A 70,718-nucleotide genomic window follows, 5' to 3' on the forward strand; every position below is an offset into this window, starting at 1 on the left:
CATTCTCAGCACTTTGGTCTGCTTTGCTCACTTCAAGAACTGAGGTGTCCCTGCCTCTTGCCATGCAAGGAACTTCCTTGTACCTCCAGCCACAAAAGAACCAGAGGTAATTTGGCTCTCACTTTTGGCCCCTAATGTTTAAGGAACTTTGTTTTCAGGAAAATGAAAAAAATTTGAAGATGCATTTAAAATAAAAACATTTGGGGTTTAAAGATGGTAAATTAGAATCCTTCTGACCATTATATGTCTGATGCCAGTTATAAATATGCATAAAAGAAATACTAAGTTTAATTCTGCTTCTTACATCAGGTCAAGGTGCATCGCATACACAATAGCCAGATAGTGGGGGATTTTACATTCCATTTAATATTTGCTGTGATGTTTAGATAGATAAATCCCTTGTTTTACTGCAGGTATTTTACTTCAATTTTCAGCGATGCTTCAGATTTTATCTCATACTGATACAAGTTATTTAATGAATCTGAATTACTTTTGGAGTAAGACATCCACTACCCACTCGTTTTCTCACTAGTCAGATGTGTAAAACCTAAGTAAACTTGAATTACTTTCTAAAGACCATCCAGGCTTTTTCCATGCTGATTTGTTCCGCTTCTCTTACTTTCAAATGGCCTTTTAATTGGCCATTAAACTAGGAAATTATGGCTGATTAGGATCAATCCAAATGCAATGTTTTGGATGGACTGGCTATTTGAATATCATTCTGTTAGATCCCAAGTTACTTCTGCTTTGTCAAGTAAAGGTCAATTTTAGCTGCATTGGCAGGATGCTTCAGTAACCTTTGCCCTTCAATTCTTGACCCCAAATGTCCCACAGCCATGTTGCATGGTAGCAAATGTGACTAGTTAAGAAGCTGCAATAAAGAATATAAGAGAAAGTTACTCACTTTCTCGATTCATGATAAATCATGCAGCTAACCCACAGCTATGGTATAGGCTTCCTTTCAGCAGAAAATTATTTCCTCTGGCCTCCAAGTGGAAGAACAGTTATTAATAATCTTCATCTCTTGCCTCTTGAGCAAAGCCACTGTAAAAACTTTCTACATGACTGTCACCTATATTAAGGATTGAGTCTGGGTGTCTTGTGAAGAGGGAGGAAAGATATCATCATACTTTTTAAAATCCAGGTAAAGTAGCTGTGTCTACTAAACAGATTTTGGAGGAGTTGCACAAGAATTTTATTTCTTCTAAGATATTTCTCCATGGTTTTAGGCCCAGGATATGCACTGAGGTGAAAGGTAGACTTCTACTGATTCAGCTGAATCATGTTGCTTTCCAGAAGCTGAGGATATGTCTGCGTGCAAAATATTCTTAACAGCCTTAAATTATACCATTAGGAAACTTTGTACTTTTTTAAGTTTACATTTGTTCAGAACCGTTTCATAAAGGGCTTCATCATTTCAGTAAGAGTCCTTCCTGCAATATCATAATAATCAAAAGTGATGACAGTAGGTGAATAAGCACTTGTGAACTGAAGTGACACTTTGACACAACGTTCACCTGCATTCACTAATCATTTACATCTCTCTAACAGTTTATCCAGTTCTGCTGGTGACTTGCGATTCCTAGTAATGATAAGCAGCAGAGTGTAGCATGAAACAATAGGCAGCAAGAAAACTCTAAGTCTTAGCCGGCTTCCTTAACTGCCTTTCTACCTCTTTTACTCCACAACATAGTAAATTGTTGAAATGTGTTCAGCACAGACCTCAGACTCCTTTTATCTGACCTTGGTCAAGTGTTTGAAGCCCAGATCCAAAACCCCCACAGCTATCTACAGTGGACTATAAGCAGAAGTTCCCCAGACACGTATAATTCTTACCTTTCACATCCTTCAGTCTTAACAGGACTGAGCAATCTGGAACTAACCTGTATAGAGACAATCTGAAGCCAGGCACTTCTCCACTTCTGTCCTCCAAGAGACTCACTGTGCCAAATATCTGCAGATCTTATGTATACATTGGCAAGCGCAGGATTCTCATAGAAAAAAAGCAGTGCCAGCTTCATCAAACCATGGCTGGACTAGAAACCTTCCACAACTTTTAGCAGAATACAACAGGGATTTAACATCAGTCTAGCAAATAAAGAATGTAGGTCTCTTGCTCTGCAGCAGTTCAGACCCCTCAAACCTTCCCTAAGGAGGCACAAAGGCAAGCCTAGCAAGTAGTTTGAGCCGACAGCAGCCAAGAGGAAACCTAGCTCTTTGTTAGCACAACTGCTTACATATGTTTGCTCCACTGACTCTATGACTCAGTTGCGTGGGATCATCCTCCTGAGACAGCTGCAGTGTGTAAATTTTTCATGCTGTAAAGCCTCAGAAGAACATCTCAAGGCCATCTTACCTTTATGGGCTGTTAGGGACAACTATAGGGTAGTCTGATCCTCAACATCACATAAGCTGTAACGATTCTCCCATTGGTTCTCAGTCAAGCCTAACAGATTCTAGCTAAAATACCACTTAGATGGCCATAATGAGCCTACCAAATACTATTATTTATATAATTTATTATCATCTTCACGACTAAAAGACTTTGTGGTACCAGTTTTACAACAAATCGGGATTATTATCATAGGTGCTTTTGAGGCATGGAGAAAATGTCTGTCTTTAAGCAGAGTGCTTAAAGATGTATGAGAGGCCTGACTTCAAGAGAAGGAGGGGATTCAGTGCCTCACCAGACATAGCTAAACCCCTTTCACCCCCCACCCCTTCTTCCTTCTGACTTCCAAAAAATCACCACCTGAGAGCCCCTGGCTCAGTGTCTTTGTTAACAAAGAACACAGTTTTGCACCTCCAGTGAAATGACGTTAGACCTTTATGGAACAAATTCATCCCAGATATAACTCAATGAAATTGCTCCAGGGTCAGGTTTGGTTTAATGTGCCTGTATTCGTCTTGCTGCTGAAGTCCTTGCACATCCTGGCTTCCTACTGTGCTCTTTAGGACTGATCTTGTGGGAATTGTCACTGTATCAGACTGAATAAGATCGCCTGATTAATTCTGGCTCTCCAGGGCTTTGGATGGATTTGAACAGGACCACAGCTCTAAGTATGCACTCTTGTGAGTTTGAAGCAAAACTTTGGTAGCAAATCTGTTTCCTTCTTTTGGTAGTATATCTTCTTCTACTGGCCCATTCTCTATTAAAGGAAAAATATTTCCAATGGAGTTGGAACTTGTCATAAAGGCAACATTATTTATCCGCTGACAAGAAAAGAGTACAGGTAAATGCTCTATGGATACCACTTCTGACTGAGAAGCTAGTGATCTAGAATTACTCTTTTCTGAAAAAGCTAGAGAAAAAGCTCATGGTTTTCACAAACACATTGCATAAACAAAGTCCAGGGGCATTATTCCCTAGGTCAAGCTAGAAATGAAAATGTAACCTACTGGCAAAGAAACTTGCAATTATTCATTTCTGCTGCAGGATGCGGATTTGCTTGAAAAATAATCATGGTGCAAGATTATTTTAAAGAAGAAATCACCATACACAACAATCCAGCAACACTGCACATTTCTCTGTTAAGGTAAGTCCAAAACAAAAGTAAGAAAAAATTAGGACCTCAGCATTCATAAAGAGGCCAGATTACAATTGCCTTGAGTACTGAAACATTTTAGTTACATTAAATGTTTAGATTATGTGCCTACATTTTCAAAATTTTGTTGATTTAGTGTAAATAAGGTGCTGGAGAGCTACTGTACCAAATATGCTCCCAGAAAATCAATAAGGCTTCTTCTATACCAGAATTGCAAAGGATTTCATAGCACACAGAAAAGGTAGGATGCATTAAGTATTTCCAAAGCATGAAATAATGACTTACAGTGAGGAAAAAATGCATTTAGGCTATTTGAAGCTGATGAGACTTTTGTGAGCTTTAAAGTAGACTTAATCAGAAGATATCATTTGACCATGAAAGCTTTAAGTCAATTCCAGGCTAAGTATTGCTCTCAGGAATGCACTGACTGATAGCAATAGTTAAGAAAGCATTAGATAACAGAATGGTGAGAGATATTTGAAATTAGTTGTCCGGCTCTGTTCATTGGAAAGAACCAGCAATAACACATGCAACTACGAATTACAGTAGCAACGATCTCTCCAGCACGTTGACCTTCTTTAGCAGAACACTTTTAGGAGAGGAACGCCTCCGGAAGTTGATCATTTGAAAAATCTTTAAGTATCTGATGCATTTGGATCCTACTAATTCACTGGGGACTATCATACGATATTATTATCTGGGGAGAGCCTCCGTGAATGCTCGTCCCGTTGTATGACATCCTGTCAGTGGGCCCACGCAGCGGGAGCTGTGGAATCTCAATTCTGCACTCATTCACAGCCCAGGGAGAAATATTGTCACCTTTATGCTGCTTGGATTGCAGAAGCAGCTGGGAAGCAGAGCAGTCCTTGACATATGGCGGAGTAACCTCTCCTTCTTAGGCAGGTTTTTTAACTTGTGCTGTGCTGATAAGGCTCTTTATAGAACAAGCCCATGCTCGAATAACCGCATATCGCAGTGTACTATGTCTTCACTTCTGCCATCCCTCATTTGCCTCACATACTCATCTCTACCAGAAGCAAAAGAAAGGACTGGACTGTGCTGCTGGCCCTCTGCCAAGGGGGAAATAAAGGCTTTCTTTTTGCTGTCACTTCTGGGATGACATGCAGGAACTACAGCAGAAATCAGAAACCAAAGGAATTAGCACTAACATCTCTAGCTCTGCTTGGGACCTTACTTCCCTCAGAGTATTTACAGCCTCTCTAGTTCTTCCACTTCTGACTTCAGAGAAAAGGGGAAAAGACTTACAAATCTCTTCTCAAAAGTTATATTGAATCACGTTCATGTAATGCCTACTCCTAATTCTGTGGGAGATCCCAAAGATACCCCAAAGGAAGTAAAAAGTCTTTAAAGTTTCTGTACTATTTTCCTCTTTCTGCAATGTCTTATATATCCAAAGATTTCACCATGACGTTCTGTAGATATTCTGAAGTTATTCTACTTTTGAGCAGATGCCTCTTCATTCTAGACACATCTCGTCCATCACATTCTGACCCTCAATCAGCCTTGAGTGACTCACCTATGTAATTTTTCCTTTGATGTCTACCACAAGGTAGACTGCTATGACCACCTTCTGCTCATGGGTGGCTTCATGCCCTATTTCTGATCATTGTTTGTGGCAATCTTCCTTGGTTTAATTTCAGTTGGTTCCAATGATCTTATTGCCTAGTTAGGCACAAGCCCTCTGTTACCATTTTGGCATGTTCCAGGATCTCTGGATGTTTGACTTTTAAATATAGGTAGTTACGTTTTTCCAAAACATGTTCAGTTCAGCTTTAGTGTTACAGAAAGCTGAAGTTCTTGTTCTGCAGAAATTACATAGGGACAGTGAAACGTGCAGTGGAAATAAATGATTCATTACAACAGGTGAAAATGCTTTTGCAGTTGTGTACTATTTGGTCAGGAGGTATTTTTATTCTACAAGACTTTCCTCCTGGGTTTTTTTTTCCTATCCCCATAAAAGCGAAAAGTCCTACACTACCAGGTTTCCTTGTTGAAGGCTCTGGTTACATAGGGAGCAGGTCCAGCACTGGAAGTGATGGTGCGATTTACCCTATAATACATTTGTTCTGCAAATAAATTTTTTCTGCAATACATTTGTAGAAACATGTAAAGACATGTGTCTTTCTATTCAACTTTGGTAAAAAGATGCCAATAAATGATAAAGTTCAGTAACACAGATAGGAACTGAAATGAAAATCGTATGATGCAACTCTTACATCTTGAAAACAGTGAGATTCATTAGCTCATTTAGCTCTAGCTAAAAATAAGGTTCTTAATTGGGGTTAATAATCTAGGCTTTTTTTCCAGACCCAATAAAGAAATAGGCACTTCCAGAGATTATTTAACCCATATCTCTTAAACAGCTGTTTTGAGATAGGATTGGTACTATCCAGTCCAGATAAGTACTTGGAGGCACTTGCCTCTGTCACTGACTACAGAGGAACTTGGAAAAATGATTTAGATTGAAAGCTTCCTATAACAAGAGAGGCCATTCCAAAAAATGAGTTAAGTGCTTCATTTTCATTTTAATTGGATTTGATATGAACCTTTAAACATCAGTCCACATAACACTAGCAACAGTAACAATGAAAATAATTTTTAAAAGCTCTCCATCAATTGTTAGGAAATTCTCACTTCTAGCCAGCTTTTTCAGGGATTTGAAGTATCATTTAGTGCAAATGATTTGCCCTTTCTGCCTCAATTTTTGATCTTCACAAGGGAATAATAATATCATAAAAATGAATAAACAAGTTGCAGGCATCAATTCCTTACTGCTTGAAAGAAGTTTGACTTCTTGATGAAGAACATGAATACTTATGATCGTGAATATTATTCACGCTATAGTATAGCAGGAATAGTAATCATAAAATAGCTTCTGTTCACGGAGATGCACAACAAAATGAAGTAAAAAGGCCTTTCAGATTCATTTCAGACCATAACCTCTGTGTGTGTGGTGGGTGCTCGATACCTTGAAGAATGCATATGTAGCCAGGATGAGTTACATGCACAACTGCTGTGGGGCCCAGGGTTGCAGGGCAGTGAACCGCCTTTGTAGCAGTCATGTAATAACATTGCAGAATTCTGTAGAGGAAAAAAAAAATTAGGGTCTCAGATGCCTTAGTATTATTTACTGGGTTTATAATATTGTGAACTTGTGTGATGTTTGAAAGGCCAGACTTTCTCAAATCAGGCCATGATTTGGAGGATGAAGCAAGAGATACCTGAAGGTGAAGTGGTCCTGATTTTTATTAATTATTCATCAGCCATGCAGAGAAAACTGGGCTCCTTTTTGGGTGTCTCAAGCTGACCATCAAAAAAAACCTGAAGGCAGTCAAAATCAGTAGTAGCTTTTGAAACGGTTGGTGACATACAATCCCTTGCTGCAGGAAGCTTGTGACGCAAGACCCTGATCATTCGAACACTGATTGATCGATGTGATTAACTTCAGTACCACAAGCTACACATGATAATAAGCTTAAGCATTTATACAAGTGCAGGCCACCATCCTACAAGGCTCTGTATTTTTGTATGACCTTGTCTATGTGCACAGCCTCACTGCTAAGGTGAGCTAAGGTTGCTCATAAAGAAAAGTTATTTGTGTGAGCGTTACAGGAGGGAGATGCGAGTGTACAGACAAAAGGATGAAAGTAAACAGGTAGCAAAATATAAAAACAGTATGTGGAAGCTGACCGAAACTTTGTTGGTTCAGAGAAGGTTCCGTTGGTTCCCATGGGCAGGGGATTATGCTTTGCTTAATTGTTATTTAATGTGTCCTGTGGGGGAAGGATTTTTTTTCTTTATGAAATCCCATCGGTACCCATTTTCTCTCTTGACATCTGAGGAAATTCCTTTAATGCTCAGTTTGGCTGGACAGCAGAAAAGTCAGCAGCAATCCCCTAAAGTGCTCCTGAGATGCAAAAAGCGTGGAACAACCCAAAATACGTGTGTTGCCATCTCTCCCGGTGCACTCACTGGGAGGAGCCCGCGTGGAAAAAATCCACGCACAGACCAGGAAAAAAAATCTGTTTGATGCTTAGATGGGGCCGCTGGCTGGGGGCAACGCAGTTTTACTGCACACACCCTTTTTTCCCCTAATCTCTTTGTACAAATGGGGAAGAAGAGGAGCTGGAGGGCCCCCCCGGGCAGCAGCTCCCCGAAGGCGAGGCCAGCCCGCATCCCAGGTGCCAGGCTCCATCTAGTGACACAGCCGGGGATGGCCGGGCGGCAATAAAGCCCGGCAGCAGCGCCGGCCCGCCCAGAGGCCGCGCAGGGCCGCGCAGGGCCATCCCGGGCCGTACCGGGCCGCGCAAGGGCCGCTCAGGGCCATCCCGGGCCGTACCGGCCCGCCCCGGCGTGGGAGGCGTGCGGCTGTGCCCGCCGGCTGCCGGGAACGGCGGGGCGGCTCACCCAGCGCTCCCGCCGCGGCGGCACGGCCCCTGCCCCGGGAGGTGACCGGGGCTTGCGGCCCCCGGGCAGGGGCTGTGCGGCGGGGCCGGGGAGCTGCAGCGGCTCGGGCAGCGGGGCAGGGCCCCGCTCTGCCCGAGGCTCATTTCCATTTCCGAGGTTGAAAAAGCATTCCCCGCGGGCGCAGCTCTTTTACTTCTGGGAAGGGAAATAAAGGATGGGCAAGGGCGAAGGCAGGAGCGGCGCTGCGGCCGCGGGCCAGGGCAGCCTCACCCCCGGCTTGGCTCCCTCACCTCCGCATAGCCGCTGGATGGGTCTTCATTTACACACGGCCACCCCCGGTCCCCTTCCCGGCCCTCACACCGGGGCAGGGGCTGCGGGACCGGCAGTGCCGCCCGGCCCGGCCCGGCCCCTCGGGGCAGCCCGGCACGGCGGGGGTCCGGCCCCGGCCCGACGGGGAGAGGCGCGGCCGGAGACTCGGAGCGGGGGAAAGCTCGGAGGTGCGGATGGGGAGGGCGCGACTTCAGGGTGTCCCCTGCGAAATGATGTCATCCGATCAATATTTTCGGGGGGAGTGACCGATCCGACCAATTCCCGCTATGAAATGGGCTCTATATTGGAGCTGGATGCAGCCGAATCGATCGGGCTGATAACGGAGAGCTATAAAAGGCCGGGGGGCTGGCTTCGCCCGCGCTACATCCCCGAGGCGCAGCCAGCGCAGCCAGCGCCCGGCCGCCGCTCCGCGCCCCTCCGCGCCCCTCCGCGCCGCGCCGCGCCGCTCCGCTCCCGCGGCATGGGGCCGCGCCCCGCCGCCCGCCCCGCCGCCCTGGCGCTGCTGGGTCTCGCCGCCGCCGCCGCCGCCGTCTCGCTGCCGCTGCCCGACGCCGGTCCGCACGTTAACTACGGCTGGGGGGAACCGATCCGGCTGCGGCACCTCTACACCGCCAGCAAGCACGGGCTCTTCAGCTGCTTCCTGCGGATCGGCGGCGACGGCCGGGTGGACGCTGCCGGTAGCCAGAGCCCGCAGAGTGAGTACCGGCGGCGGCGGTAGCGGAGCGGGACGGGACGGGACGGGGCCGCGGAGCTAACGCCGCTCGCTCTCCCCTCTGCCCCCGCAGGTCTGCTGGAGATCCGCGCCGTGGCGGTGCGCACCGTGGCCATCAAGGGCGTGCGGAGCTCCCGTTACCTCTGCATGGACGAGGCGGGGCGGCTGCACGGGCAGGTGAGCTGCGACGCCCCCGGAGCCCGGTCCCGGCGGCTCTGCCCCGGGCTCGCCTTTCCCCAGGGAGCTTTCCACCCCGGCCGCCGCGCTGAAACGGCCGGCGGGGCCGAAGGGCTGACATGTTTTTTATCGCTGCGGTTGGTAATGGGTTAACAAAGCTTTCGGGTCCCCCTCCGTCCCGTCCCCTCCCTTTTCGCTGTAGGACCGGTGATTCTTGTCGCTGTTACTGCCTGAAAGGCCGTGGGGATTATTAGAAGGCAGCCAGGAAACATCATGTAGAAAGCAAAGGATGTATTGCACGTCCCCTGCCAAAATATACCGAAAATACAGTCCAGGGCAAAATTGCGTTTATGTTTAAAAAGCCTCATCGGTGGGTGGCTGCGTTTCTGCTGAAGAAATAGTTTAAGTCGCGCCATAGAATCTGAATAATTTCTCACTGTTCAGGTCAGGTATTCTGAAAAAAAAATCAAGATTATGCCTTTGGAAAGGAGATGCAGCCAGATGGCTGCCAGGCGTACAAGTCCCAGAAACACGGGGTTGCCATCTCTTAGGTAGTACCACACAGAAAGGGGATTTCGAGGGGAAGAAGGACTCTCCACTGTCTCACTTCTGACCTGTGATAAGAGCACACGTGTGGGACCCCAAGATGTTGAGGAGATGAGTGACCCGCTGACACCACTTTGTTAGGTCGTGCTTTTTCCCTCGGCATGTCAGCGTATCAGCTAGTCATTATCAGTGATATAAACTTGTTTTTTAAGCCGCACGAAGAAGTTGCCCACTCTAGAATTTGAAGGGCAAGATTCAGACTCAGTCTGTGTATAATTGCTTTACGGGAGCCTGAGTTTCACAGAGCGATGGCTTTTTATTATGGCGTAGTAAAGATGCAGCTTGATTCTGCTTTGATTACTCCGGCAAGATTTCTGCTGATTTCAATTGGGCAAGGACTTGGCCCGTTGTCAAACCTCCCAGTATCTTTAATAAGAGCAATACTGATGTAGTGATGTTTTTGAATGCGTATATAACATAGGATTAAGCCTTCCTTTCTGAATTTCCTTGCTTTTCTGGACTAGAATCAATCGATGCCGTGATAAGGTGCGTAGGTTCAGACGATATGGTAGGTCAATTATTAGCTTAATGTTTTAATGTATATCCAAAGCAAAATGATCAATGAAAACAAAGCAGAGCCTGGATCCTGCTCCCTTCGGAGCTGACGGCTGGACCTTAGTGGTTACAGAATTTTAAAATGGCTTTCACATAACACCGTTTTGAAGGCATATACATATGCCTTGATTCAGACTGGCTTTGCTGGTGTATAGTATTAATTGCAGGGTTTTTTTTCTGAAAATACAATGGCATATAGCCATGCCGTCGCATCTATATGTTGTGGACACCTGCTGTCACCTCCCTGCTAACAGCCCGGGCAGGCAGCTCTGCAGGCAATTCTTTGCCTTATCAGCACTACGCTCAGGAGTGGAAGAACGAAAGGGCAAACACGGTGTCTGGGGACTGAACTCAGCAACCACTTGCACTCCTGAAACACACCCTTTTTTAACACTGGAAAATTGATGACTAGGGTTGATTTTTCAATGTGCAGTGTGCCGTAGTCTGTAGTTTGGGGGGAAATCGTGTAACTGCTGAATATACTGACATACTGTAAATTCCTCCTGTGAAAAAAATAACCGGGAAATACTTAAAGTGCGTTTGGTACTTGTTTAAAAAAAATACACTGGAGACAATCCCAATGAAACGAAGAGGGAATTGGGGGGCACAATCAATAACTGTTATTTGTAATGCGCACTTGCTCAAGAAGCTTTTTTATTTCATCATCCTTGTTAGTGAGGCTGAGCACTCATAGAAATAAAGACAGCTAACAAGTCAGCCATAAATTTGTATCATAGACACATATTTTTCTGAGACATAATGTGTGTAGAAGGATAAATATTGCATAATTTTATTTGGTGAAAACGCCTTTTTTAAAATTACTTGATTAGTTTGAAAAGTGCTTTTAAAAGACAACCATATGCATGCACTTAATTGTACTCCATATTATTGAGGGTGTTTGAGAAAGGGCTGAAGAGTATCAAATACACTCCCTATTCAGACAGGCAGAGCATTCATGTAAGAACACTTTTATCACTGCAGACTGAGACATAATCAGCAATTGTCTTTTATTGACCACAAGTTCAATCACCTGTAGTGGCTGAGCCTGAAATAGCACCAGGGTTGTAAGAAATACAGTGCTTGTGTAAGCATCTGGAAAGGTCTGACCTGGAGATACAAAATCCTAATATACTATCTGTATAGTATATCACAAACGTAATTCTACAGATTCATACCTAAGAGAATACATTCTTCTATACAAAATTTTAACTTGCACTGTTATTAATTTGACAGTTCTAACTAATGTGTAATGAGAAAATAACACTGCGTTAACCGGTCTTTTGTAATTTCAGTAAGTGCTGAGTAAAAAAACACAGCAGTTACCTTTTTAGTATTGTTTTTTACTGTTTGGCCATGCTTGTCTAAGTGTTGTCTTTGACAGCACTGCCTTTCTACAGACCTGATCCCGAAGCCCTTACACAGGCAAATCTCTAGTAGAGCCAGAGTTTTATACCTGAGGATTGTTGGGTTAGGGCTCATGACTGCAGTTAAGTACTGTCAGCAATTAAGGACAGTTTATCTAAATGAGCACTGTCATCTGAGATTCTTTTTCCCTGTGCTCAGGACAGGATAAGTGTGGTAGCTGTGGCGAAGCACACATCCAGGATTCAAAGCTGATTTAATGTGATGGATGTGCATTAACTTCAGGAGTTCTGGATTAGGTCTTTTAATGGCTTCGTAACCCAAAATGCATACTATGTGCAATGTGGGGAGCTCTAGTAGAATAGAATAGAATAGAATAGAATAGAATAGAATAGAATAGAATAGAATAGAATCATTTCAGTTGGAAGGGACCTACAACTATCATCTAGTCCAACTGCCTGACCACTTCAGGGTGCTTCAGGTCACTTCATCTCAGTGGCTGTCCATCACCGGTCCATCACCGGTGGTCCATCACCGGTCATTTCGGTCCATCACTGAAAAAGCAGACACCAGAGCACTGGGTCCCACCTGCACCCCTGCAGCAGCCAGGCAGAGAGGCAGCGGGCAGCTCACCAGCATGGATCTGGCAGCGGGGTTCGCAAGGTGCACCGAATTGGGGCACCCATGACAAGCCAGAGGGACACCCCCACTGACAGCAGAGGGAGAAGGGCTGGTTGCGTCTAAGGTTTATGTTGTGCTTGAATACAATGAGTCTGGTGGGTGTATTTGTAATACTCGTTACTCCTTGCTGTTCAGCTCAGGTATTCCACTGAGGATTGTTCCTTTGAAGAGGAGATTCGTCCAGATGGCTACAATGTATATAAATCAAAAAAATACGGAATATCGGTGTCTTTGAGTAGTGCCAAGCAAAGACAACAGTTCAAAGGAAAAGATTTTCTTCCACTATCTCACTTCTTACCTATGATCAACACTGTGCCCGTGGAGTCAACAGACTTTGGGGAATACGGTGATTACAGCCAGGCGTTTGAACCAGAGGTGTACTCCTCGCCTCTCGAAACAGACAGCATGGACCCCTTTGGCATCACCTCCAAACTGTCGCCGGTGAAGAGCCCCAGCTTTCAGAAATGACTCTGATCACACACACATGTTTTTAAACAAATATTACAGAATACTGCAGGGTTTTTAGTTTTTCATGTAGTGATATTCTTTGTACATTTCAGTACAGAGCCAGCCTTTTCCTTGCTATGTGTTGTACCTGTAAGAGATGAGTGCCCAGAGGCTGTTCTATAGTCTGAAGAATTGCCTATCCATACTTTAATTTGGGAAAGAAGGATTAAATTAGAAAAGCTTAGTAGCTTCATCAGAGTTCCTCCATTACTGTGGTGATGATAAAATAATTACAATTTTTCTACATCAACTTCGTTACCACATACGTTCACCTGTTATTTCTGCTCATAGGAGCAAATGCAGAAAACCTTTTCCTCTTCAGAGGCCTTAAAGACAAACATTTGGAACACAACACAATTAAGGAAACCCTAGCAAATGTGGTTACGTGAACTAGAGTTAATGCTGTTTCTTGAAAAGCTGCTGACAACATTCTGGGAAAACTTTCTATTGAAAGCATATCACTGAAAAAACAATTCTGCTTGTATATTGTGCTTTTTCTTCCCTTAGGAAATAAGGGAAGAAAGGGAAAAATTTCTTCCTTCCCTTATTGCTCAAGGGTACTTTGGAAAACTGGATCTTTGATTTCTTTTAAAGGCTAATTTATGTTCACTGTGGGATCAGCATCGTCCAGCAGAGAGTTCTCATTAACATTAGTGAGAATTCAGTGTGTGGTTGGAAGAGTGCACAGAACTAGCATTTATGTTCATCAGGTAGGGAATGAGCAGTTCAAATTAGTGTTTAAATTAAGGTTCTGTTGTATATAAGCATGCATGTCATTAGCAAACGGAGACAAAGACTGAAAATGGATGATGTATAGGTCAAATCAATCGCAAAACAGGTTTTCATGTTTAACCTTTAACCATCAGCGATTCTTTCAAGTCTCTTCCAGGCTTGATTCTGCATCCATGGGAATCAGTGGAGAGGCAGTTTAGTGACTTAAATGCCACAGAACTGGGTCAGCCATGCCGTTCTTCTTGCAGGAAGGGATTATGAGTACCTTGTGGCCAAAACACAGACGTCTGATGTCTTCAGTTCTGTCCTCCCATTGTAACAATTTGACAAAGGAATAACCAAGGTGAAACCAAAGAAAAGAAAGAAAAAAAAAAGCAATGTGAGAAAAGGGTTCAGGGATTCTACTAATTTCCAAAGGTTCATTTATAATAGAGATTTCTGTACAAAAAAAGCTCTACTGGAAATACTGGTGTTCTTCTGACCTAGCACTTCATTGCCAATGCAATATTTATAATTAATTTATTGAATACATACATCTGTTTATTTTGTTACTGTTATTTATGCTCAAAATTCTATTTATATACTCTTGAAGGTGGGTTTTTTAGTTGTAACAAATTTTGTGAAGTTTTGTAATCATGAAATTTTAGCAACGATAGCTTTTTAAATTTCTGTGCATTATCAGTAGTGTAATGTGTACATTTGCAATAAAAACCAAATCATCTTCAACACAGAAATCTAGCTGACTCTTTTGTCGCTCATTTAGTCTAGAGACTTCAAGGAGCTTTACCGAACCATGGCATCTGGCTCCGCAGCAGCCGTGTGAAGATGGAGTCCCTTGTGAAGGTGGCATAGCTGAGGTACAACAGACAAGGACATGGAGAGGCAAAGGGGTTTTCCCAAAGCTAGGCAGTGAATGCCAAGGCTGGAATTCGAGTCTGTCTGCTGCCAGTTACTGATGAGCTCCATGTGAAACAGCAAATCTAAGAAAAGTACCTCTGTTATGGAAGGGATTTGGAAACAGCTCATTAGATTTTGACCTTGGGGTATGTGAAGGTCGCTCCATCTAGTCCTAAGTTATTATTCTCTTAATACAACAAATGAGTGAACCTCAGTTTTAAGCTATGTGAGTGTGTCCTGATGTTTTCCTCCCATTCCTCATCATTCAATCATAGAATAGAATCATAGAAACATTTAGGTTGGAAAAGACCCTTAAGATCACCCAGTCCAACCATAAACGTAACAGTGCCAAGGCCACCACTAAACCATGTCCCTAAGTGCCACGTCTACACGTCTTTTAAATACCTCCAGGGATGGTGACTCAACCACTTCCCTGGACAGCCTGTTCCAGTGCTTGACAACCCTTTCAGTGAATAAATTTTTCCTAATATCCAATCTAAACCTCCCCTGGCACAGCTTGAGGCCATTTGCTCTTGTCCTATCGCCTGTTACTTCAGAGAAGTGACCAACAACCACCTCGCTACAACCTCCTTTCAGGTAGTTGTAGATCTAGGCGGTGAGTGCTGCCTGTAGACGTCATCAGTTATACTTCATCTCCAATAAAGCAGTCGTGGATTTGCATCTATTCTATAAAACATCCCTTTCGTATTCCGTTTATGTCATTAAACCCTGCCATTCACACTGCTCGCAGCCTTTGAGGTGCCGGACACCGAAAGGAATGCTAACCTCCAGCTGCTTGGAGGAGGTGATTCCTTGGGGAGATGGAAGAATTCCCTATCAGGTGTGGTTTCTCTGATTCTTCTTTGGCCGCACAGAATTCACCTGTAAAATGTAAAAAATCCTGTGGGTGGAAGGCTGCTTCCTTTTAAAAATGGGAACCACACTCAACAGTGCAGCCAGGGAGAAAACTGGTTATTTTTTCCTGAAAAAGATGTCAATTTCTGGCAGGAAAAGAAACTGAACGTTTCCATTTGGAAATGCTGTGAGTCACAGGAATTGCAGATTTCTTGGCTGGCAAACATATCCCATGGTGTTACCCATTCTCCTTTGTGCTGAGCCACTGCCACACATCCGGAGGGTTCCCGCTCCTCATGTACTGGGAGATGTAGTCCTGATTTTCAGGTTGTTTTATTCCAAAAGTTTTCAGGCTTGGGACATTCTGTTTTTCTGGTTTACATTTCCAGTTTTGATCAGACATTATATTTTCTTTGAACATTAGATACCTTTCAAGACCTTTTTGTAAAAAATAAAAAAACAGAAAACAAAATAAAATAAATATGAACTTATGAAGTTTGGTCAAACAAATCCACTTTTACTTTTCTGCTAAAAAAAATGCACAATCTTCATGGGAGAAACAGCAAATAACAGAGTTCAGAGGGTACACTACAATGTAACCGGTGAGAGATTTTTTAAGTAGATGTTACATCGTTCTTTGTGAATATTGCTCACGAGTGCAAAGACGAGCTACCTTACATTTGCAAACAGCATCCTGAGCTCTCTCGTGACCCGATTTGCTGACACCTTTGGATTTGCATCTTCCACCAGCAGCACAGTGTTTCTTACTGCAACAGCATGGTTAGAGGTTGGTTCAATATTTATTCAGAGGGAGGGAAGAATGCCAGGAGCTAAATTACCCACACCGCTTCCTGGAGCACTTTAGTTTTCCTTGGAGGTTTCCCATCCAAGCTCTGACCAGACCTGGCTGTTTTGCTTATAAAATCTGACAAGATCACAGCTTGAGGTGGAAGGATTACTGGAAAATGCTTTCCCTACCATCAGACACCTGACTCGGTCAGGAACTTGGTGTGCAAAACCTCGACACGCCATTGCCTTTGGTTCTGTGGGAATGTAAACACCACCACCACCATTCACGATACACGTCCCAGTTGATCATAGTTTCTCAAAGACAGTAGGACAATTGCAGTGCTTTCATTTGCAATAGCACATTTTACAGCCCTAAAAGGTTTTTAAAGGTCAGGTGTCAAATGTCTCCTTGTGAAGTCTCAGTTAGAAGCTATGATGTGCAAATACGAGTTGTTAGAGTAGTGGGAAGGCTGTAGGAAAGGAGATACTGGGCATCTCCATTTCCACTTTAGGGAAGTGTAAAAAGCTATAAATCTTCTATTCGAGAGCCATAATATCAACTTTACCTCTGCTCAAAGCACTGAAACTATGTTCGTGGAACATTTGGGACCACTCTTTCTACTCTGCCAGTGTACTTTGTATATGAATGGAGAACGACACAATACATTAAATGAATGTACTTTCTTTCCTCAAAAATATATGGAAGCCAACCCTCCTTTTTGGGCAGCTTCAGACACAATGAAAGCAGAGACGCATTTCCTTTGGAAGCAAATGGGAGGGCAAAAAAGACATCATTAGGACTCTGAATTCGGGGTGAATTTGTAACAGTCTAGGCACACAACAAATTTATCAGGAACCCCATTGGATGAGACTGATGGTTGAAGGTAGGTAAGAATGCCCCAAAATGAGACTAGTGTTTTGTAGCCTTCTTGCCAGGGACGTTATTATATTTTCAGCATTTTTCATCAATCCCGCTACCTACTGAGATCAAAGAACTTGTTTTTCATTAACTTCCAAAGCAAGATTTAAATTGTAGCTATTAGCTTAGAGGAAACCTTCAAAGACACCTTGTATTCCACTGACATCAGTGAACAATATGTGTTTGCTTGTGATTGTGTGGTTGTAGAGCAGGTAGGTATTCACACCCGGGAAACCTTCAGCGATTTCATGTGAGATCCAGTGATATCTACACTTTAAATTAACGCAGAAAACGAGCTGGCCAACTGACTACAGTCACTCTATTTAAATCAGTATAGCCTGCTGCGACGGAGCATTTTTAATGAACTGTGAAATGAACTGCTTCTGGTTAGATAAACCTTTAGTAGCATGACTTTATTTTCACTCTAGTGTAGTTTTATTTTTTCTTTAGACCCATTTCTGGATTTTTCGAGTCCTCTGGCCTCCTGTGTTTCATTTGGAAGATAACAGACCCCTCGTACCCCTATTTGGATTGGCAGACTACTTTGGTGTGCCCAGAACTGCATTTTCATTAAGTATCTGGAAAACAATACTATAAGTTAACATTAAAATATATGCTTATAAATGCTTATAAATAGGTATAAATGCTTTCTTTTACCGGTGTTGATCTGTAATAACGAATAAATGTTTTAATAAAGCAGTCTAGAACGGCACACGAAAGTTTGGTTTGGGTATTTACATCACAAATATTTACATTTTGGGTATACACATCAAAAACACACAACTCGAAAATCAGAAATGTCTCAGGTCAACGCAAAACTGGCTTGTATCGGAGCCCAGAACTTGTGGGGCCGGACACGAGCCCCCCACAACCCGCTCCTCGCACCCTGACTTGGGGTGCCCAATGACTCGCTGGGCCGGCTGCCGGGCAAGCACTCGTGAGGCCACCCACGGAATAAGAAATCAGACAAAAGGATTCAGGGCCAATCATTTTCTTCCCGGTACTACCACTGCTGACAGTTCCATGGGAAAAAAGACCCAAAGTGACCCTTTTATTGCTACTTTTTTCCCCGCCCCCCCCGCTCCCGCCCGCTTCCCGCCGGCGCACGGGCCTTTCCTCAGCGACACCAGCGCGCGGGCGCCCCCTCGTGCGCACACGCCGCGCCACAGCCCCGGGGGCGGGGCGAGGCCGAAGGGGCGTGGCCGTTGCCTCCCCGGGCCCCGCCCCCTCGCTGCTCCAGGCCCGGCCGAGGGGGGGCTTGCGCGCCTGCGCACTGGCACCGCCCCAGCCGCGGGCCCTCCGGCTTGCCGTCCTTTCCCGGCATGCCGAGCGGGTGGGCGTGTGCCGGAGCGGAGCTGCCGTCGGGCTTTGGCGGCGGGATGGCGGCCGCGTCTCCGAGCTCGGACATGTTTGATGAGATCGTGATGGCCGAGGAGAGGTGGGGCTGGTGCGGGAGCCTTGACTGGGGCCCGGGGACCTCGGGGGACTAGGCGGGGCCGGAGCGGGAGCGGGACTCCTCGCTAGCCGTGGGTAACGGTCGGGCCGGGGGGAGGGAGGGGAGGCCTGGGCCTGGGCCTGGGCCTGGGCTTGGGCTTGGGCTTCCACAGCCGGCAGTAGGAGCTGAGAAACAAAAAGCGAGGGGCTAAGAGCGGGTAATGAGCCCGGGGAAGGGACGAGGAAGGAGAAGGGTGGAGGAAATTCTCCTCTTTGCTCTTGCTGAGCGACCGATCTGCTCGATCTCGGCTCTTCCACCGTGTGGAAGCTTGACCCGAAGTTGTGAGCTTGTAGTTAGCAGTGTTATTCTGGTGAAAGTGCTGAGCTGGATTGCAGAGTGTGTTGTTCTCGGCAAATTATTGTAAACGTGTTTCAAAAGATGACGGTGTGCGTAATTGCATCTTAAGTTAAATCAACCTTATGTGATATTTCTGAAGATGGATAGTTGCATTTCAGAGATGATACAGTATGTTTTTGTTTCTGTGAGTTGCTTGTGTGCAGCGTGAGTTTGATGTGCAACGAAAACAGGTGCTAAAAATTATACTTCTGTCTTTACAGGTTTCATGGCAAGGGGTATCAGGAGGGGTATGCTGAAGGCAGTCACGTTGGAGCTGTTGAGGGAAGGAGGTATGGATCGCTCCATGGTGCCAAGATTGGGTCTGAGGTAAATGGGAAAATACTTCAGAATCGTAATGTTTTTGTCATTATAAAATTATTGTAACGCAGAAACTGTTGGGCAGAGCCCGATATATTGGTAGTCCGAGGCCAGCTATGTTATACTGGCAGGTATGTATTTATGGGCCCTCTTGTATATGTCCAAGAGGGTCCATAAAACTAGTTTAAAGGTTGTGTTTTGATTTGAACAGTTAAACAGATGGTTTGGTGTTTTCTGAGCTTATTTGCTCTATGAGATTTTGATTAATTTTTTTCTGAAAGGGATGATAAGAAGAGACAAATAAAATCAAACAAGCTTGCTCAGAAAAAAATGGTGATGGACTGTACATTTATTTTTGTAACCCAACATTGTGGCTAGAGGCCCCCCTGTACCATCTCCTGTGAATCAGCATTAGGGAGAAACATGGAACATTGAGACACCTCGGGTGGAGAACCATAAAGGGGCAATTCTGGGTGTCTCTGTTGCACTCTGTTACTTCTAATACTGGGTGAGTTTGTTGGTTGAGGCACTGTTATTCTTTAGTACATGGAGTCAGTTCTGTGTGTTGGCACACTCGCACGATGGCATACCTGAATCAGTAAGCCTTCCTAGAAATGAAAGGACTGCGGAGTGGTGGTGAGGCGCCTTAACCTGTCTCATGTGACCAGCTCAAGTTTATCATAACATGGGGTGTGTTCAGTGCTGTACAATGTAGTTACAGTATTTTTGGACCCGAACTGGATTTTTTCAGCTTTGATGGGAAACTGTACTACAGGATTCATGGCAGGCCTTATTTCAAGTACAGCACCACAAACCTAAATCTGTTTGATCTATTGAAGCCCTTTGGGTAATTTAGCAATTGGCTTGTTTGATATTTTCAGGTTTCAGAAAGTTAAGTACCTGCAGAAAGAACAGTAGCAATGGTATTAATCCATTTTGAAGTGAAAAAGGTAAACTGTCAAATTCTGAAAGGATGGTTATCGTAAAATTTTGGTTTGCATTTGGGTGTGATACAGAGATGTACAGTGATGAAATATTTTCCTACTTGTGCTACAACTATGTAGTTCCAAGATGAGAATGTTAAACAGCAGCCTCCAAAGCTGGATAGTTTTATGCAAAGTGGTCCTAGACAGACCATAATAGAGAAGTGCTGTAATCTACTTATATTGGGAAGCTCCAGAGGACAGTAGGATTATAGACAGTGAGTCACGTTAAATGAGAGAAAGAGTGACTTGGGTAGTCTTAGACCTGTCAGCCTATTTTGTGTCATGGGCAAAATTATGATACTGATCTGGTACTGGCCTTGCCTGATAGAGAATTAAAGAATTGCTTGATAGAGAATTAAATAATTAAAGTTTGTCTGTTTTCAGGCACATCCCTCAGGCAGGCTTAGACACAGTATCTGCCTGGGCTCAAGGAGAAGATTGGCACTGCGCCCCTGTGGTAGGGCAGTGCTAATTATGCTGAGAAGTCTGTAGCTAAGTGTCCAGGGGCAGCTTTGGGGTATGCAAATTAAACTTCTATCAAAAAAAATTAACTGGAAGCCTCACTTCAAACAGGCTTGAGCACTTAATGGGATGTTAAGTTCCAAACCTATGTTTGGGCCTTAAAAAGAACCTCCACTGTGTACCTTAACAAGTTCAACAATGTTTTGTAAGTTTAAATGGCAGGTGTATGCACATGCGCACATATGGACCGAAGTGGGATTAGGCTGTAATTTTGGACTTAAATTTCTCAAAGTCAGGTAACTTTTGCTTCAGGTGTCTGCGTTGTTTTTCTGTGAATGCTAAGTCACTTTTGAAAGGGACTTCAGCTGACTTATCCAGTTGGTGCATTGAAGAACTTAACCTATATTCCTACTTCGTTTGGTGTCCAACATTGTAATGAAAAGTTCCGGCAGCAAGGCTAGCTTAGTCAGCTCCTCTTGCTTCTTTTAAACTGACAGTGCTGCAAAAACAAATACTTACCAAAACCATCTTAAATAGGTTGTTTTCTAACTGTCTCCCTACTACCACACTTTAATAAATCTGGGGGTTCAAAGCATATGAAGTATGGCTAGTGTTTTGCAGAATTGCTTTTTATGTTGCTTTTAAATATTTTGTCCTCTGATGCTAAACAGATTCTTACAAGAAGTTTTCTGACTCTTGTACTGTGTAGCACAGATAGCCCTCATTTATCCTACCCTAATTTACTGAACTTTCCAGCGTAGAAACACATTTGTATATCCAGTGATTGGTTTCCTGAAGAATAGGATACAATGTAGTGCTTTATTTTTCTTTGACTGTATATACTACAGGTACTTTTTTTTTTCCCTTATGACATTCTGATAAATTCGCAGATTGGCTGCTACCTTGGGTTTGCACTGACGTGGCAGTGTCTGCTCCCGAAATGCACAGATGAAAAGAACAGGTAAGGCTAAAAAAAAAAAATTACTGTTTCAACTTATGGTGTCCAGTTTTGCCTTTTCCCCAATACAAAAGAAGTATTGAAAAACAGAAGAAAGGTGAGCAGAGGGCTACTAGGGTGGTATCATATGCTGGACCACGTGATACTGAAAAGAGGGTAAGGGAACTTGGTTCCTTTAGCCTGGAGAAGAGAAGACAAGGGAGATACCTAGTTGTACCACGTAAGGAGAAGTTCTAGATAAGGTGGAAACACGTTCCTTGCAGAAATGCACAATGAAAGGCCAATAAGCACCTTTCACAATTTGAAACAAGTTAAGTTCTAATGGGGCATAAAGAGAAGGTTCTTTCCAGTGCAAGCAGCTAAGCGCTGGGACAAGTTTTCCAGAGAGACTCTAGAAGCTCCGTCTTTGTAGGTTTTCAAAATCTGGTTGCAGATGGCCCTGAGCAACCTTATCTAGCTTTGAAGTTAGTCCAGCTTCCGCAGAAGGTGGACTAGATGACCTCCAGTTGTCCCTTCCAACCTACATTTTTCTATGACTTTCATTCTTTTCTCCGTATTTTTTCATCTGTCCAGTTTTAATTTATCTGACAGCATTGCCACCATACTGTCAGCCATTTTGATATGTGTCATGGTAAGCTTTTTTTATTGCATTTCTTTTGCTCGGTCATCTATTCAATATTTCTGAAGATTCTTGAATATTTCTTGCCTTTTGGCAGGTAAGTTAAAAGGGAAACATTAACTTTGTCAGTTGTGCTACAGCTTTATTTCTGATTATGGCTTAAATATGTATCAAATACACACTCAGTGAGCTAAATGGGAGAAGTTGAATTAAAGAAGGATGGAGGGCTGGGTTCTATACTTTGAATTATTATATGTAACTATTAGTATAATTTTCATATTGACGGATTGAAAAAACTTCTGTAGTAGGCTCATTGTTTTTTCTGTTTTGATTTTTTTTTTTTGGTAGCAAAAAGATAAGGGCTCTGGATTCATTAATAGGGATGATTCAGAAATTCCCATATGAAGACCCCACTTATGATAAGCTTCAAGAAGATCTGGAAAAAATCAGAGGAAAATTTAAACAGGTTTGTAGGATTAAGTTGATATTTTAGCACAAAATGGTATTAATTTCTGAAAATATTTAGTCTCTAAACCTGCTCAAAAACACAGTATTTGTGCGGAGCAATTATTGTTCTCCTTTTGCAATCATAGTAAAATACTTGTAGTGAATTAAGTGAAAATAATTGATAGTTGAAAATTCCACAACTGATAGCAAATGCAAAATAAAAGAAAAATATTCTCTAAAAGGAAAATTGAAAATATTATGTGACAATTATTTACAAGTGGGACCAGAAGAAGAGAAATGGAGGAATTGGGAGTTTTGTTGAACATTCTTCTTGGAAAATAGACGCTTTGAAACACTTTCATATATTCTTTTTTAGGTTTGTTCAATGCTAAATGTTCAGTCTGATTTTAGAATCGGTACTGAAAGATCTTCACTAACATTTTGAATATAACAGATGAAGATAAACATGGATGACCAAAGAAGAAACATTAAAAGAACAGATAACTGGAAAATATTATCTACTCTTATTTTAAACAAAATCAAAATAGTGAAGAGGTGCTAAATATTAAAGGGGAAAGGGAAAACCAATGAACTTGCAATAGTACTTCTCATGTCATTTAACATGTATTACCTCCAGGTTTTATTTAGGATCACTGAAACTCTAGTGTGTAAACCTGTTAAATAGAAATATTTGCTTTAATTCCTCACTATCTTTTCACTGATAGCTTAATTCCTTAAAAGGAAAACACATGCATTTGCAAAGTTTCCTTATTTAAAGGGTGTATGTTATTTAAAAATCTGTGTATGCAGATCATTCCATTTACACGATGTGTAGATATTGTAGGTGAAGTAAAATATGATCAACTGCCTGCAGACTTTGCAGTAGGAAACATTTTTGTGGTTAAAGGATAGAATGACAAATGAAGTCAGAATGCGAAGGAGAAAGATTAAGATACCTGCTCATAAGGTAGCTGCAGCTCCGAACGTGAAATTTGCACTTTCTACTAGTTCTGCAGACTGATCCAGTGTGGGGAAAAAAACCCCACCAAACCCAAAAAGCTGGCAATTTAAGTGATCAGTGAGAGAAACATGAGAGTTGTGACACTGATTTACTGTATTTATTAGTACCTTTTATCAAGGAATAGCTTTTTATTTTCCAGTCTTGAAAATGTACTCTTTAGTCTCATTCCAAAAAATGGATGCCATCAGCTAAACGTATTCAGCTGTGTTAGTTTAAGAGAAATACAGTCAATTATTTTACCTGAAAGATATTTTAGGTTGGGCTGCTGGATGTCTTTGCATACCATTTGCAATACAGTTATATAATGAATTCTAGAAGAGCTTTCATCAGTTGTAATGTCTGCATGTCTGGCTAAGTCTACATGGCATAGTGTAGCTTCATAAAGACAGGTTTGACTACCACGGGTATCGGAAGCTGTACGCAGGGTAAAGTATCTCAGGCGAAGGACATGTTTTAATATGGCCATATCCTTGAACAGCACTACTTTGTGCCATCTAGACTTCAGTTCTGTTTTACTTGTACAGCTTTTTTATTATACAAGAAAATGAGCAACTTGAATGTTTAAAATGTACGCTGTATTCACATCTGGGATATGAAGGACATGCAGTCTGCTAAAATTTTTGGATTTTGGACTCTGAAGATAAAAACAGTTTTGCTGACTGTATGGAGGGAGTTGTGTGCATATGTATCAATTTATTTAAAAATAATCTTTAACTTTTTGTCTGTTTCCTAAGTATGCCAATGTCAGAGGCTTTTCTTAATAACTGGTTGCTGGTGTACTTTTTTTGTTTGTTTAATTGTCTTACACGTGTAAGTGTTCAAAGAGCTTTGATACACATAGTGAGTGTCAGGGCCATCTAGTGGAGGAGGTCATTGTATTGTTTAAGAAATAGATTATAAGAGTTCACAAATATTTATATAGATAGAAGTTGTTAAAATAGAGAGTACAGAACAAATGTATGCATGATACAGCTCTTCTAATTATGTGGTGAATTTCTTTGAAATAAAGTAATATTGAGGTAGGATTCATTTGTAGCTTGTTTTCTCATTTGAGATCTTGGAAGGGACATGACAGCATTGATGGTCTCTTCATTTAGGGCAGTTTGGGTATAGTTGGCTTTTAATTGTTATGCAGCTAAACCGCTGGGAACCAGAACGAGCGCTGAACTGCAAGTACCTGAAAATAGAAGCAAAATAAAATAGCATACCCTGTAATCTCAGTAAATAGATAAGCACAAAACGAAAAGATCACATACTAGAGAAAAGAAAGCTAATTTGACTTTATAATCATTTCAGAAAAATCCAAATTTGAAAAAATTGTCTCTGCATCCACAAACCAGTTTATTTTTGCAAATCAAAGTATTTTACCCCGTTTACGTCAAATTAATGAAAGGTGCTAGATGCTCATCTGTGATTAACTTTGACTCAAAATATTTTTTGTTGAAATCCATGAATTATGCTTTAAATAAACTCCCCCTGGATCTTGGACTAAAAAAGGCAGTTTTGTTGTTCATCTGAATGATAGTACAAAGAGAAGTAAACGCTGGAGGTCTAAGTATTCATGTTTTAAAATGCCGCCTTTTTTGGAATCTTTGTACATGGTTTACAAAAACGTATGTAAAAGCAAGGGAAGGGATGCGAGAGCTCAAAGTATCTGTGAAGCATTTGATTAATAGAAGTGTATGATATGTAAGTTATATGCAAAGTGTTACCCTAGAGATTGTATCAAAAATTATTTTTGTTCAACTAAGGGGAGAAAGGATCTTTGCTGATCAAGCGGTCAGTGACTGTTATTTTGAAAATTGGTTTGGTGGCTAATTTTCTTGCCTTGCTTTGATTTTATTTATTTATAACAAATTAATATTATTAGAATAAATTATTATATAAATATATATGTATATACACATATTTATCTATAGAAATTGTAGGGAGTAGGATTTCCAACTAGGATATGCCAGGTTTAGGGTTGCCTATTAGGTCTTTAATTTAGCTCCATGTATGTGTACGTACTGATGGAGTCTCTTATTCCACGAGTCTGTATTTTTCTGAATATCTTCTGTTTCATGTCTTGTATGGGCCTGATGGTGTTTATTAAATGAGGTACAGTTAAAAATTCTGTTGGATATGCAGTTGTATACTTTCTTCGGTACCAATTTTTTAAACTGTTTTCTGCAGCAGAGTTGTGGGGTTTCTGTGATGTTCAGGTCTGTAACAGTGGAGTCTTCACAGCATACTGTAGGGGTATTTTTATACCTTATTTACAGCTAAGGAGTTAAAGCCCAGGTTATGTCAAGAATATCGATTTGCCTTAACCACTGTGAGATGTCTCATGTGACTTGTTCCAAATAATTTTGCATTTTGAGTACTTAAATACTTCAGAATGTGCTTCTTGCCAACATCAAGAGTGGCTGAGTACCTAGCTTTTTTGCATGTTTGTATTTTTGCCTGTGTTTCTCAGATCAGTCACCTAGAAAATGAGGAACATTACCGTTAGCAAACACCTGTGGAAGGTGTGTGCTTAAGCCAACTAGAATGTTACTGGGGAAAAAAAAATCAATGAAAATTTTGAAAACCAATATCCAATTTTGTAGATATAAGCATATGGTTTTTCTTTTCTTTTGACACCTTTCCTGTTATGTTAAGGTCTTCCTAAAATCTGTAACAAATGAAAACAAATTCTTATGAATGGCTTCATTAGTTTCACACCCTGCTTACTCACCCTGTATCTTGAGTGGTCAGGACTCTGGTGGAAGCAAGTGTTACACTGTAATTAAAGACTTTATCGGAAGATCTGTGCACAGAGAGGCTGAATAAAGCTTCTGTGGACCACGGTCATTCAAACATTTCCCAGTTTGAATGCTTGACTGCGCAACTTAAATATTGCTTTAAAGACTGGGTAGAAAAGATATGGAAAAAATAATATTTTAATCTTGTAGATTAAAATATTGGTTATTAATAAAGTGGGACATAGAAGTTGTGACTCTGTGCTGTATTGTCAAACAGGTTTAAAAGTACTTGATCTGTTAAGAACAGTTAAGATAGAAAATTTCTGCTGAAATTATTGAAGTTGCTAAGACTTAAAAATATATTGGTGTATTCACCACCTCTAGTTATTGCTCAGTAGTTAGGGAGGAATGTTTGAAACATTTAACTTACAAATTTCTGACTTGCCTGGGCTGCGTTCTAGCTTGTTTTGTTTCTTCATGATCATCTCTCAGCTGAAGCTGTAGAATACAGAATTTTATTAAAAGGTGGATACAAAGCTAATTACTGCTAATGTACTGAAGTCCCTGCAGCCCAGAAGACTTATAAGTTTTCTTTCTACAATATGTGATGAGTACAAGAAATAGTAAGTTTTGAGGCATCAGCAGAGAAAGGTAAACTCTGACTACAGTGAATTAATTCTCTGCAGAATTGCATGCTGATTCAATGCTGTCTTATAGCCATGGGATCATTAACTGCTAATACCAAATCAGCCATCAGTAGAACATGTAAATCTGACTTTGAAGGTTGTCTGTGTCATTGTACTACATCAGTACAGAAAAAAAAAATAGGATGGAGTTTGTTAAAGCCTCCTAGTAAAATTCGTTAATAAAACACTTCTCCATCTTCATTAAGCAACATACTTTCGTTCCATTTCTTGTAAACTGTAGTGTGAAGGGAATCAATTTCAGCTTTGAATGAACATCTGTAGTCAACAGAAATGGGTGAAATAAATCAGAAGAAAATCTGGGTATGCAATTGTTCACTTAAAAATCAACCCTGTAGGAGGAGTCTGGCTCATTCAATCCTATTATGTTTTTCTGAAACAAGGTTATGATAATTTACATGTGGATGTGCAAGGAAAGTCTGGCTTCCCAGTTTGGTATGCCTTGTTTGGTTATGTGACTTTTTGATCCGATTGCTATTGAGCTATGAAATATATAAGCAACAGTGTGTTCTAGTATGCACATAGGACCTGTGCAAACTCATGTTGCTAGCTTTCTGGATGTACGCCATTTAGAGGAAGAAAAATCAAGACTGGTTTAAACACTCTGTTTTTGTAGGATTACTTCTGGTGAGTAAAGTACACACTTTCGTCTGTGTCTTTAGGATTTCTAGAAAGGTAGAACATTTTTATTGATTATTTTTAAATAGATTACATTGAGATAAAATTGAGTTTTAATTTTTCAGTAGATCACTTCCAGAGTTTATAAATATATAGAATTTTTTTTTTAAGAAATGCAGGAGAGAGTTTGAGCCCTATGATGCATTTATGAATGCTTATTTATGCTTTGGCTCTAAATACAACTTCCTTTATTGGAACAAAGGGAGATGCGTCTGTCAAAAGTCTGCCTGCACCCTAATACTCCACAGTGTATTAGTCTTAGAACTGATACCCTTTGAAGATATATGACTTACCTGCACAGAAAGATATCAAATAATCTGAATTTTTTAAGTTTTAAACCCATAAATCCTGTTCTCTTTACATCTTTTTGGTTCTGCATGCATTTATATCCCTTTTTGAGTCCTTTCTGAATGTAAAGTTTTAATACTCATCTCCACGTTAAGGTATTACAAGAAAAGGGCATTAAAAATTGAATCTTTTATTTATAAAAATCATGCAACTACAGGCCTAGATCTAATATATATTTATTTACTCATAAGCTGCCAAGTTGTATATTTTATTAAATACAGCCTTCTGTTTCAAGATCTGATTTCATAATCTTAGATTCTTTTCTAGTTTTGTTATCAAGTGAAAGTGGGTGCCTTCTCCCTGGGTGGCTTCTTTGAACATTTGTGGGGGGTTTTTTTATAGTGTCCTGTAATTACACAGCAGTGTTGCATGCTTGAAAGGGAATGCTGATGATATTAATGTCATTTTCTGGGGATAAAGGTGTGGGCAAGCAAGATGAGGATAAGACTCCTTGTCAGGGTAATTGCTTTCTTAAACAATTTCTGCAACGATAGCAGCATGAAGCACTAACCATTTTTGATAAAGTGCTGGTGTTCCTAATGATCTTAAGGATATAGTTTGAAATCTGCTGGAATATTAGAATTCTCTGAAGTCCTTCTGGATTAGAATCTTTATTTCTGATGGGAGTTCATTCAGGGCACTCCAGAGAAGGTTATAACAAAGCTGGATCAGGCAGGTAGAGGAATGTGTGTGTGATACTACAGCTCATCCTGATCTTCTTAAAGAGAAGAGCTTTGGTTTGAAACAAAAGGTTTAATATTTCTACTAATGTTATAATTCTTCATATTCTTGGTGCTACTCAGTATGAATGTTAGTGCCTTTTGAATCCTGCGCTTTGCAACTTCTTATGGCAATGGGTTCTGGTCTAATTACAGCCTAAAACTTCAGCTTTCATAGTTTGGCAACCACAATGAGAACCATGAAGATTGTCATTTTACAGTCTGCCAGAGTTGGTTTTTTAATGGATAAAGTTATGACAGTACACGTTACCACAGAAATGTCTATATCACCAGAGAAAATGGAGATCTGGGAGGTGTGAAATGGGTGCTGCAGCAAGTTTCCAGTTGCAAGTTTTGGTGTCTAGGATTGACGTATAAAGGCCAACTAGAGCAATCTGGTACTGAAGTGCTTCAGTGTGTCCCAGCGTTTGGAATTGCAGAACCAGCTCAGCCTCTATTGACATTAAAAATAATAATAAAAAAGCTTTGTGCGCTATTTTGAAAGCAGTCTTCTAAGTATATAACTATGCACTCAGACTTGAAAATACTGGTTTCCTTAGCAGAGACAAGGAAGAGAACTTGGAGCTCTTGGATTCTTTGGGATTCTCTAGACTACACTGTGCAATGGGGTGATATCTGGGCTAAAATTAAAGCCAGCTTAATGCAGCAGAGAGAGTATCCCTATGTTAGAACAAAGCACTGATCTAGCTGATGTACAATGCTGTTAAATATCCAAATGAGCTCTGTTTTAACACTGCTTATACAGTTAGTTCATTTGTAGCTAACTTGAATATCTCTTCGGCATCACACTGTGAATATTCTTACCTTAATCACAGGGGTGTTTATTCCTGAAGTGTAATAATTACATTCTTGCAGTGTTTTTCATCCTAAGATTCTTGAAGTACTTTGCAACTCCTGGACATACATATAGCTCTACCAAATGATGTAATACTGTGCGGAAGGAAACATGGTCAGTAAACTTATCTGAAACATAGCCAACATAGGAGACTTTGGAAATCTTTATTAGCATAAAGTAGTACCCATTCATTCTCATATGAAATATATGAAAGGTAAAAAAAATCAGCCGTAGTAAGTGCCAGTTGATTCTGAAGTGGCTTGCTATACAATGTTTTTAATTGTTCTGTCATATTTCATATACATACGTAATTGACCAATAGTATGGCATTCTGTGTATCTGTTTTTGGCATGGCAAAATTGCCTACAGAAGATTTCTGAACAGGTATAAGAAATAGCATATAGCTTTTGTCTTGAAAAATTAGAAAGCTTGATTGTAGTTGTGCAGAATTTGCATGGATGGCATCTGAAATAGTGGTATACTGACTGAAATAATTAAATTGATGTTTGTTTATAATAAAATTACGGAGTTTACTTTTAGCAAAATGTTTAGGCAGAAAGAAGATTGATTATTCAGTCTCTGCATCTTGACTCTGCACTAGACAGATTTAACATCAGTATTTGTCACTGTCTCTCATTTTTGATTGTTTAGCAGCATATTTTGGTGCTTTATCTCAATATAATAGTAACTACGATTTTTAACCTTCAGCATCTTCAGGATTCTAGGGAGTAATCAACACCGCATGGAATCTTTCTTGATTGTAGGAACTGTGAGTCAGCAACCCTTTATTTTTTTTAGTTGCAGCTATTGTTCCAGCAGCAAGCTTTACTGCTATTGTCCACTGTTTGTCCAGCTCACGTTTACTGGACTGTGGGAACGGATTAGGGTTTCATGGCTTTTTTTCCTTCTTGCATAAACTCTTGATCAAAGACATTCCTTGGATGACAAAACACTGTATACTGTGTCACACAGTCCTGACCAGACTGCACGAACAGTAGTTTAAAAACACATGCCTACATTGTTCTCTAAACTGGCTTTTTTTTTTTTGCAATGTATGTGCAGACATTGAATTTTTGAGACCCCATTTACCTCCTTTAAAAAACACATGTACAGACGTTATTGTTAATATGTACTTGACAGCTTCTGAAATACAAGTAAAAAACAAATGACTATTTGAAACTAAGAATCAATATAATAGTATGTCACTAGTTTAAGCAGAGCTAGAGGTTATGTCTGCAGTGTATTTCCTTCTTGAGGAGACCGTGGGTTGTGGTGCAGTTAGTCAGGTGCACTGTAAACCTAAAACGCATGGACTTATGGCATCATTTTATGTGTCATATCCAGAACACCTGAGCAAGGTGGAGAATTATTTGAGCACAGTTTGGGAATTCATAACCCTGCTTCACCATAGGTACCTTGTTAGAACCGCATGTTGAGAATCTGGCTCATTAGAGTTGTATGTCTTGCTCTTCGTTTAAGTTCTCTTATGCAATAAGATGAGGACAAACTTCACAAAAATCCAGTAGCATCATTGTTTCTCAAACTAATGAGAAAGAAACAAATCATGTTAGAGAAAAATATGGAGAGACTTTTTCAAGGAGCTTTCACTTGTGCTTTGCCTGAAATTCTCCTTCAGCAGAAGCATAGGACAAGTGGAAAGAGATCCCTGAAGACACCTTAAGCGGGTTTACCAGGGATTTAAAAACATAAAGGACTATATTTAGGTGATTGGAAAGTTGTTTGAGGATGAGAGAACATTTGTGTTTCCACAAACACACTAGGCTTTGCATATACTTGTTTGTCTCTGCAGCACTGTTGAGCACTATCATGCGGGAGTGAAGGCAGATGAACTCCTTCACTTATATTAGAAAGATATTGTCCATAAGGGAGGAAGCTTTCTGATCCTTTGCAGTCCAAGGGTCTCCATGAAAAGAGAAACCTGAATTAATATGTGGTGGTAGATGTATTGTCTAAAAGGAACAAGTGGTCACAGTGAATGACTGAAACAGCTACAGAAGTACTGAGTCAAAAACATGAAATAAATGTATTATGTTTATAATAATGTTTACTTTTGAGTAAATAAGTGCTGATGCCTTCTGGAAATCTTGGGAAGATGTTATGCCTGTGCATAGAAAAAGAACATAGCTATATTTAACACTATACGTTTGCTGAAGATCGGGTTTTCGTATTTAAAGTAGCCGGCAATCAAATGTAAAGAACTATGGCCTGCGGGTGTTCAAGGAGGAAAAAAAGCTGTTCAAAAATAATACCCTGTATTCAAACCATCTATAGTGATAAAATCTAATAAAAGGAGAAATAAAACATCAAAAAGCTCAATTGTCCGTTTCAGACCGTTTGCCATCAGAGTAGTGACTTAGGACACTTAAGTCACTCGTTCGGTGCTGGCTCAGGTGAGTTGTCGTAATGTTCTAGCAGTGGTTTAGTGGTCTTTGTTAAACAATTTGCCAATCTCAGCCCAGCTCCTTCAAGACTGGTGCTAAGGTTACAAATAACATCCCTACGGTGGGTAACGAGTTAGCTGTCGTAGGAGACCAAGCATTTAATGGAGTATAGCTTGCAGACGGATTAAGACGAGTGTCACAGGCCAGTCGGGCGGGATGGATGAAATAACAAAACCGCACCCCTCAGCAATGTATAATATAAAATGTATTTACTTAGCAGGTTGGGAATGGTGAGTGGATAGCAATCTCCATTCTGTGATGCGCATACTACACATACAAATCAAAGTCCTAGACCTTCACCACATGGACCCAGGAGAAGAGTGCTCCTGTTCCAGCCAGTCAACATGTCAGGTCCTGGCTTGGAGCTTGGCCTGTGCATGTAGTGATTCCTCCTTTGGTTCAGCTGTCTTGATGGTATTCGATATCTGTACCTGGAGCTCTCTCCAACCCCAAGGGGTTACCCTCTTAACCAGTTATTGCTTTATGTATTTGTCAGCACAAGCAGTCCCAGGCCATTCTCACTGACTTTTTCCATATCTAAAGCCAGTTACTGGTGGGGAGGAGGTTCCTAGTGCCCTCTGGTCACCCACCCCAAATGTGTTACCAAGTGTGAATTTAGCAACAGTTGCCTAATGAAGTTCTTATTTTGCTTCTTTGTTTTCCAGTTCATGCCAGATTAGTCAGAGCTGAGCAGATGTAGTCAAGGTCTCATTTGACTGGGCAGTCTTTGGCTTTCAGGTAGGCTTCACCCCTTGACAGACATGTTAGCAGAGAAGATTGTACTGTGACTGTCCATTAGCATATCTTTTGAATATGATGGGAATATAATTTCCTACTGCAGTCTTCAAGTGAGTGGACAGACTGGTATTCTGGTTTTGAGATGGATCACTACATGTTTTTTTTTATCTGAAATAAACACTAATTATTGTATTTCTTCAAGGGTATTATCATAAATAAGAAAAGTAACATAAGCCATAATTAAAATGAGAAGAGAGATGAAATCTACAACAGATGGATTTTGTTTTTCCTACTGTATAAGAGGGAAGACCTCTAGCAGCTACTAAACACAGCCTCCTGTGTCCAGAGAGGCAACTGGAGAAAAGTAGAACTGTTGTTGTGTTGGTCTGTGTATGGCAGTGACTGCTCCCTAAAAGCTTGGGGCTGTTCTGTGAAGGAACTGATGCTCTGAAGACCACATTAAAAACAGCTTCAGGAGTTCAGTAGAAGTGGTGGTGTGTACCCCAGGAGCAGATCTGTTGCCCACACACTGTGGGTGGTGCTTCTGCATCAGCAGGGCCCACGCAGAGTGAAGATGCTGCCTGTGTGCCTTATTCCTGATTTGCTGTGAGCACACAGTCTTTCTGCCAGTAGTTCCCTCTTCAGGTAAGAGTGCTCAGGAAAATGATGGCTGTAAATATTTAGTGACTTCCCTGAAATATGAGACTTTTTAATACATAGTCTTCACACGGGCAAAAAGTAGGACAGATCTAAGTGTACGGCTCTGCAGATGCTAATGGGATCACCAAGAAACCATTTCTGTTTTCCTTCTTTAATGTCTATCACATTAAAGAAAAAAAAGGGTAACTTCTGCCTTCCTCCTAAATTTGTACTCCTTGACCTTAAAGAACAAAATCAGAAGTCTGGCAAGGCTCACATTATCAGTGCAATCCTGTTGACTAATTTGCAATCCCTTTCTCATCAGATTGGAATATTGCATGGAACTCAGTCAAAAGCTAGATGGGAATCTGTTTGCCATGCCAATGCAATTACTATTATCAATTATATTTGTGGGATTGTGAAAATCCCATGTTTGTCTGAAGAGCTACATTTCCCATAAAATGATGCTGGCAGGAATTCATTAAAATGCCATCATTTATAGCTTTACTGCCTTTGTCCCATTGTAGCTTTTCAATGATGTTGCCAGGAATCTTTATCAAGAGTATCTAGCCCACATGCCTGGGTCATTCCTATGACTCCTTTGAAATAATAGCTCCAAGCTTCACTTTCTCCTCTATCTTCTGGAGTTTTCTATCACTTAAAATGCCAGATACGCTTGAATGTAAGGGGATTCCGAGTTTTTACATTTAAGAGCTCTTGTTTGTTCTTTACTAAAGAGTATGTGAATTTAAGTGTTCATAAAAGGTCCAAGCTTGTCAATCAGTCTGAATTCAGCAAGAGAATTGAGGAGGTTTTTTTGGAGGTCTTTTAGAGGTTTTTCTGTGTACACGCCTCAATCTGATGTAAGAAAATACAGTGTTTTTCCCTTTAATAAGCTACAGCATAGCCTAGCTGAACATGCATATTTTTTACAGCCTATAGTAAATTGTTTTTCTTGCTACATTCTTGTCTTTCTGCCCTTTGCAATGTGAGTAATACTGGCATAGTTCACCCAACATTCAAATTTAGTAGTCTGCATTAGAGATGATGTTTGAGAGAAGGAAAATGTAAATAACAGAGCTGACTATGTGGGCTTAAACCTACTTAAGTCACAGAACACTTCAGTTGGTTTAATAGAGTTTATAAAACAGATAGGAAAGGCAAAACCCACTTAACATGTTCAACAAAATGCAGGTTTAAATTTCTCACTGAATAATTTTAGTTTTTTATCAGCAAAAAGGTTTTTGTCCCAAATCAACATTTCCTAAGTGTATCTTCACTCAACTTTCAAACATTTAAAATCACAGGGGTTAGCCATCAGTGATACAAAAGTGAGTCTTTTTTTTTCCCCTCTTTTTTCTTTAAAATATGCTGAAATTTTGCAGAAAACTGATAGAAGATCTGTGTGGAAAAAATGAGTCTTTTTTGACCGAGTCCAATTTAAGCTTCGGCTTGGTCTGTATTTAAAGTCACTATGAATGTAGTTTAGATCTTTCACTGCTATGCGAACCTTCTTTGATGGCCTACCAGCGTAACTTGACCATATTGAGGAGCTCCCCATTTCGAATGGAAAAAATGACAGATCACACTATGTACCGATATTACTTTACCTACCTGATCTATGATTTTACAGTAGGCCACGTGGGTCACGTTTCTGTCTGAAATGACTGGGAAGCTGACAAGCTAATACAGGCTCAGCTGGGATTCTTCTGATGCAGATGGCTTCCCATCTATTGGTAACTGCACTAAGACAAACGTTACTTTGCACTAGAGTATAATTAACATGTTGGGTGTTAACTTGGGAGTTTCATTTTCCATTTCCTTTGCTGTACTTGCTGCATAGAATCAGTTGTAATGTCAAGTTTAGTCACTGAGAAACTCAGGAGGCAGATACTAGATTTCTAATTTGCGACAGGAGAGACAAGCACTTGACGTTTTATGTAGATTGGGGTTTTTTTTATTTTTTTAAGGCAGAAATATTTTCATAGGGTAAATAGTCAAATACATAGGTTAGAAGCTTGACCACCTCCACTAAAAAAAAGCTGTTTCTGCTGTGGTCAGCTCTGGAAATAATTGATAATGTGCATCCCGTTTCAGAGATACTTTGGAATGTGAACTGGGACACAGGTTATCATTTTTTCCTCATTTTACTTTATAATCATATATATATATAATCATATATAATTTCTGTCCTTCTAGGTCCAGTTCTTTTTTATATATTTTTAGTAGGCTTTTTTCTTTCTGCTTTATTCCTTATTATCTTAGCGATACAATAGTAAGATGCAAAATCTGTGTATGAGGGGAAGGGAAGGAACTGAAGGCAGGTTAACCTTACTGCTTTTAAACCAAACTCTCTTCTGTAAAGGTATTCTAGGACACAAAACCTTACACTGATAAATAGATACACACAAGCATTCTGTACCATCCAACGCCTACTTTATTTTACCTTTTATTGAAAAGACCCACCAAATGGTGTTTTACTCTGAGTAATTACCTCAGATGTTTAAAAGGAAGTCTTCATCAAAAAAAATTTTGCTTTTTTAAAAATGCACATTACTGTGGCAGGCAGTCACCTACCCCTTGCTAAAAACGCCTACTGTTTCCTAAAATAATTACAAAAGGTTTTCAGCATTGCAACTATTAAAGCACAGAGTCAAAACCAGAAAATGTCATGTGGTTTACTCACTGCATCAGGTATTTACTGCCATTCAGCATTCATGAAGGCAATACTAAAAAAAAAAAGACGACAACAAGTGGACGTTGGGTTTTACCAATTTTATTTCTAGACTTTAGTTTTTTTGCTGGAAACTTGTCTGTTACAGGTCTGTTGGTGAAAATGTGCATTTCAGACCAGTGATGCCAAGAAGTACAATATAAAAATGTACAAATCTGAATTGCTTGCTTACTACAGATTGTTATAATAATGTGACAAATAAAGCATCTCTGTTGGCACATGAACCCACTTAATCTGGATTTGGCCTTTTAGTACATACAATATTTTTAAAGAAATTTGCAGTACACACTGCCACTCAGTGTAACACATAATATAACCAACAAGCACTAACTCAATAATCATGTTTGGTTCAGGGACACAGAGATGCCACAAACAGAAGTGTTTTATGAGGTAAGCAGTAAGAAATGTTCCTGAAATTTGGACAGAATGTATCCAGTCCTCCTGGGTCCTGCGACTGCTAGTAGCATTGCAATGCTTTATTTATGCACTATGTAGGATCTTAACTGCATTTGCCTCAAAATGAGTTCTAATTCTGTTTTGGTTTAGCAGCATACAGGCAACAGCTAGATTATTCTTCAGCATACAACTCTGTTAGCTGGCTTATTTATGAGATTTACAGGCTTTTTAAATTAGCATTATGCTATAATTAAAAAAAAAAAAAAAAAAACAACAAACAAAACAAAACCCCCCCCTAGTATATCATAACAGATTAAACACACAAAATACTTAGAGTTCCAGAAGATAACCTATCATACCAAATGATGTGTCCCAACTGATGGGAAGCCACATCATGTGGCATACAAGAGTTATATTATAATGCACCTTTCATATATCAATGTGGCTAATAACACAGCTTAAAACTACTATGATAATAAACCCCAGATCAGACAAAGAATCCAGCTTTATAAAATGCATAACAACAAAAAAACTGACATTACTTGATGTTCTGAAATGTCTGCTGTTTTTAAATTAATGCAACCTAGTTGCAAATCGCGAGACCCATTCAGAATAACGTTCGATGCATTTCCGTTTGCAGTAGAACTATGAGGCACTGTGTACGAACATTAAAACCTGGTCTAGACACGGTTAACTGAAGTATGAGGTATTGTGAAACAGGAACCTTTTTGGAATAGAGCAGTAATCACATTAAGTAAAAATTGATCACATAAAAAATCTACAAAAAAATGATGTCAATAATATAATTTTCTATGAGAAAATTAAAACCTATAACATGGCAGTATATGACATTGTATAACAAAAAAAAAAAAACTGATCCACAAAATAGCAGCAAAACACAATGACAAAGATACAGAAAAGCAATGTTAATTTTTTTTTTTTCAAACCATGCTGGGAATTTATCCATAGCAGCTCAATAAAAATGGAGCATCCACTCCTTTTCTTTTCTCTTTTTCTTTTTTTTAATTTTAATTTTTTTTTCTTTTTTCCTTTTTTTGTTGTTTTTTTGTTGTTTTGTTTTTTTACAATCAACACCTTAGCGGCAGTTTTCTCACATACATTTCACCATCACATTCTCCTCGAGCATCAACTTCAACAGCTATGTCCACGTCCCTTCAGCTACTTTCTAAAATAATAATAAAAAGATACATAGCCAAGATGTGCAAATTTTCTATTTGTAGCTAAATAAAAAAATGGGGCATATACTGGAATAAGAACTTCTTTCAAGTACTCCAATTTTCATATCTATTAACTATGGCGTTTTCATGGTTAGACTGCTTTTGAAAAATGTATAGAAGGGGCCAAATAGACTGCTTTGTTTTGGGTTTGTTCTTTGAAGCGTGTCCTTTTTTCTTTAATAAGCTGTGTTAAAACTGCAACATCAAGGGTAGAAAGATTTTTTTTAAAAAAAAGGGGCGATTGCATTATTTTACAAATCATACTGGCCTTACGAACATCCTCTGCAATAAATATTCTTTTTAGCCTTAACTATAAATTATATATTTTAGTGTTTAAAAACCTTCAGTTGTAAAACATCTAGCGACAATCCTTAAACTATGTGTCCTATATGTGAACCTTTAAGGCCCCTAATTTATAAAGATGAGTTGGCACCAAAGGATTTCTAAACTTCAACTTTTCTATAGAAAAGGATAGGAAGATATCCTGGCAATTTGTGAATGCAATTTCTCTCACTGGAACACAACCTTCGGAAAAAAAAAAAACACCTCTCCTCTAACACCATAGTTAAATGCACTTGCTTTGCAATTCCAAGTTTGCGAACAAGCACTTATATATTTCCAAACCATTCCATTAAAAAAAAATTCCCACACAATAAAAGAATGTATTTCCTATATCTAATGGACTGAAAGTGCTTTGAATGGAATGGTTTTAGAATATTACAAACAAACAAAAAAAAAAAAGACTAAACTGTGGATTGAACCTGACCATAATTAGGCTGAATATCTGTGGGGTCAGACCAGCATTTTACACAGGTAACTACAAAAATATGAAGATTACAAAAATATAATATATTATGTCACTATTTCGGTTTCTCTTTATAATAGAGTATCGTATGAGTAGTACATTGGCCTTTCCCAACAATGCTAAGCTGGAACCCTACAAATGCCTTATGCACAGGCAATCCACAGGCACAAAAAAAGATTAACATATAATAATGCTGCATACTAACATACACTAACTTATGGGTTACGTTAACCATTTATAAGGTGAAGAGGATAAAAAAAACCTAAGGAAATAAAATAAACATTTACAGATGAATTATAAAGTGACTAAATGCATAAGCAAGCAAGATACAGAAAAGCCTAGAACTGCGTTAAAGCTATGCTTTTTAAAGAAAAAAAAAGAATATTTCATTTACTATCTAAAAAAAAAAAACCCTCTTCTACTTTAAAAATGGTTGGTTGGTTGGTTGGTTTTATATGTAAGAAATCAAATCTAATACCTCCCCTGGAGACATTTTGTGTGTTAATGCCTATTTTTACAACATACAGACAAGAACACTTTAATATAAAAACTAGTTGATTATTATTGTATAAAATCCTCTATTTTTGTAGCACAAACCCCTGGGGGTAATGCAAATACTATTTTTTTCTTTTTTTTAAGACAGTTTTTGGGGTATTTTTTGTTTATTTGTTTGTTTGAAGTCACAGATGGAAGGGAGACAGAGCAAGAAAAAATATAACAAGACTGGTTTTCCCTTCTGGTATAAAAATGTCCTGGAGAAAAGGGTTTCTGGGGGGGAGATCCTGATGCTGATTCCTTCTCAGATGCCCTTTCTTTGTCTGCTTTTCTCGCCAAGCAAACCCATTAGAAGAAGTCCTCTTAAATGTTCACATCTCGCACATCAGTAGGTGTGCAGGAAAGGTCTGCTTCATCCTCTACAGTCTTTGTTTCTGAAGATACGTTGTGCTGCTGTGCCTGACGTAGACTGGATTCAAGGAGGGATTCAATCTGTTCTTGGCAGGCTCGTAAACAATCCTAGAGAAGATTAAATGGAAGGAGAAAAAGACGCGGGGTCCTTTAGAAAAACAGTAAGAACACAGGCCAAATACCATTTCTTGAAAAAGCAAGAGAAATATAATCAAGTTATCTGGGAGGGCAGCATACCGAAAGGAGTGTGGGAAGAGCAAGAGAAACACTGAATAGTGAACGGAATGAACGAGCTACCCCATTTTCTGCAGGATGCTAGCCTGGATCCAGACTTCAGCAACTAACTCTTACCATCTTCTATTTAATGGCCTAGGTGAGCATCTCCGTACATGGTCCTCTGGACAAACCATGACTCCCATTTTGTTGTTAGTCTCAGCCTATAGGTCTACGACTGAGTACGATGAACTCTCCGGTACAATGACACGAGTAACTAACCTGGGCAGGACCCTGACACAGTAAGATGTTGTAGCTTGCACTACTACTTTTCTGCCTGGGCTCTTAACACTTCAGCAGTTCTGTAAAAGTCCATTCATCCTATCTTTTACCTCACTGTCCTTTATACCTTTTGAAAAATAGGAACAGTCTGAGTGGACAGCAGTGTGAATCAATCAAAATTAAATGAGTGGAGTTGCAAAGACATGAAACTGGGCTGGTTGGTCCAAGTATTGCTGATGCTGTAATGATTTCTACTTTTAACACAGAAACACTTTGGCAGTACAGTCTACTAGAAGTGATGGTCATAAACAGTGATTTTCCCAGGCTGAGTTCCAATAATACAAAGTTCTCAGATAGAAGTGCCATATATATATTTAGCTGTACATGCCCAAAGTTGCCTGCCAACGGCTGCTATGTCCAGCAGTGGGCAGCTCAAGTTAGCTAACTGATTTCTAACTCAGAAAGCATCTGAACAGAAAAATGCACCAGACTGTTTGACCCCAAAATGGAGAGATCCTTCAGAAGCACCACTAAACACCTTTGTAACCATGCATTACAAGTGCTGCCAAACATTCAGTTTGCTACTGCATTCACCTTGCAATCTCAGTCAGGGTGAGATCTCCTTCCCTTGCTTCAACAGCATTTTCTCAGAGCTGAATGCGCACAGAATCCTACTGAGTGTTCAGGAGCGCGTGCAAGGGCCTCGCCGCTTGCACGGACTTCGGTGTGAAGTAAAAGCGTAAAGCACCAAGCAGGATCATGTCTATGGTGGGGAAGGGTAGCTTCCCCCAGGCATTAAACCATACCATGAGTAGATATATCCAATTCTACTTATCGATCCACAGCAATTAGAATTGGAGAAGGCCTGTGAGCTCAACCTGTCCGACTTTCTGCAAGTTACGGTTGTGTTCTTCAGAGACGTGTACATCCATTGCAAGGACACAGAAATGGTGCCTTAAATAGGCAAAACAATCACACTACATTTTGCCAAAATTCCTCCAGCGTGCTGTTTACTCACATCTTTATAACAAACATCGTAAGCTTTTCCCCAATATGTTTAACTCTGTGTATTAAGGACTTTGAAGTTTCCTTTCAGTATTGCCTTTTCTGATTTAACCTATGACATGTGTTAGCCCTTGCGGTGAACCCAGTCTTCCATGATAAATTGCCGTCAAAAGTGTTAGGATGTGCATGACTGAGAATGAATGTTGTTTTCCTGAGAGGGTGACCTGCCTGCTGTTTTCTTTATTTCCCAGTTTCAATTCTGCCTTCATTCAGAGGCTTCTTGTGTGATCTACCAGCTTTTCACTGATTCCACTACCACAAGAATCTCCTCTGCCACCAATAAGGGCACATGGCATTTGGGGTAAAATAAGATTAGAAACCCAAGCAAACAATTCTCTGCGAGTCCTTTCTGAGAGAGAGGGAGGTTAATCCTACCTCTAAGCAGATCAGACCATCAGTTACAGCTCACTGAAAACACATAACCTATGACCTTTTCTGGTTTAAACCCTAGTGTAATATTTCCTCTTGACAGAGACACACAGCGTTTTAAATGACAAAAAGAAACGCCTCATATCCTAAAGTCATCATGCCTTTGGCTCCTACATACCTCTGGCCTTCACAATAAGATCTCTATGAAGTCCTTTCACCCCTTCCCAAGATATGACGGATCAGTCGTGACTGTAAGGCTTCTACTTGCATGTCCTGTACCATGTACCTCAGTCACACTTGGAATTAGATACATTAAAAGAGTAGTACATGAATACAGGTTTAGGTTATTTTCGCTTTTACAAATCCAGGCACTTTTGGGGATACTTCTATTTTAACAATGTAGCATGTTCAGTGTTCCAAAGGGAAAGCCAATTTATTTTCAGAGCAAAACAAACTCTGCTTGCCCCCCCCCCTTTTTTTTTTTTGGGGGGGGGGGGGGGGGGATTGTTTGGTGGGTTTTTTGTGTTTCTTTTTTTTTTTTATCCTACCATTTGCATACAGCATGTTTGAGCTCTGAAAACTAAAACCATTCAAAAGAATTTCTATAAATACCTATTCTTCTCCCTCTGGAGTCCAGTCATGAATAATTACATAGGACCATATAATTTAAAGGTAATTTTTGACCACAGAAATTTTTTTTCCTGTGAGATTCTCAGAGTACAGCATGTTGTAACTGTATTTTTTTAAAACATAATCTTTACAATTTATTATGAACAGACTGTGTCTTAAGCTACAGTTGAGTGAACAGTATTTTTTCATGTTTTAGGCATTTTCATTCAAATAATTTCGTATTCAGATGACTATTAGATGAATAGTTTGTCTGCAGGAATGTATTAGAGCTAGCAAAAATAACTGCAAAATATAACATTCACTGCAAACAACCTCACCAAAGCTTTTTTCGTTCTCAGTACTTCTCAACACTGAAAACGAAACACAAAACTTGTGCATTACTCTGATAACTTCTCCCAACAACTTTTCTGCTTCGCTACCCAAATTTTCAATGCCCACAGTTTGTTCAAGGTCATAAACCCTTCCTGGATTAATTAAGCTCCTCAGTGAAAAAAAAAAAAAAGACTTGCTAGCTTAACTGATGTGGTCAAATACCTTTAACACACACAGCAGACATGATCAGACTCCAGGGTCAGATACTAAAGGAAACAAACAACAACAAAAAAGAAACTGCTTGGAAATCCTTTGTTACTGCCTGACCCGTTCTGGATAACAAGCACATGTTTGAAGGTGCTTCTGAGTAGGGGCAGGCAGGAGATGAATTCCAATGTACTAACAGACAGCATGGAAACCCAACCTAATCTAGTTTAGCAAATTTCTGGCCTGGAAATGAATGTCAGGTAAAATTCAATCTGTTTGGATGACGGGGTCAAGAATAGAATGATGGAAGACAGCCCAAGACTTCTAATTATGATTATCTGACTTCTAATTACCCCTGATCAAAGGCAAAATGGGAAATTGGACTCCTACCAATGTAAACATGAACGATAAAGGAATTCCAATCAGGTGATACTCATTTTACTTTAGATTCAGCTTTCTTTGAGACTAAAGGTAAAAAAGTGTAATTATATAACCTGAAATCCAACAGACCAGCTGCTCTAGCTAATAGATAATCAGGGAGAATGTTAGCCATGTTATAATGCATGCTCTTAATATTTCAAGACAATCCAAGATAAAGCATATTCATTTGTGTGGTCTGACAAGGGGAACCATCGCTGTGGAGTAACGGACTTCATATACATGCTAGTGAAATAAGGTAATAGGAATAGCATTTGATACCATGGATCACATAGGCACGTCTTACGGGAAATTCTCCATGCAGGGGAAACATGCTATGTATGAAACCAAGCAGTTTTCTCTACTCAAAGCAACAGTAGGGAAAAATGCTGCTCCCTTATTCCATTACAAACACAACAGTATACATATACCTAGGTATAATTTTATGATGCTTATTTTCTGTAGCAACCTATACAAAAACCTTACTTCTAACTCTAGCTGCTCTAACACATGAATATACTTAGCAATGAAAGCTGGTGGGGAACTACTTCCTTTTAAAGCTCTTAACTTTAAGTTCAGGTCATACAGATTGTGGCCTTGCAATGACTCTGGACAATAAAAAAGAAATAAGCAAGGATTCTCCTTCTTGCTAAAACAAATACTTTTTTTTCTTTTAGAAGAGCTCTGTCATCAACTAAGTCAAGTCACATAAGGACATGCTGTTGTTCTGCAAGATGTGAGAGAATCTACTTCAATGCTTTGTATCAGGAATGATTAAATAATGTTTTTGTTTGAGTCAGATACTGTCAGAACAGATAGCAAGCCTACTATTTTTCCTCAGTACCTGCTTCAAATATCTCGCACTGGATAGTGGCCAACCATACACTGAAATATCTACATTGTTCACAAACTGACTAAAAGCATTACACGTACATACCAAACTGAGCAGCATTTTATTTCAGCATTTGAAGTTCTTATAGTATTTAACATTTCAGCACTGGATCCATATTACTTTAGCTGCAGTAATATAAATGGCAAAAATAACGTGCTCAATACCGAGGCATTGTTAAGGTGATCAAAGTAATAAGCTGAGATATCATATTTGTCAGCAATTGTTTCACCTAGTCCATCAAAAGTAAAATATTCTTTTGTGAATAATTAGTTATGATGCATTCATCTTTCCAGAAATCACTCAGTCCTGTCAACAAAGTCCAATTATGCAAACCTAGTTTTGCAGTGTCTGGACTAGTACAGTTCTCTATGTATTTAAATTATTAACATGTAAAATAATTTAACAGCATCTCAAAGATTCTGCCGCTAACCACAGAGTTGTCTTTATTTGACTCATTGTCCAGCACTTGGAGACCTCACAAGAACCTTTTTAAAGCATCTATTTATTGGTCTTCCACATTGTTACAAAACAAAGCTCAACTCTGCCCCAACTTCACACACCATTATGACATGGATCATTGACTTTAGGTCTTCCTTGTAGGCTCCCTTCCTGGTCCATTCACTCATGAAAGGTTTATTGCTCACTAGTTACTGATGTGCATCTCCTGGAAGCTGCAGGGCAAAATGAGAGTCCTGTGAGGACCATCTACCTTGTCAGAAAGTCGTGGGACAAGCATTTGTTCCAAAAAGGAATTCAATACCAGCTACTGTGCAGGTCTAGCACGTAATAAACCAAATTAGATCATTAGAACTCTTTTAAGAAGGGCTTTTTCACACCACTTGGCACAATAAAAGGCCTCAAGAATGGTCAAAGATAAGGTCAGAGATACCACTAGGTCTCAGTAACTATTTCCTCGTCTTACTTTCAAAGTTTTGTTTTACATCGACTCCTGGTTTAATTACCTACAACCAAACACAGACTCTGCAATGTCCTAAATCGATGCAGGGTTTCCTTTGCTTTGTCAGATACGCCTCTCTTACAAACATTAGAGCTGGATGTGGTGTTCCTATCAGTGAACTGCAGCAGCATAATCACAGATTATTAATGGATATAACAACAGCTAACTAAATAACTAGGACGGACACAAGAGAACACGTTCAAAAACCCCACTCTGAGGTTTGACTTTTATCAAGATTTACTGTCAGATTAGCTACTATGCAGTAAGCAGGCATTCATTCTTAAACTGTAAGGCAGGAGATCAACCGAGTGAAAGTCACTTACCGGATCACATTTGATAACTTGTGATAGGAAATGTGTGAGGCATTGATAGGAGAGGAAAGTGTTAGTGTTCCCCAGATGCAGGCCTTGCACAGCTGCTACCACACTGCCAGCTGCGATCATGGAAGGTGGGTTTGAAATAAATTTAATATCTGTATGAAGAAAGAAGAGAGAGAAAAAAAAAAAAGACTGAAATGATTGCTTTAGGAGAAGCCTGCCCATACACATACACTCTTCTACCAACATGGCTTCAGCTGCCAACTATTGCATCCGAATAGGTAGGGAAAATTGTGAGCAGAAAGGTGCCTCCTGCTCGAAACTGTTACAGGTCCCAACCTGTAAACACTCATCCACATGAGCAACCGTACTTCAGTGAGTAGCCCTTCCTAGCACTAAGCCTGGGAGGCCATTCATCACTTGGAGGTATTTTTATCATAAGGCCCCCCCCATTCTTCAAATGTTAAAATACTTTGCTCACTGGGTCAATGGCACTATACATCTGAGAAAACCTGTTCACATTCTTAAGTGTTTCGCATTATCAGATCCAAGGTGCACTCTCATATTAAAGGAGTCCTCGGGCCCTTTAAAGCAGAAACATTTGCACTGACATTTGCAGGAATACAGCTTTAATGAACAACATCAACAAAAAGAAAGAAAGAGAAAGACTGCTTAACCCTGTCAGGAGGCAGATAATCCATATTTAAATTAAGGTTTCATCTTAAAAATGCTTTGTCTCAACCTAGTCTCTTGTCAGTGGCTGCCATCCATCCTGGCAACAGGGATTTAATGTAAATGTGGCATAACTAAGTGACGGGGGTCCCAAGAATTGGCGGACAATCAGTTACATTCTGATGTGACACCATGCTGACAAGAGGCTGGGCCCCCTTCCAGACTGCATTGCTGTAGGTCTCTCCACAAAGCCACTCCCATGATTCCTTAAGGGGCTATCTCTGCCATTTAGCATGGTTTTGGTTTGTTTTTTTGTTTTGTTTTGTTGGGGTTTTTTAATAAGAATAATCCACATTTTAATGCCGAGACTCTTTCTGCTGAACAGGAATGTGTTTGATCCGTGGCAGTGTACACCTTGGAGGAGAATCGGAAACAAAGGAAGTAAGTGGCACAAGTAAACGTCTAATTTTGTGAGGAAGAAAGGGAAATGCCACACTATACACAAGAACCTGAGATACATTCCTTCAGCTTTTATCAGAATACAGCTTCCTCTGGGTTGAAAAAATATAAACCATCTGTCAAACCCTTGAATGAAATCAAAGGAATGGACAGCTTAGAGGGCTCAGTGGAACAGTTTAAGTATTAAATCATGCATCTCCTTTATTATGATAAAATAACTTTTGTGTAAATGTTTTACCAGTGAAACTAAAGACTTTGGGACTCTATGAAAGTCCTCTCTCTGAATCTATTCATATACCTCTGACACTCCATTGTAGCCCTGACCAATACCCACCTTCAAAGGGGCATTTCGCCCAGCGTTCTATGAATCTTCAAAATTAAACTGGTAAGATGAATTGTGGCCAAACTTTTGTGATGCACTGCCAGCGAAAAGGCAAGCTTGATCTAAAGTAATCTCATTTATGTTATCGTGCTTAAAATAAATTTAGTTTATCCCCTTCTCCTAATCTGCCCATTTCCGGGCAGATATAAATACACCCCACCTTCTAGCAAGCTTCTGTCATTCCCCAAAATCAAAGTAGTCCAGACTGCTTATGGACACTATACACATGCCAAAGCCAGTCCCCTAACTGAAATACTGATACGCAGTTGCAGGTAGGCTTCAGAAATGAGGGATTTCAGTAGGCAAGCATGAATTCCACCAAGATTGGGTTGCTCAGAGGGGTACGGTGGCAGCGCGTTCGCGACACTATTTACTGAGCTCCACAAACAGAACATGACCAAAGTGTGTCAGTTTAATGAGTCTGTCCTGACAGGATCACGTTTGGGATTAATATTTGCGTTCTTCTTTTAAATGGAGCAGTAAACAAGAACATGAATTCATAGTCACACCCTCATTCTTTCCAAGGTGGAAAAGTGATAATGAAGTTTAAATGACCAGTTTGTGTCTGTCCCTATAACCACTCCAGACAAGCAGCATGGACTGCCTTTTTGTTGCGACTCAACAAGGAATTATTTGTGGCAGAGGCCACTAATTTCAGCATATTAATCAGGGGGCCCCTCTCGCCTGTAATTGGATGCCCCCAAGTGAAGAGTGTGGCATCATTGTCAGCCTCCATCGCCTCATCTTGCGCTATTGAGCGCTCAGGAACAAGGGGGCTTCGGTGAGATGAATTAGACCTGACACAGCCACAATGGGGTAGGGGGCCCCATCAATTGAAGCACACATCCCCAGTAGCCTATCTGAGACTTCATCCAAAAAGAATAAACAACTTCAGCGTTGTTAAAAAGAGAGAGAGAGAGAGAGAGGGAGAGAGAGAGAGGAGGGGGAGGAGAGAGAAGAATGCCAGCCACCCTGAAGGGAGGACAAAGCAGGCATATAGGCGCTGCAGTGCTTTAAAAAAAATTCCTAACAAGGCGAGTCACCCCTTTTCCTTTTTAAATGGAGCAGCAATTCCATCCGTCTGGAGAGCTGGGGGCTATGAATGAAAATCTTTTCATTGAGGCAAATCAAAACTGCGAACATAAATCACTTGCTGCAAGATGCAACAGGTTCCAACTGGTCACATACCTTGAGACTCCGAATTTTATAAAGGCCAGAGAATAGGAGAATTGTAACACGCTTGTTTCAAAGGGAGATCTTTCTTTCTCCATCCGAGAGGAGGAAAGCAACAACAATAATAGCAATAATAATAATATAAAAGGAGCCTGGTATGTTTTGATAACCAGAGGAACATAATGAAACGCTGAAGCTCCAATATTTGTTGCTATTCATTGTTATGCTTGTATAGAGCTGCAGTTCTCCCTCAACACTGGTCTTAACTTGGGCCAAAAGAGGCCTGCTTCCTTTTGAGCTCTCCCTGCCTTGCTCGGCCATGCCAAAGCCCCATTCATTAAGCTCAATTATGTGTTAACTTCAAACAACCCCTGGTAATTTTTTTTTTTTCTTTTTCTCCCGAACCTACCACAGCACAAAGACATCCTTTGGTGAAAATGGATTTTTCAAAACTAAACCAAATCAAACAACTCCACTTCTACTAGCCAGACAACTGAAGAGGGAGCTTAGAAGGAATTCCCCTCAACTTCACCTTGCAGTGTAACCTTCTCTTTCTGGAGCAAACACATACATGCTCATCTACAAACACTTCCACAGTCTCCACCTTGTTAAGCCAACTGGCGGAGATTTTATTTTCTAAGCAGGCACTATTTTGCTGCCTTTTCTTAGGAGACCCTCCTTTACAGTAAAGGACACAGGCTGTACTTCAAGCAAGGGATATACTGCACTTGCCCCTGAGGCCACTTAAGCGAGTGGCAGTATTTCCAGTGGACTTTGGATTGGGCCCCACAGCATCCAGGCAGCACAACGCATTTGCAGTCCATCTAGGTTCATTTTGGCAAGGGGAAATACAACACAACCCAGCAACAGCAAAGCAAAGTCCAGATGCTACTTAAGCCACATGTGATCTTCACTAGCCAACAAAGGAGTCATGAGGAAAGCAAGAGGTAGAGAAAATCCTGACATCCAAAAAAGCCAATAAAAATATCGAGCCTAGTGGCAGCCTTCCTGAGCGCTCCTTCCCCAGGCAATATTCCCAACTTCAGTAGGGAGCTGAAGAGGGCCCCAGTTCTGGTGAGCTCAGTACCGTTTTTTTGAAAGCTAAGGAAAACTCCCAGAACATGGTTCTCATTTACTGATCCATTCTCCAGCTGTAGCATGTAGCAGTGTTAAATAAAGGCTCTGGATGTGCTTCCTAAAAGAAACATAACAACACCGACAGTAGATCAAAGTACTGGACTCTTAGCAAGTCTCCAACCTTTGAACTACTCTTGTTTTCATCCCTGTCATTGCCAACACAACAACCTAGGTTAAACATCCCCATATCCAAAGGGGAGGCCGGGTAGCTGTTCTTTTTAGCTAACAGCCGAGGAAGCTTCAAACTTAGCAAATCACGCATTCGGAGTCGCAGCAGCCTTATCTGGCAGAATCTGGCATGGAGAGTTACGTCTGATTTTCCCAAAATGTTGCTGCAGGTAGTCTGAAGGCTGTTTGAAGGTTGTAGCGCTCCAAACACCGAGCATTATTCCAGGCAATCTAACTTACGAGCTGCCCGTTATGCTGATGTGAGGCCCAAGATGAAGAGCAAATTTCTCTTTTATGGCTTGGTCGTTCTATCTTTAGGCCTTGCAGTAGGGCCGATTCTGCGCAATAAAATTTTTCTTCTGAGTGCCTGCAATCTTCCGTCAATCTTTTTATACCAAATCCATCTCTGGAAAATAAACTACAAAACATTAATTTGTGCCATTGACCACACACATCCCACTGAGGTTTTCAAGTGTGGATACCTCTTCTCAAGTCCAAATGCAGGCTTGATCTCTTTTTTTAGCACAACTGTTACTGAATATTAACATTTACTAAACCACTGTATCTCCTTTACACTAAGTTTTTATCAGTGTCAACAGAGTGTCTGGCATTCCTCTTTACGTGCTACTGCAAAAGAACATTTGCTTTGGCTGCTTTTTCTTCCTTATTCTTTTGCCATTCCTGGATTGGTCTCGCCATACTAAAAGAAAACGCGCCGAACACATTTTGTTTAAACAGAGTGTCTTCCTTCTAGAACTTCTTTTGTCCCTGCTCCTCCACTCTGTCCTGTGGGAACAGCGAGATCTGGAGAACAGAAAGGCTCTTCTAAAACATTTTTTCCTTCCCACTTGCTAGGGTTCAGGGGGTAAAGCCGGTACATGTACAAATGCATACACACAGTCCACACGCAAACACGGAACTTCAAAGAACCAGCGCGCGCGCACGCACGGTGCCCTTGAAACCAAAGATCAGGCCTCTGCAAACCTGGCCTAGCGAACAGTCGGCGTCTTTGGAGGCCGGCCCTGCACATGGCTTCAGCACAGCACGTGGTCAGAAGGGTGCAGATGGCAGCGGCTCGGTCCTGTGCCAGGAAAGCCTCTGTGCCGCGTGGCCCTCCTCCAATCCACCAGCCACCGAGGAGGGGGGAAGAGGCAACTTGAAGAGGGAAGTTTTAAAACCCCCACGCAGAGCTATTCACAAGCAGAATCTCCCTCGGCCTTTAAAAACTGTCTTAAGAATGAATCCACACGGGGAGGGATTCCCCATACGGGCAGTAAGCCTTTTGCAGCCCCCACACAAAACCCGGTGTACAGAGGTGAAGAAATCGTGCCACGCTGAGCTGCGACTCCACGGCTAAGCTACAAAGAGGGGGGTACTTCTCCCTCCCTGACAACACCACACACTCAACTCAGAAGCAAAATATCTTCTGAAAAAAACTTACCTCTGCAAAGTAATCCACCTTCTGCAAACAACAAGGGGCAATAATCGGGGCTTAAGCTACCTCCCCACAGCTCTGGGAGCTCGCTTTAGACCACAGCTACGGGAAGCTTTACAAGCCAGGGGGTAGGCGCGTGTAGGGGAGCAACACGCTTTGCTTAACGTGCAGGGCTCATACCTGTAGCGCACAGAGCCACAAAAGTCTGAGCATGTTTACGGATGATCTGCTTGGTGTCCTCTGCCAGAGGCATTTTAGTAAGGAAATGTTCAATGAAATCGTGGGGGGTCATTGCAGCCAGATTCCATTTCAGCTTATTCACCAGAAGCAGCTCCATTTGCTGCAAAGACAAGAGGGAGGGAAGGGGGAAGAAGAGAAGAGGAAGGAGAAGAGGGAAAATGTGGTTAGCTCCGCTCACACACGGTCGGACGAGCCGTATCCGCAGCTGGGCGAGTCAGCTCTCAGCCGAGCCCGCTTCCCCGACCGAGGGGGAGGTGGGGGGGGCAGGGAGTCCTCCCGCGGCGGAGCCCCGGCTCGGGCGGGGGCCGGAGGGCGCCGGGCCGCCCCCCGCCGGGAAGCGCCCGCCGCAGCCCCCCCGCGGGGCCGCCAGGGGGCGCCCGCGCCGCGCCCAGCCGCGCGGTGGCGGCGGGTCCGGCCGGGGCAGCCCGCGGGCCGCGGCCGGGAAGCGGGGGATGGATGGACGGACGGACGGACGGACGGACTGCCGCCCGGCACGGCCCCCGCCCCGGGCCCGCTCCCCTCCCGGGCCGCCGCCGGGGCTACAGCTCCTGCGGCCGCGGGGAGCGGCTGCCGCCCGCCGCCGGCACCCCCGCCGGCAGGGAGGCAGCCCCCTCCCGCCTGCTTGGTGTCGGGGGGCTCGCTAATCGGCGGGTTTGGTTTGGGGGGGTTTTTTTTTTTGTTTTGTTTGTTTTTTTTTTTCCTGAGGTGATTAAACGTGAAATTACCAGTAATTCGTCGGGTCTAATGGAGTTATCTGTATAAATGCACAGTTTTTCTGCGGTCAGAGGAATAGTTTCCTTCATTTTTGAAGCCACAAACATGCAGGTAGCTCCGAGCAATTGCAATCGGCTTTTCTTGAGGGGTTCAAACGACAAAAATCTGTCCAAATAATTCATAGCCAAGGGGAAAACTTCCTCTTCGCACTTCTGCTCCTCGCAAACCTGCAAGAAGGAGAGAGATCGTTGAAGAATAATTTGATAGAGGCGAAAGCCAGGCTTGTCCCACTGCCCTCGTCTTCCCCACCCCCCCACCCCCGGGCTTTGCAGGGCAAGGTTGAAGGAGACGAGGGGGAAAAGGCACTTGGGGGAAACGGATAAATAAGGGAAAAACAGAGGCATCAAAGAAAATGAAAGTCACGAGTGACAAAGTGAGGAGAAATGTGGCGTTAGAAATCCGCAGGCGATTCATGGTTAAAAAAAAAAGGGGGGGGGGGTCGAAGAGAGGAGGTCTGTCCCCATCTTTCCAGCCCCTAGAAGAAATTTTAAAAAAGGAAAGAAAAAGAAAAGCGGAGGAAAATGCGAGCCCCCGTGTCTGGGAATGGGGTGCAGAGCCGGGCTTGCCCCCGGATTTATTTATTTCGCTTTTATTTTTTCATCTAATTTGCCGTTGTGCTGCCGATTCCTCTCTCTGGTCGAGACACAAAGGTGGCGTCCAGCCTCATTTCCCCAGACGTCATCTTTTCAAAAAATATTTAAAAATATAAAAAAAATTCTTCGAGCTCTCAAAAAAGGTTGAAAATGAAGCGGCGGGGGTCCTTTACCGAGCCCCGTGCCGATGGTCCTGCTGGGGGGCTCCGGGGAGGCCCCCCGAAGTGAAATTCACCGCCTCCCTCTCTCGCCCTGCAGCACAGCCGGGCGCGACATTTCCCTGAACGAGGCAGGGCGCTGCGCTTTCAAAAATTAATTAAAAATACATCGCGGGCGCCCAGGGCTTCCGAAAAGGCATGAAAATGTAGCCCAGCTCCTGGGGCTCCCGCTGGGAGCCCCCCCAGACGTGTCCCGCCGGGGACGAGGCCCTTTCCAACTCGCTTTTCCCAGGCGACCTTGCAGATCGCCGCCGCAGCACAAGCATGCCTTTGAGGGGTGACCACAGCTCGAGCCTCTCTTCGCGCTGAACAAAGAAACTTTCACCCTGCAACTCCCCCAAGAAACGCCGGAGCCCCTCCGGCCGGTCCCCCTGCCCGCAACCCCAGCGGGGTCCCCCGGCCCCCGACCTTCTTCCCCCGGCCCCCTTCCCCCGCTCCCCCCCGCAACACACACCCTTGGCTTGCTCCCCGGGACTTTCTTAATTTTTCTCCCGATTAATAAACACTTTTGCTTTGCAAATAAAAGAACAAAGATGGCGCATAATACTGGCACGGGCAGCCACTTGCATACGTGTACAAGGATATTAATTTAAAATAAAATCCCCAGGAAAAATTAACTGGCAGGCTTTCCCGGCGGCCCCGCACCGCGCGGCCGGGGGCTCGGCAGCCGGGGCCGCTCCCGGCGGGGCGGCGGACGGGGGGTACCGCCGAGCGGGCCCTTCTCCGCGCTCCCCGCCGCCGGTACCGCCTCGCCCCGACGGCCGGAAAAGGTGGCGGGGCAGCCCCCGACCCCCGACGCGCTGTGCCGGGATGGGGGGGGAGGGGTGTCGTCCGCCGCCCCTCCGCGGCGGGACCCGACTGCTGCAGCGGGGATAAAGAAGCGACAATAACGGCGGCAGCGATCGTAACCCCGGCCCGCGTCCCGTCGTTACACGCGGGCGTCTCCGAGGCCAGAGCAACGTGTGCCGCGCCGGGGAACTTATTTCGGGGGGGCGGGGGGGGGGGGGCCGGGAGCGGCAGGAGATGGGGGAGCAGCTCTGCGGCTTAATTCATTTCGGTGCCGAAGCTTGCAAAGAGAATCCCCGAAAGATACAAACCTCCAACATCCAAGTGGCAACTATTTTCCTCATATATGGCAAGATTTCTTTCTGCACGCACTTGAAGTAGGAGACGGAGGGCGAGCAGGTCTCCTCCGCCTTCAGCATTGTCTGCAGCACCCTGTCATTGAGGAGGTTGGCATCTAGGTAGGCTCGTCGGATGGTGTCCACCTCGCAGCACAGCAGCTGATGTTCCATGTCTGCCTCCGTCGTCTCGAGTCAGTTTTCTGCAGCAGGACTGAGTCAGTCGCTCGCTCGCTCTCTCTCTTCCCCTTCCAGGAGTCCCTTGGATGCTGCTTCTGCTACTGCCGCTACAGCCCTCTGGAGGCTGCAAAACTTTCTAACTTCCAACAAAACTCTCCTGTATAGTCCCTGTGACGTTACTGTTGTTAAGCAGAGATCAAAGCACGAGAGAGAATGAGAAAGAGAGAGAGAGAGAGCCAAAAGCAAGGGGCAGAGCCCTAAAGCCATCCCATAGGCTTCAAGTCCTTCCCCTTTGCTTAGCTTATAGAGAGCAGGGGTTTAATGCAAATGCAAATGAGACAAGGGCTTGCTTTCTTCAAGGGCAAGGGAGAGGTGGGGGAAACCCAAATTGTCTCTTCAGTGTATCATGCATAATTTTAAAAATGGAGCGAGTTCTGCAGTGGGAGCCAAATGATGAATGGGGCTAGGCCACACACAGACACGCAGGGATATAAATACAAGGAGACTTCGTTGGTATTATTTTACTGGGGGCGCCGGGGAGGGGGAGCAGGGCCGCACCGGCGCGTCGCTGTTCGTTATCAATTATTATTATTATTATTATTGCCATCACCGATGCGTACCTGCAATATCTGTCGCTCCAAACAGCGCACTCCCAACCTGAACTCCCGGTCTTTGTAGCTTTTCCCAAGGGAAAAGCTTTCTCCCGTTTCCTCAGCCCTATTTTTTCCCAGCCTAGATGGTTGTGCTGCACGCCAGAAATTTTAAAGGAATTGGGGTCTCCCCCTTTCTGCCAAGACGGTGCTTTTTCTTCTCTTCCCCCCTTTTTTTTTTTTTTTTACATCTTTCCTTTCACTTTAAAGGTCTTACCCCCCAAAAGGGGCACGGAGGTGGCAGGGGACAGGGCGACAGCTAACCCGAACCGCAGCTGGCGGCAGTGCACGCCGGGCAGGCCCCACTCGGCACCCCACCCCCACCGCTCACAGCCACCCAGAAAAAATATCCCAGCAGAGCAGCAAAATGGTGGCCAGAGCTTCCTCTAGCACCTAAAGGGAGATGAATCGGGGGGGGAAGGGGAGGGAGGGAGGTGCCGGCAGCCGCCGGAGCCTGCCGGGGCCCCATCCCACACGCCACGCCGCCAGGACAGCCTGTCCACGCGTGACGTGCAATGGTGGGGCCCCACCGTAAATAACTCCCGTTCCCCGGCTGAACTGCCTGTACCTGAAAACACTTTGCTTTGCATTGTTTCTAATTAAAGAGCCTCTTTTAAACTCCTCGCTTCTTGAGGGGCTGATAGGGGAGCTCGGGGCCCGCTGGAGAATAGCGGAGGTGAAGCCAATGCACCCCTGCATGGGCGAAACGACTCGTCCTGCACCGAAGTGGAGCGGGGAGAAGCGGGAAGGCCATAAACTGGGGTTCACACTGCCTTCTGCCTGCCCGCCCCTCAAAACCTGAGCACTGGGATCAACCTCTGCCTCGGTGCTTTAGCATCACCTGGGCGCAGCACCGATAGCAGGAATACCTACCGGTGGTACAGCACTCGCGGCAGCATCGCCAGCAGGCGTCAGGGCAGCGGAAGGGCCTCATGGCCGCTGGAGGACATGCCGTGGAGTCATATAGCATCTCTCCTGCATGACCTGCGGGGAAAGCAGTGCCAAAGATCACAGGGCATGTTGTTGCACAGTTGTGTGTTTACGTAATCTCTTTGCATGAAATATCTGCCCATCTTTCCTAGTTTACCGGTTTGCTTGACCATTTGTCTCCATTCTGTCTTCGTCTGTTAGGAGGATGTCGGAGGCCCGGGGGATCTCAGTTCCCCTTGCGTGCCGCAGCCCGTGAGGCGAATCTGGATGGTTTCTCAGCGAGGAAGCTGTCCCCTGCCTGCGTCCCTCCGCCTGTCTATTGTGCTTCACTCCCAGGACACGCACTTCTGTTTTCACAACTTCACTTGGCCGGGGAGGTTTTAATTTTTAATGAAGAAACATGCCATGAGCCTGCACTCCCAGACTGGAATTCGGCCTGCCCGCGATGCACAACTGGGGGATCCTATTTAATTGACTTCCCTGCACCCCCAACACCTTTCTAGGGAGCAGCTGCTTTGGGGGTGCAGGGAAAGCGCTTGGGGGAGCCAGTCCCTGCCCCCTCTCCTGCCCAGGATGGTGCCGGCACTTTGCCTCCAAACGTTTGATCCTGGCCACGTCGCCCGAGTCGCCCGGCCCTGCCCAGGCGCACGGACTCCCTCTCCCAGCCCCGCGCAGGGCCACGCCGTCGGCATCCTGGCCCTCCCGGTGCCTCCCGGCTGCGGTGGGCTCGGTGAGGGGGGTCCCCCCGCCCTTTCAGCACGAGGCCGGTGTTTCATTCATAAAAGCTCCCCGGCGGGGCGCGGGGCTCCCCGGCGGGCGGGCGGTGCCGGCGGCGGGGAGCGGCGCTGGCCCGGGGCCCGGGGGGAGCCCCCGGCGGGCGGCGCGGGGCGGCGCGGCCGCAGGAAGCGGCCATTAGCGCGAGCCAATGGGGGCGCCGGGCTGTTACCAGGCGGATCGGGCAGATCTCGGCACGGGGCTCGCCCGGTCCCGCCGAGACAAAGGGGACTGGTCAGAAGTGCGAGAGCCGCGGCCGCCGGCCCGGCCCCCCCCCCACCCCGCTCGCCCCGGTGGCAGCTCCGGACTCCGCCTCCGCCCGCCGCACCGGCCGGCCCCGCACCTGCCCGGGCCGGGGGGCGGCGCCGCCCGCCCCCGCCGCCGGGGTCCCGCCCCCGCCGCTACCTGCCCGCTGGCGGCGGGGCTGCGGCGGCAGCGGGCAGGGGCTGCGGCGGCGCCCGGTCCCCGCCTGCGCCGCCCTCAGGCCTGCCCCGCGCTGCCGGCTCCCCCAACGGCCCCCGGGGCAGCGGCCGCCGGGCAGCGCCGGCCGGGGCCGGGGGATGCCCGCCCGCCCGTCCCGGGGTGCGTGCTTAACGGGCGTGCCGCCTCCTGCCCCGCTGCCTAACGCGCCCAGCCCGCGGCGCTCCCCGCCGCTCCTGCGCGGCGGCGCTCCCGGGGGCGGGCTGCGCGCTGCACCCGCCGCCGCTCTCGCCCCGGGGGCTTCCGACAGCGCTTCCTTCCTGCCCGCCCTCCCCGCCTCGCCTCTCCCGTCCCTCCCCTCCCCGCGGCGCCCGCTGCCGGGGACGCCGCTCCCGGCCGGCACTTTCTCATGATGTCATCCCGCCCCGCGCCGCCGCCGTGCCGGCCCCGCTGACAAAGGGCAACCGGCCCGCCCCGCCGGCTGCGCGTGCGCGGCCCCTCCGCGGGCGCGCGCATTCCTCGCGTGCCGCCGCCGCCCGCCGTAATCTTACGAAGAGTCGCGCAGCGGTTCTGCCGCGGGGGTCACCGGCGGGGAAGCGACCCCCAGCCCTCCGCGGCTCTGGCCGGGCCGAACCGGCCCGGAGCGGATTAAACCGGCACAAACGGGTGGGGGGCAGCAGCCGCGCCCGCCCCGGGGGAGCGGCGTCCCTCTGGCCGGGGCTTCAAACCCTGGGCACCTCCGCCCTGGCTCTCCCGCCTGTCACCTGCTTTCCTTCCACGCTGCCTGTAATTATGTCCTGCTGACGAGGCAGGAGGTGCCTTGGTGCCCGATGGGAGAGAGGTGATGAGGCCCCCGGCGTGCCGGGGGCTCTGGTGGGACTCTGGTGAGGAGGGCAGCCCGGGGCCGGCCCAGGCCCTGCGGCGGCACAGCCTCCTGCCATGTTTTCCCCGTGGCATGCGCACCCACGGGGCCTGGTGCGAAGCCGCACGCCTTCCGGATGGATCCGAGAGGTCCCCAAACCGCCTCCCTTGGGCGGACACAAGTGCTTATGGACGAGATGCTCCTCCGAGGCCTCGCTGAAGAAGTGGATCCTGAACGCCGGCCGTGGGGCAGCTCTCCCTCATTTCCATCTAGTGCCGACTACATCAGCAGCCCAAATGCAGGGCCGCCGTACGGGGCCTGTGGAGGGTGCGATTTGAAGAAACAAGGCTCACAGAGGATTTCCGTGGGAGATCCATCACCAAGCTGGGGAGAGGCACGAGCCTGCGTGGGAGGGAGGGTGAGCCTGGCACAGAGCAGGGGACAGACGGCCGGCCGGGGTGTCCTGAGGCGAGGAGGCATTGCTGGTGGGAGCGGCAGGCAGGGACAGACCACAGTGACTTTCCGGAGCTGACGGAAATTAGCCCAAGTTTAGCCTGGACAGTGGAGGCAAGAAAGTGGAGAAAGGAGGCAAAAGGGCTAAGGACAGGGGAAGAAAAAGGAAGGAAGCAAGGACTGGTTTTGTTTGTTTCTTCATCAAGGGAAACCTCATGTTCGGCCATGCCAGAAACGAGCCGGTGGAAGGAGGGGCACCAAAGGAAGCCTGGCAGACAACATCAAGGTGAATAGACAATCTCTTTATGCGCCAACATCCTCAAAGTGAAAATGTTGCAGTGGAAAATATTTTTATTTTAAAACCAGCAGTTACTGTTTCTGTTTTGCTATGCGCTGTTAACCCAGAATCCTCAGCTGACAGTACGTTTTAGTAATACATCAGCATGAAAATGACCAACATAGGCGCCGGTGTTTGATATGGATTAGTGAACTATGAAAAAGCATCTTAGCCACATAGAGCATTTAAACTTGATTTACAAGGTAGAAAAGGAACATTTTCTCCATTCCCCAAACCGACACTTCCTCCGTGTAATATTGCAAGGCAATTTAAAGGCACGTTATGAATACCGTTAGAATTTTGTTGTTGAACGGGGTATTGGTAGTAGCTTTTGAAACACGGTGTTGTTATTTTTCGTCCCTCTTTTCACCAATATTGCAAAACAAAAAACACAGGGAGATGTTTCATGGTAATTATAGGTTCAGTTCTGCTCCCACTGAAGTCAGCAGCTGTTGGGTTGCTGTAACGGGGCAGATTGCTGATGTGATGACTTGCTTGGGGTGGGGGGACAGAGAGTTTACGGGAATGATTCCTACGCTGTGTTATTCATTAGTGGCAAAGCCCTAATCAAATTTTGCAGAGTACCTTGCATAATTCCTGATAAGTGCCAGTAAATCAGTATGTATCACATACATTGCAGAAAAGGTATTTCAGGAATGTCTTAGGTGTCGTCTTCTTACATTTTGTTTCTCTCCCTCTGCCAGAAAAGATGCATTAGTAATCATGATCCAGACTACCAGATAGGCTGGGCTGGTTGGGTAGCTCCATGGAGGCAGATTTGCTTCCTGGCTAAATGCATTGGCTGTGGAGAGAGGTAGCTGCAGAGATCAACACATGTCCCTGTGCAATTTTCTGTGCAGTAAAAGGTGTGATGACAGAAGCTTATCTTGGGGCTCTGGTCTAAATACAAATGAGATCTGGCACATTTTTTGTCACCGTCTCCACCACCCGTTCTCCAGCTCTCCCCGAGTCCAGAACCGAATCTATCCAGCCATACACTGCACTTCTCGTTTCAGTCTGCTGCCCTGTCTGCTCTTTCTCCACCTGCCTGAAAGTGGTAAATCTGCTCGCCACATCCTTGCGACACACTCTCTAAGTAAAAGCGGTACAAATAACCTCTGGGGCCAGATTTTTTGGGGTGCTCAGCACTTCTTAATTTAAGCCAGCGGCAGTTCTAGGGGTCAGTTCTTCTGTACATCAGGTGCTTGGCTGCCCTGTAATCTCCTCACCTTAATTACTGCCTGTGGCAGTTCAGCAGTCCTCTGGTAAGGTCCAAGTTCTTGGTACATTACCATGGGATGGAGGGAGAGGCTTTCAAAATCAAAGTCCTATCAACATCTGACACCTGCCTAATTGGTTCCGTGTTCTCTCATCCTTTGTGTTGACTTAAAGTGAAGTCCCATTTTTGGGAGGCTCATCTGCCTTGTTTCAGAACTTCTTGAATATTGCTGTTGAATACATTTGGTTGAACAACTGCAATGACCAGAACTTACCTCTTACTACCTAACATTTCTCACCATGCAGTGGTGAGGCTTCTCTCAGCCCCTTCTCTTTACCAGGGGCTGAGAGAAGGTGAGGATGGGGAGGGAAAGAAACCTGCTTCACTTAAAAGCAGTGGACTGGATCATGTAAATGATTAGGACTTAGGATATTTCACTGAAAGAGCTGCAGTTCAGTAGCACGAACAATCCCAGAAAGTCTCCTTCGCTTCTGGGGTTCTGCAGATGACTTTCCCAACTCTTTCTAAGCAGGCGGGCACTGTCATCCCCCTGGCAAGAGGAGGGCCTTGCTCTTTGCTGCAGCATGACTCTGGAAGCTGAGACTGCTGTAGTCATCTGCTAGATGTTTGCATCCCTCAGACCGTTTTGAAAACCTCAACCGGTTTACTCCTTGGTTGTAAAGTGGATTGGCACCTCTCTGAAGGACAAGTATGCGTCCTTTGAACCTTTAGTAAAAATCATTTGGCTCAAAACCAAGTCTAAAACACTGGATTATAATTTTGACCTGAAGCATAGATGACAAAATGATAAATTTGCAAAACTCAGGCATTTTTTAGAGCACATGAATTCAATGGGAGTATTACCATCAACATCAAAGGGAGCAGGATTGAACCTGTAATGTATAGCACTAATGACTACAATCAAATAAACTTATATTGCTTGGGTTTTCTACCACCTTTTGCCTTGTGTGTGTGTGTGCACTTTTATGTGTGTGCCAAATGAGTGGATCCAGAGTGCTACCATTTTGGATCTGGGGCAGTTATACTAGCTTGGTAAAAATATAAATAATGATGCAGGGTGACAAACTTCGGGGATTGTTTCCATAAATCAGTAAAGGAAGTGAAGAACTGAAAACCTTGAAAGATGACATTATAGTCTTAGTGAAGTCTTCAGAAATATTTACACTTAATTTGATCTGCTTGTGGCAACTGGTATTTTTTTACTTGCTCGCGGTGCAGCTCAGTTTAGTTAAAAACGGGGATGGAATAGCATATCCCTGTGGAAACACATAATCCTAGAGTTACATCTTTGTATACTATTTGTTTTATATTTGCTTATTTTTTGTATATTTGTTTCTTTTTATTGTGTTTGGAATAGCGCATAACATCAGCAGTAGCTGTTTTGTCCCCTCTGGTTACTTCTTACCTGACTCGCTCTCCACGGAGCTACAGCTAGTGACAGAAGAGAATGCAAGGTATGATAATAGCCTCCTATTTAACTCCATTGAATTTCTTTTGTTGGCTAATTTTCATTTGTGTTTACATCATTTTCTAAATTGCTCAGATTTACAACCTTAAACTGTGGATGCTGCTTCTTGGGGGGAAAAACAAAGAGGAATCATCTTTCTGAATGTGTATTACATTTCAGAGGGATTAAAGTAAAAAAGTTAAAACATGAATGTAAGTTTTGATTAACAGCTACATCAGGGATGCTTTGTTTCCAAAGTATGACATTTTTTATGGTCTTAACATTACCTTGGCCTAGGAAGAGCCTAGAGTTTGTAGCAGCATCAGTGTCCATTTTTAAAGCACAATCAAAATTAAAAATGTGATGTCATTCAATTCTAAATTCCCTTTATCCTTTACGTTTTCTTGATTCCCAGCTTGGGACTTAAGTGGCTTTATCGAAGTGCTTAGTCTGCTGTTGCCTGTTGATAGGATCCCCAGTCATTCAGAAAATGCTAAGGCTCAGTCAGCATGTGTAAAACCTCCATTCACTTGATCATGGCAAGGAGATCTTCTTCATGCAGCTAAAAAATTTGGAGGATGCTCTCATGGGATTCCCTAGTCATGATTGCATGGGGCTAAGAAGACATCTGGATGAACGCAGTGAAGTTAGTTGAGATCATCTGACAGAGATTCTCAACTGGAAAATGGTACGACATGCAGATCCAACACTTCAAACACCTGAAGAAAAAACAAGATAAACCTTAATATTTATTTCCAACCCAAAATACATACAGAGGTGTCTGCCAGGCACAAGCTTGTGTCACATGCATGGTATTACAGCGTGAGTGCTAATTGTGGCGTGTCTTGAAACACGCAGGTTATTTCCCAGAATGTTGTGCTGGGAAAGGGAGGAACTGGAAAAGGGGAATGGCTACATTTTTGCTTGAAATGTATGATAAAGCTATGGCCCCACCTTATCTCTCCTTTAAAATCTGTGTATAGTTTGAGCATATTTTGTCCACAACCAAAGTATTTCATCAAATCCCAGCTTTGCCTTTGAATTCAGGCTGGGGCTGGAACTGGTTAAAGAAGCTGAATCTCAGCAAAATGTTAGTATGAAAGCAGGAAAAGTTTCTCAAGAAATAGAATATTTTTTCCTGCTTCTGGAGTAATCAAATGATGTAGCACAATGATTTGCATTGATGGAAATGAGGCCAGATTGTGAATGATTTAGAAGCTAATTCAGAAAAAGACTTAAATGTGCCTAAATTTAAATAAGTACGTACACCGGAATTACTCATATGCTTAAAAAATTAAATATATGTTTAAATACATTGCTGAACTGGAGCCTAAGGGTACAGTTTGAAGTTAAAGCTAAACTAATCTAGACAGTAGCTGTTGCTGAAAGTGCTTAGTTTTCTCCTGGTTTACTTCCCTGAAATGGCCCACGCTGGAGTAAAACAAATGCAGTTTGTTGACAATAACTGCTGGTTCCTCAACAACTTTGAAAAGTATTAATTTCTCATAAAAATGCAAGTAAAAGTCTTAATACTAAAAATCAGTGGAGATACACTGAAGTCAGTTTTTGTACTAACATGCCATCCCTATTTGATTTCACAAGCTACAGCCTGTTAGAGAAAGAATTAAGGGGAGCAGTTCTCACGTGGACTAGGATGTATTTATTTCTTTTCCTTATGGGCTCCTACATCCTCCTAGTGATAACTAAGGGTAAGGGAACAACAAATCAAATATGTGACTAAAATCAAGCTGGCTGCAAAGCAAGTGAGAAGAGACAGGGAGTTCTGAGATGCTCGCTCTTCACAGTGGGATGCAGAAGATATTGTAAGCACACCAGCATCACTGGTGGCCTCTCAGCCTCACTGAAACCAGCCACAGAGAGATTAGGGCTTCACTGCTTCTGTTTTGCCCTCTATGAAGGTTTTGCTACAAGCAGGAGGACCATGCTGTCTCCTGGCAATCTGATTGATATTTTTCTGGAATGAAACCATAGAGATTGAAGGCTGTTCAGAGGACCTGACACAAAGGCAGGTGACTCCTGGGAAAGGTTAAAGCTTCCTGGACATACATCAGGAAGTCATGGGCTTGGGGAGATGATGCTTGCAGACTTTTCTGCTTTTTTAAAGGTGGTGGTAGCAGACCTTGGTCTCTCGGTGCAAACATTTAAAGGCAGTGGAGGTCTGAGGACCCCAGGTATCCTTCTGGCAAGCTTTCTGTGGAAGGAAGAAGACTGGGGCCTGTGGATTTCTATCATAGTCATTTGTGCTTGCCGTGGTTTAACCCCAGCTGGCAACTAAGCCCCTCACAGCTGCTTGCTCACTGCCCCACAGTGGGATGGGGGAGAGAATCGGAAAAGTAAAAGTGAAAAAACTCGTGGGTTGAGATAAAGACAGTTTAATAGGTAAAGAAAAAGCTGCTCACAAGCAAAGCAAAACAAGGAATTCATCCACTCCTTCCCATGGGCAGGCAGGTGTTCAGCCATCTCCAGGAAAGCAGGGCTCCATCACGCGTAATGGTTACTTGGGAAGACAAACGCCATCACTCCGAACGTCGCCCCCCCTTCCTTCTTCTTCCCCAGCTTTACATGCTGAGCATGATGTCCTGTGGTGTGGAATATGATCCCTTTGGTCAGTTGGGGTCAGCTGTCCCAGCTGTGTCCCCTCCCAGCTTCTTGTACACCCCCAGCCTACTCGCTGGTGGGGTGGGGTGAGGAGCAGAAGAGGCCTTGACTGTGTGTAAGCACTGCTCAGCAATAACTAAAACACCCCTGTGTTACCAACACTGTTTCCAGCACAAATCCAAAATACGGCCCCATAGTAACCACTATGAAGAAAATTAACTCTATCCCAGCCAAAACCAGCACAGTGCTGTAGCTAAGCACTTGGCTGCCTGCCTGTGATGGCTTTGTGATAAGACTCTGTGCAAAGATCTAGCATATTTTTAATCAAATGCTTCCATTAGTTTTAATATATTGTACCCATCAGATTACAGTCACTCAGCAAAAATCCAGCCTTCGACACACAGTCTCATTTATCCTTGTTCTACCATTCACCCAGCTCTGCTTTGCTGACGTTGGTTCTGGTTGTACAGTCCTGTTTGTGGGGGGTTTTTTTGGGGGGTGGTGCAATTAGCCTGATTGGAGTAACTAGGCCAAGGAACATCAAGCAGTAAAATAAAGTCTTGATGACATATTTGAACTCTTGTAGACCATGGGTTATCTGATCTGCAAGGTCACTGCTATTCTCTGGGAAAGTTTAAAAGAATCTGCTCCTGTTTAAAGCTTAAAGGGCCCTTCTTGGCAATTTTAGGATGCAAATTCAGTTTTTCTTTAAGTATATGAAGTTCTGCATAGGTGAATGTTTTGGAGTATTTACTACCTGTATTTTTTTTCTTTTCTTTGGATTTAACTGCTCATCAAAGGCAAACAGAGTAGAATTAGTTTTAATAAACCAAAGGAAAAAGTGACTCTAATAAGGCTCCTTCTGCTACCAAAACTGAATGAAATGCAGAAAGGAAAATAATAATAATGTGAAAATGAGAAACCTAAAAAGAACTTTAAAATTCCTTTTAATAATTTAAGCTGTCATCAGTAGCAGAAATAACGAATTATATTTCAGACATGACTTATACCAGGCATGTCTTAAAAAGAAAAAAGAGAAAGACAAATTGATAATGCCTGAAGACATTGTCCCCAGGAATTAAAAAGTGCAGAATTTGGCCCTGGGAAGCCAAGTATGTTTTCCAGTGTTCAGTCTGTAGAAAAAAGAAATGATGGTCCTTGATCTTTAGCAACTCTAACAGATGGACTTGGGGAAGCAGTAGGAAAATAACATCATTAAAAGTTTTGTCTTTCTGCATTTATGAAAAGTCAAGTTGTGCCTTGCTCAAAATGTTTGAAGCTATTATATTACAAAGATTTGGTATTAATATGATTAGCTTAACAGTATTCTTCTGTAATACACATCATAAAGTCCTGTCAGAATGAAATTGAGTGCTAAAAACGTCGCATAATAACTTTCACAGACCATTAAGGTTTAAGGCTACAGCGTGGGAGTTTATTACGAAGAGACCCTGAAATGTTGTACACTCTTACAACAGCATATACTTTAAGTTAGAGGTATTTCCCCCCAGGCTTTATTTGCTGCAAAGCATGATGTTCTAACTTTATGTTCATATACAGACTGGCTTAGCTTTGCGCTGGGGTTGTTGCAGTAACGCAAGGAATCCTATAGGAAGGGATTGAGGAGGCTATTCTTTTCCTTTCACAGGAATCTGAATATGTAAACTCTTGGCCATTTTGTCCTTGCTGGCTGTGGCAGACTATCACCCCTCTGTTTCCCTCCTATTATAGTAACAGCATTATCCAGCAGGATGGGCTATGACTTTCCCTCACCGGTGTCTTCCTGCATACTGTTGGGAACAAGGATAACTCGCGCCCTCGCCTCAGGGATTATAAATTTAATGCCTTTCAGGAACATGTAGTTTATCTACAAAGCAATGCAGTACTTGTACCATAAAAATTTCCTATCACCCAGTAGGAACATGGATTCAGATCCATTTATTTGACCCTGTGTAGGTATTGGAGTTTAAGGAAGGATCCTATTACCTTGCAATTATCTTCTCGGACTGATTTCACCCTGGTAGAATTCCACAGGCTACCATGAAGCTATTTCGGACTCATGTTGGGCTAGTGGGGAAAGACCGAGTGTGTGTACTTGATGAAGTTAGAGTGATAGCAAAATGTGAGCTGGAGTCTTTGCCGGGAAAATCTATCATTCTCCATTGATAAAAAGTTCATGATTAATCATCGGCTGGATTACATTACCCTTTAATTGAGCTTGTAAGTGCCAAAGAACGGGGACTTTGGTGTGTTTTTTCTTTGTTATCTCCTGACCATGGCTCTGCTGGTGTGATTTTATAAAAGGTCTTGCATCGGTTTTCCCTTACTACAACTGGTCCCACCCCCTAAAGGGGAATTAAGGTCATATTCTTCCTTGCTGATGCTTCCACAGTTGGAACCATTTCAGTGGAAAGCAAAAATGTAGGTGAAAATATGTGTTGGTTTCATTTATATTGCAGAGTTACCATCCTTTACCTTGGATTAATTTCTTAGCTTTCCCTGGAGCTCTCAGGAACCCACGCAGACATCCATGGGATTTTCTTCCACAGAAAACTGCTGATGCTAACCACGGATCTACAGCACAGGCAGCTGTTACCAGCAGTTTATAGTAACCTTCCTCACAGAGGTTCCCACTGCACTTTACAAACTAATCAAATACAGCACCACTGACGTGCAACAAGCGCCAGAGCAGAGCATGGCAGCTATTCAGCACAGAGTACATGGATCAGGATAGTTTTGTCCAAAGCCACAGGACCCAATTCCATCTCTGGTGAGAAGTGTCCTGGGATGATCAAGGGCCAGAATGAAAAAGGAGAATTTTAGTTTCAAACATAGTAGCTGGGAGAAGAAAACATTACAGATCTCAGTATGGCTTCCCAGGAGAAATAAAGGGCTCTGATGATGCCTGACAGGCTGAAGGACTTTTGCTGATGGGCTCACTGAAGTCTTGCATCTCCTTCTGACACTGAGCCATTTTAACCCCTTTGTTTTTTTCTAGGATTTCTGAAGCTTTTCACTGGATGATGCCTGATGTTTTGGTACTAAACAGCCCTTTTGATAACTGTGGTGCAGTGCTGTAGTCCCTGCAGATTTCCCCCATTTCCATTGCACCATCAGCCCAAGGGGAAACAGCCTTGACAAAAATCCCAGCGGGACTCTGTGTGCACAGTTCCTGCACCGAGAAGTGAAAATTCAAGTGCAATGTGTGGAATTTGCAAGTGCAGCTTCCCTTGTTCCTAGCCCACCCTCTGTGCTATAAAAATATTTTTTGACTAGGGGTTGTTATCCTTACAGCAGAAATGTAACAGCAACAAAGTATTATTTGAAATATCAACAACCAAGGGAAAGGCCAGAGTGCATTGCTTTGGGAGGGCTGTCTCACAGATCTGCAAGAAACCTCAGCTCCTTTTGTCTTGAGAAGGATTCGGCGGCTGGGGTCAGTTAGGAACAGCCACCCGACTGGGTGATGAAGAGGGACCAAACCCCCTCAGGAGAGTGGCTGGCTGCTCTGGGTGCCATCGTCAGTGCCGGACTCTCCCCACGCAGTTTAGCCAATTTGCTCCAGATTGTCGTCCCACTCCAGGGACCACACACCATAGGACTAGGTGTCAAGGTACCTATTCTTCAAATATCTGAGTCCTACATTGAATCCAGTCCTTAGTAACTTAGATGCTACAGTAGTGAGTGCGTCAATGTCTAAACCCACCTAAAAATCCAAGCTTTAGCCACCTTCACAAGTCATTCACTGTCTAGCAGGAATGAGCCCCAAACCAGAATAGACAGAGACCTTTGATGGTATTAGTCTGAAGATAAGGAGGAGACTTGCCAAGCCAGATGTTGGCTTTCCTTGCATGCCTAGCAGGCAACCCATAGGCATCCATCCTTTCACAAGTCACTGTCAGGAAAAGTCACTCTTAAGATTTACCTACTAGAAAGTGCAAGCAGGAGTTGGAAGAGGGTGAGGATCAGGCCACAGGTCTGTTACACCACTTTGAGCTGTCGAGTTCAGCATTTTGTCACTGGCAGTGACCACTGCGGGGCTGTTTCAGACAGTGCTGTCACACTTCCAGTCCTCAGTCCAGTGGAGCTGGCTGGAAACACCAGTCAGACACAGGACTCTTACAAGAATAAGAAGATGCATCTTCTTACTGGGTAATCCAGATCCTCAGCTTAGGCTGGATCTTCGTTCCTGCTCTTCTGACGAGGGAAGTTAACATAGTTAACATGCTCTTATTCACAAACCTACCTCTTCTTTAGAAACCCTCTCTGCTGCCTTCGCTTCCAAGCTGATGGAACCCAACCAGCTCGGGGCTCTGGCTTCACTCGGCATAGTTATCTCATCTATCTGGCTCAGCTGATCAAGAGAGAGATGGAATTGCACACAGGTATGCAATTTTGGACTAGTTTAAATGATATCACGTAATAGTAGTAATGATAAAGATGATAATATCTTACGCTATAGATGAGAAAAATAAACTATTGTCTCAAAATGTACCTGACAAGCAGTACAATGCAGTGTTATGTACTCAAGAGGGAGAGTCAAGTTACTTCACTCATTTTCATCCCATCCTCTGAGTCTTGTCTAGCCTACGGGTTAAATCTGGGAGACAGAATCATCTGCATGAGAAATGTGGTATGAGCCATCAGCTCAGGCTGATAGGAGCTACAGGCTCCCACACAGCCCATACCAAACAATAGTACTATCAGATGGAGAGAGGTTATATACATAGTGTAGCATATCAGTCTCAGCGAAGTATCTTTGCAATGATTTCCCACATCCCTTAGCAGCTTGTATCATGGTTAACCAGTAGGCTCTGCAAGAATTTCTCACAATGAGTAGAAATGCAACAGAAGACCTAAAGGACCACAGTAGAAGGCAACCATAATGATGGACAGTAAGTGTGTGTTCATGCCTCTCCTGAAAAATGTCCACAGCTGTCTGGGTTCCAAAGTATTGTAAACTCATTGCTAATTTTTTTTTTCCAGTCCTTTCTGCATAATATTGTAGTCAGGTTTAGGAAAAGCAGCAGAAATCTTGATTATTGAAGTCCTGTTATATGTATGATAGATCTTTGCAAAGCCACAATTTTTTTCTCAGCCTGCACAAAATAATCAGTTATCTCTCTCTGATTCTTAGAAAAAGACTTGATCATGAAGTGATTGTAGCGAGATCTTTTACTTGAGTCTGTAAAGACTTTCATAAAATGTGACAGTTGATAAATGCCTTATCTGGTATGCCAACTTACTTGGTATTAAATTCAAATAGAGAAAGATAGCATGTTTTATGATGCTTTTCACCTCCTTTTTACTATGCACCTTTGCCTATTTACTGTTTTGCAAAGTTTGGCAATTGGTAATGGATTTGCCAACCATGCAAGTTAGAAAGTTTCTCTCTCTATTATCAAGATCAATGGTTTCCTCTCCTTCTAATTGCAAAACACTTTCTTTATCATGAAAATTTTAAATTTCCATAAATAGCCTTCCCAAAGGCTAAGTAAGTGCTAAACAAAACTAAAAACAAAGTGAGAGGAAGTACAATGTGAATAAATAACTCAAATGCAAAGCCTGAATTCTTTCAGGAGAACTTATGAGGTGTTGAGCACCCCTGAGAGCTGCTTGCATTGATAAAGCTCAGCATGGAGGTGCAAAAGCAGCCTACAAGGCCTCTTAAAACAGCCCCTGTCAGCCTTCCTTCTTAGGCCAAAGTTCAAAGCTGATTCAACGCAGTATCAAGCCACAAAACTTTAGTCATAGAGGTGGAGGAAGGAACAGCTGGCAGATGAAGATGACAGATAGCAAAAGTGTATCTTAGACGAGACTTCTGGTTACTTAAATGCTGTTAAATTATATATTGCCTTTCCATAATTTAACTCCCAAAAACCCAAAATATTATTCTACACATTATGACTCAGAGAGCTGATGCACGGTACGTCACCAGTGATGTAATATTGACAGACAAATACAGCTATTGTATTCATAACTGTGCGCTTTACAAAGCAAAGAGCATTGTAACAACATATACTTAATGCTAGCATGATAGACTGCAATGTAATCAGTGTCTTGGATGAATTGAGAACACAAACAAAAATAGATTAGCTAACAACTAAATTGTATTTATCTTGCTTGACAGGGCTAGTTCAATAATGAGTCATTTTCTGATCTAATATCGCTGCCATCTCTAGTATTGCGGGTAATTGTTACTGCTGAGAGAAAAAGTTCAAACAACCCAAAGGCTGAAGAGGCAAAGGAGTATTAGCATGTCTAATGTAGGAGTATTAGCATTAGTCTGTCTGATCCCCAGTAGATGCAATATACCCATTAGTTGCATACTTCCTTGAGCCGTGAATCCGGGGTCTCGGCCACTTGGGGTCATTACAGATCTCACGGGGCTTTTGTGAAAGCAGAGTTATTTTTCCAGGCAGGACTGTAGCCGAGGGCCTGACATATCCTTCACGTAAACTCTGCTGTCCATGCTCTGCTGGCTGCCGCGTCCCTCACTTCCAGTGGCTAGGGCAAGAAGAGCGAAAACCTTGCTCTGCTGACCCCATTGGGCTATTCCACGGGTCCTGAAAGCCCTGGGACATAGCCAAAGGTTAGATTCAGCCACCTTTATGAACCCTGTCTTTATCTACCTTGCGGTGATGGAGGCTCACGTAGCCAGCTCCCCAGACCTGCCTCCCAAGGAGCTAGCGCAAGTATTGATAGCAGCAAGTAGAGCAGCCCAACAACGCTCAGGACAAGCTAGTAGCCCAAATATTTACCCAGGAGCCTAGGTGATTTTGCTGGCCACGGTATGCTGCACACTGCAGCCAGCGATATCCGAGCCGACGAGCTCAGGCATGTCTTCACGAGCTGCATTACTTTGGGGACTGTAGCACTGACCTATCTATTTGTTGGTAATCAATGCGGATGAGTAGGAAACTCTGTCTCCAAGTGTGCTTCTTTAAGGCTGAAAAGCGTTCTGCATTTATAATGGAGAGTAGTTACCTTTTTTGAAAATAGTTGTCAAACTTAATTTTAAATAATAAAACTTTGCGCTGAGGTCAATCGGGTTCCAGGTGGAAACCTGCTGTGGAAGACAAATAT

General features: G+C 43.2%; 3 protein-coding genes and 1 long non-coding RNA gene across 7 annotated transcripts in view; 3 read left to right on the plus strand and 1 right to left on the minus strand.

The window, feature by feature from the left end:
- Nucleotides 1-8,763: 8,763 nt before the first annotated feature.
- Nucleotides 8,764-12,864, plus strand: FGF19 (fibroblast growth factor 19). Its single transcript, XM_072865847.1, has 3 exons — nt 8,764-8,998; nt 9,089-9,192; nt 12,532-12,864. The coding sequence occupies exons 1-3, from the start codon at nt 8,764-8,766 to the stop codon at nt 12,862-12,864; spliced, it is 672 nt and encodes a 223-aa protein (XP_072721948.1).
- A 5,526-nt stretch (nt 12,865-18,390) lies between these two features.
- Nucleotides 18,391-44,016, plus strand: LTO1 (LTO1 maturation factor of ABCE1). 3 transcript variants are annotated; one of them, XM_072863603.1, is made up of 6 exons: nt 18,391-18,533; nt 19,148-19,253; nt 21,583-21,653; nt 22,618-22,735; nt 40,117-40,201; nt 43,859-43,994. In XM_072863603.1, exons 1-5 carry the CDS (start codon nt 18,418-18,420, stop codon nt 40,165-40,167), a joined length of 462 nt encoding a protein of 153 aa, XP_072719704.1. In that variant the 5' UTR covers nt 18,391-18,417; the 3' UTR covers nt 40,168-40,201; nt 43,859-43,994. The 3 variants fall into 3 exon arrangements, with proteins under 3 accessions (XP_072719704.1, XP_072719705.1, XP_072719703.1); XM_072863604.1 differs by lacking the exon at nt 40,117-40,201 and having other exon boundaries at nt 43,859-44,016; XM_072863602.1 differs by lacking the exons at nt 40,117-40,201; nt 43,859-43,994 and adding an exon at nt 23,093-32,889.
- Nucleotides 36,368-56,485, minus strand: CCND1 (cyclin D1). 2 transcript variants are annotated; one of them, XM_072863600.1, is made up of 7 exons: nt 55,638-56,473; nt 55,424-55,534; nt 53,697-54,079; nt 51,740-51,955; nt 50,955-51,114; nt 45,355-45,503; nt 36,368-39,794 (listed from the first exon to the last, which is right to left on the minus strand). In XM_072863600.1, the coding sequence occupies exons 3-7, from the start codon at nt 53,892-53,894 to the stop codon at nt 39,639-39,641; spliced, it is 879 nt and encodes a 292-aa protein (XP_072719701.1). In that variant the 5' UTR covers nt 53,895-54,079; nt 55,424-55,534; nt 55,638-56,473; the 3' UTR covers nt 36,368-39,638. The 2 variants fall into 2 exon arrangements, with proteins under 2 accessions (XP_072719701.1, XP_072719702.1); XM_072863601.1 differs by having other exon boundaries at nt 39,698-44,744; nt 55,638-56,485.
- A 4,456-nt stretch (nt 56,486-60,941) lies between these two features.
- The window catches only part of LOC140652831 (uncharacterized), a 10,488-nt gene continuing 711 nt past the window's right edge, over nt 60,942-70,718 (plus strand). Inside the window, exons 1-2 of the long non-coding RNA XR_012042954.1 lie at nt 60,942-61,020; nt 67,890-68,017. This is a non-coding gene — a long non-coding RNA (uncharacterized lncRNA). The remainder of the gene's footprint in view (nt 61,021-67,889; nt 68,018-70,718) is intronic.

The sequence above is a fragment of the Ciconia boyciana genome, chromosome 6 (assembly GCF_034638445.1).
Source record: "Ciconia boyciana chromosome 6, ASM3463844v1, whole genome shotgun sequence".
Classification (NCBI taxonomy): Eukaryota; Metazoa; Chordata; class Aves; order Ciconiiformes; family Ciconiidae; genus Ciconia; species Ciconia boyciana.

Excerpts from the sequence above, each read along its gene's own strand:
- FGF19 (XM_072865847.1), top strand. The coding sequence starts at position 8,764 with ATGGGGCCGCGCCCCGCCGCCCGCCCCGCCGCCCTGGCGCTGCTGGGT. Across the intron at positions 8,999-9,088 it reads CGGTAGCCAGAGCCCGCAGA|GTCTGCTGGAGATCCGCGCC; the intron begins GTGAGTACCGGC and ends CTGCCCCCGCAG. Across the intron at positions 9,193-12,531 it reads CGGGGCGGCTGCACGGGCAG|CTCAGGTATTCCACTGAGGA; the intron begins GTGAGCTGCGAC and ends CTTGCTGTTCAG.
- LTO1 (XM_072863602.1), top strand. The coding sequence starts at position 18,418 with ATGCCGAGCGGGTGGGCGTGTGCCGGAGCGGAGCTGCCGTCGGGCTTT. Across the intron at positions 18,534-19,147 it reads ATCGTGATGGCCGAGGAGAG|GTTTCATGGCAAGGGGTATC; the intron begins GTGGGGCTGGTG and ends CTGTCTTTACAG. Across the intron at positions 22,736-23,092 it reads TCAGAGGAAAATTTAAACAG|GTTTGTTCAATGCTAAATGT; the intron begins GTTTGTAGGATT and ends ATTCTTTTTTAG.
- CCND1 (XM_072863600.1), bottom strand. The coding sequence starts at position 53,894 with ATGGAACATCAGCTGCTGTGCTGCGAGGTGGACACCATCCGACGAGCC. Across the intron at positions 51,956-53,696 it reads TTGCCACTTGGATGTTGGAG|GTTTGCGAGGAGCAGAAGTG; the intron begins GTTTGTATCTTT and ends TCCTTCTTGCAG. Across the intron at positions 51,115-51,739 it reads TTAGACCCGACGAATTACTG|CAAATGGAGCTGCTTCTGGT; the intron begins GTAATTTCACGT and ends TTGTCTTTGCAG.